The sequence below is a fragment of the Gymnoscopelus microlampas genome, assembly GCF_963454915.1.
Source record: "Gymnoscopelus microlampas genome assembly, chromosome: 24".
NCBI classification, from domain to species: Eukaryota; Metazoa; Chordata; class Actinopteri; order Myctophiformes; family Myctophidae; genus Gymnoscopelus; species Gymnoscopelus microlampas.
Genome location: NC_139961.1, coordinates 16,877,956 through 16,942,768, shown reverse-complemented (window position 1 = coordinate 16,942,768; position 64,813 = coordinate 16,877,956). Strand labels below are relative to the sequence as shown.

At 40.8% G+C, this 64,813-nt stretch overlaps 3 protein-coding genes across 3 annotated transcripts; all 3 read left to right on the top strand.

Annotated features, from left to right (window-relative positions):
* Positions 1–4,536: 4,536 nt before the first annotated feature.
* LOC311040569 (E3 ubiquitin-protein ligase TRIM47-like) lies at positions 4,537–12,156 on the top strand (the record flags this gene model as incomplete). Its single annotated transcript, XM_084050900.1, has 8 exons — positions 4,537–4,568; positions 5,517–5,751; positions 7,426–7,800; positions 8,207–8,302; positions 8,975–9,208; positions 10,484–10,643; positions 11,581–11,632; positions 11,888–12,156. The coding sequence occupies 8 exons, from the start codon at positions 4,537–4,539 to the stop codon at positions 12,096–12,098; spliced, it is 1,395 nt and encodes a 464-aa protein (XP_083907026.1). The 3' UTR covers positions 12,099–12,156.
* A 14,474-nt stretch (positions 12,157–26,630) lies between these two features.
* LOC311040568 (E3 ubiquitin-protein ligase TRIM47-like) lies at positions 26,631–34,458 on the top strand (the record flags this gene model as incomplete). The annotated part of the gene is made up of 6 exons (XM_084050899.1): positions 26,631–26,861; positions 29,160–29,534; positions 29,941–30,036; positions 31,150–31,383; positions 32,852–33,011; positions 33,938–34,458. The coding sequence occupies 6 exons, from the start codon at positions 26,631–26,633 to the stop codon at positions 34,456–34,458; spliced, it is 1,617 nt and encodes a 538-aa protein (XP_083907025.1).
* Positions 34,459–39,792: 5,334 nt separating this feature from the next.
* LOC311040567 (E3 ubiquitin-protein ligase TRIM47-like) lies at positions 39,793–47,482 on the top strand (the record flags this gene model as incomplete). The annotated part of the gene is made up of 8 exons (XM_084050898.1): positions 39,793–39,824; positions 40,779–41,013; positions 42,671–43,045; positions 43,452–43,547; positions 44,234–44,467; positions 45,248–45,407; positions 46,113–46,163; positions 46,309–47,482. The coding sequence occupies 8 exons, from the start codon at positions 39,793–39,795 to the stop codon at positions 46,827–46,829; spliced, it is 1,704 nt and encodes a 567-aa protein (XP_083907024.1). The 3' UTR covers positions 46,830–47,482.
* Between the last annotated feature and the right edge of the window lie 17,331 nt (positions 47,483–64,813).

Sequence of the window (64,813 nt, the reverse complement as noted above, 5' to 3'; positions counted from 1 at the left end):
AATGTGTCAATAAGGTATTGTGTGTGAGCAGTTAATCCATTTAATTGCTTATACAAATATATTCAAGGTTTTTGTTTTTTAACCCCCCCCCCCCCCCCCCCCCCCCCATTCGTTCTTATTTTATCTCCCATTTTGTAAATACAGTAGAACCTTTGAGTCCTTCAAACAGTTAAACACTTAAAACATGCCATGTTAAAAACAAAAGATTTTTTAGGGGGAAAAAGCTTCTGTGATTTCTTCAATATCCGATCTACAAGCTCACAACTTATCTGGCAAAATGAACAAAATGTTTCAATTCATATAAAGGAGTTTGAGAGCATCAGGTAATCGTAATTGTTTCATTAACTTTACTTCATTTAAACTGACTTGCTTTTTCAAAATAAATGTGAGCACTGTCTCTATGTGAAAGTTGTCTCCATCTTCAGATGATGTTTTATACATGATGTGAAGATAGATGTTAAAACAGGCGTGTGTGTGTGTGTGTGTGTGTGTGTGTGTGTGTGTGTGTGTGTGTGTGTGTGTGTGTGTGTGTGTGTGTGTGTGTGTGTGTGTGTGTGTGTGTGCGCGCAAAAATTCAAACTTTTGTCTATGCTACATTGTTCCCTGGACATAATAATTAAATATTATACATAGTGTAAATATAATTAGTTTTGAGTTTTTATGTTTTAGTAATTGTACACTTAAACAATTTTGCCAGTAATCTTCAATACATTTTCTATATACGTAATTACTAATTAATACGCAATTACTTCCACACATAGATTCATAAATAATGAATGACATCATTGACATGCCATGACATGGGATAATGACTTATAACTTTGGGCTACAACTGGACTTTGTATCATTTATTACTTATTTTCCCGTTGCACAATGGTGAATGAACAGTCTCTTTTCTTCAGGCAGTATTAGAACTTCTTCACCAAAATAGAACATGTTTTCAAGTTCACATCACTTCCTCAATAGTACATTAGACCAGTGGTGTAATAATGTCTACTAAATCTCAGATCCAAATATTGTACTTTTATTCTGCTACATTTATTTGAAAACTTTAGTTACTTTGCAGATTGTAATTATTATTACAAAACATACATTAACCACTGTAAGCACTTTATATACTCAGATCTACAAGCTCACAATGCGTCGCATCGCAACACTTTGTGAGCTTGTAGATCCTGCATGGCTGCAAACAAATGGTGAACGCTGCCCCCTTGTGTCCAAAGTGAAACATAACCTAAAACAGAATCCCATGTAGCATAATTTCTACAAGTTTAACAAATGCATTCAATAGACAGTAAAAAGTAGCTCACAACTGGAGTTGCATCTGAAGTGTTGATGGGATTATTCATTGTGTGTTATTTCTGGAAGCAAGATTATGTTCGGACAGATTAAGTGAGAGAAAAATGCCAGCAGCATTGTCAAATTCAACTTTTTTTTTGTTCACAGCTGTACTGTCCTTATCACTAACTTTATCAAACATATTCCCTGTTTTGCATGGCGTCTTATGACTCAGCTACCGTATTTGGTAACGTTTATTTTGCAGTTTTAACACTTTCCTAGGTGTAAAGACCAATGTAAAGGCCCATAATCTTTCATTGTACAGTCTGTTACTTCTAGTGTATTTTAATTACAACTTCATTAATGATTAAAAAAAGTTCAGCATTGAAGGAGGAAATGGAATATAGTAACTCTCTGTTCAACAAGAAAAGAAAAAGACAAAATACTGCATCAAAAGTAATCAACAAACTATAAAACATTGGCCAAATATATATCAAATATAAGAAAGAGGCCAAAATTGTGAAAATAGCATATCACAACGCCTCGCAACGCAAGGCGTTGTTGAGCTTGTAGATCTGCTAATTTTTTTTTCTACAGTTCAAATATGATTATTTTGGGGGGTCACAGCCTGAAAAGGTTGAGAACCACTGCCCTACACCAGGGCTAGGCAACCTTAGGCACGGATGCCAACATTGGCACAGGGGAGGGTGATCACTGGCACACTGGCATAAGTGTGAGAGAGGGTTTTTCTTCTTTCAAAATTAAATATATAAAAAAGTTTATTCAGTTAAATTAAGTCCCCTCACATCTATATACAAATGACATCCCGCACATAATTCTACATTCATTCAAACTCCTAACTGACTGGGGAGGGAGTCTGGGAGGTTATTGCTCCGAGTCTAATGATCATTATGTCCTGATGTGAAAAGAAAGTAGTCATTGTGCAGAATGTCCCATTTCACAAGTTTTCAAATGGTCGAAATGTATATAGTGCTGAAGTGGGTAATGTATGTTTTGTAATAATATACAAAATCTACAAAGTACCTTAACTAAAGCTGTCAAATAATAGTGGAGTAAAAGTACAATATTTGCCTGAGATGTAGTGGAGTAGAAGTAAAAGTATCAAACAGTAAAGTAAAAATTCCTCTAATTTGTACTTAAGTACACTAAATGTACTTGTAGTTACACTCCACCACTGGTAAAACAACAACTTGGCAGCACATTCCAAGGTGTCACTGCAGTAGTCTCTCTGAATTACTTATTGATTGATTGAACACTTTATTAACAGTTTGCAAAAAGTACAGAGGTACAGTTGCATGTGATGCTATGTATGTATACTTAAATGAATAAATAATACTTTAATACTGATAAATAATTAATTATTCTACTTAATGATACTACTTATTTATTATATAATATTTATCATAATAATAGCTAAAGAGGGAGGGGGAAAAACACTAATAAAGGGATAGTTCACCCCCGAAAATCTCTTTTATCGATTAGTCACCCCATGGAGACTTGAATTCATGGATATTTTTTATTTTTTGTCACATTCCTAAGCCAATAATTTGATGACCAGCGGACCGGTAGGCAGCGGTTCCGGTAGGAGACACCAAGGAGACTCTTTCCGTCATCAAATTATTGGCTTAGGAATGCGACAAAAACAAAAAGATATCCATGAATTCAAGTCTCCATGGGGTGACTAATCAATAGAAAAAAAGTCATTTTGGGGGTGAACTATCCCTTTAAGTCTGAGCACTTATGCCGGAGTCATGGTTACACATAATGTTGCAATAAATACATTCTTTAAATCCTTTAAATTCTTTACTTAAGCAATATTACACGAGAGGGTGTGCTTTACCGTCATTATTGGCACGCCAGTGATGCGGTCAGGAACGAGGCGGAGCCGAGTTCCGCAAGCATCACGGAAGTGCCAATAATGTAGGTAAAGCACACCCTCGAGTGTAATATTGCGATTATACAACAGTTACCAACAAAACACATCCAAATGTATTCATATTGTGGGGCAATTCATAATAAAAATGTTTCGCTATTATCCGTTTCCCTGTAAAGAGAAGAGTTTATTTGACTGAGACATTAAATAGTCCCTGTAGCAGCGCTCTGAGGCACCGTCTCATCAACACAGCTGATTCTAGTAGGCTATATGCTCCGTCGTATACAACCATGTCACGTGGCCAAAATAGCTGATCTACAAGCTGACGCGTTGGCACGCTCTATAGTGGTAAAATGTATACTTTATAAATAAAAGGCCTGTTACAATGTTGAGCACATCTAGCATAAAACTGAATAATACGTGTGTGTTTGCGGGGGAATTTTATGGGTTTCTTATAACAGTAACAGTGCACTTTCAAACATGTAAAGCATTTATTTTCTTTAATGAAGAAAATACACAAATAGACCAGTTATTTGTTTACCGTTTATGTATGATGGCTGACTGATAACACACAGAATCTGTATTAAGAGAGAGACTGGATCTGTGTTATCAAGTCAGTCATCTTTATTTAGAACTACCTGCGTTCCCCCAGGGGGCAGCCTTATTATCCTATATCACAACACTGTCCACTGAGGTCACAATACAGAATGGAATTTATTCATCATTCAATTTGACAATGCTGACATTTCTATCACTTAATCAGTAGGAACTTAATCTTGTTTCCTGAAATAACACACACAATGAATAATTCCATGAACACTTCAGGTACCACTCCAGCTGGACCTGAAGTGAGGGGGACAAACAAGAAGAATGTAGATGACAAGTAATAACACAACAGCAATAAGGCATCACTGAATAGGCTCTATGCACAGCAGCCATATTGTAAAGAAATTGGGCCTCTTCTTACTTCCTTCACAGGTGTTACCAATGATACTAATGAAGGCTCTATTCCATTCTGGTCAGGGTGCTGATATCGTGCATGTTGGCTCACTAGAAACACTCCATTTTGGTTCCCAAATGGCCCCTTATGGTGGGTGTGTAACTCTGAGAGTGTACAAATGGAACCAAATGGACCCGTAAGGGTACATTTGGTTCCATTTGTACACTCTCAGAGTTATGGGGGTCCTTGAAATAAGACAACCACTATGCCACACTAAATGGAACGGAGCCTTAATTAGTATCATTGGTAACACCTGTGAAGGAAGTAAGTAAGGGGCCCAATTCATTCCCAATATGGCTGCTGTGCATAGAGCCTATTGGCTAGCAGATGTCAACCTTGTGTCATTTTATTATGTTATGTAGCCATGATCGAGTTCACCCGTCTTGCCATGGATTTGTAATCCTGAGTGTTAAACTCTTAACACACCATAGCCTGGCTCCAGCCCCTGAATCGGAGTGAAACTAAATGAAAATTCAGGTCGAGTGTCAGGCTCCTCAACACCATGTGTGCTCCCTGGAGGAAGTGGAGCGAATGTGATCCGTGTGGAACTAATGAGTATTGATTGAGTGATGTACTTTATTTAGTAAGACATGAGAACAACAGTACATGGAAGTACAATTCACGATACAAGGTCTACTAAACTTGTTTAAAGCACTAAGCTTGTTTAAAATGAGATCCCCACGCACACAAATCATGATGACATTTAAGAGACAGACAGATATACACACTACTATACAGAATGTCATACAATCAGCTTACAGGTTACTGGTATGAAATATAAGAAGTACAAGAAAAACAGTGTGGGGGGTTTAGGTTAAGACTTTGACAGGGGCCAGTTTGGAATTGCAGCCTTCTGAAGGTGTTTATTTAGGACAGTTTTGAAAGTGAGTAGGGTTTTACACTCCTTTAAATAGGGCATTCCACATTTTTGTTGCATAGCATGAGAACGAGTTCATTCCCTTTGTTGTGCCAAATGTGGGTTGAACATGATCCGTGTAACTAGTGAGAAATTCATATTTTACTAAAATACACATATTCTACCAGAACTGCCCCCCTTCTCCCTCCCTCCCTGTGGGGAAGGCCATTCTCGCCTATAAATAATAACCTTGCGTCACCAGGCTTCTTCGCTTTACAAGCTGTTTGTGAACTTATCTGTGCTACACATTCACTGTCTCTTTAAAACCACTGCCTCCTGCAAACATCCAGGAAGTCACTCCCTTTGCCTCTCCCACTCTTCTTCAGAAGAAACGAAACTCAGAGCTGTTGTTTGTTTTCTCTCCCAGTCTCTCTTCAGAGTTAACCAGAGTGTTGTGTGTTTTCTCTCAGTGTGAGTGTGGTTGTCAGTCAAATGGCACAACAGCAACAGACATGTGAGCTGGACCAGGACCAGTTCTGCTGCCCTGTCTGTCTGGACCTTCTAAAGGAACCAGTGACTCTACACTGTGGACACAGTTACTGTAGAAGCTGTATTGAGGGTTACTGGGACCAGTATGAGGAGACTGGAGTCTACAGCTGTCCCCAGTGCAGAGAGACCTTCAGTCCCAGACCTGTTCTGAGGAAGAACACCTTGCTGGCTGAGGTGAGATGACCTTACAAGTTACAACCACACATTAAACTACGTGTTCTGCTACAGAAAACTCCTTGTTACCTATTTTGATAGATAGTACTCATTCTATGCACATACTGTACTGTATGTTGGTTACTTGTTGTCTCCGCCAGGCCGAAAGGCATGGCGAGAGAGTATGTTTTACCCTCTGTCCGTCCGTCCGTCCGTCCTGTCCGTCCGTTAGCAGCTAATCTCTGGCACCGTTGGCCCGGCCGCTGCGAAACTGCACGCACACTCCCTGGATGCCAATTCAGAACCTCTGGCCCAAATCTTTCAGATTGGCCTGTTATAGCGCCACCAGGAGGCCGATATGTGCAAAACACATTTATTGATGCAAACATCCAAACATCACACAAATCGGTACACAGATCTCTATAGTCATGTGATCAACACAGATTTATCCGATTTCCCATATTCCATCCTGATTGCCTAAGATTGGCTTCCAAAGTTTGCAGGATTGGTCCGTTTTGAACAAAATGCCTCAAATCATGAACACAGCTTGTGATTTCCGTGAAATTGCACACGCACATTTCTATTAGGCCGAGGAAGAAATGCCACCCTTGTCACATTTGCCCGCCACCAGCAGGTCTAATTTAGCAAAACACATTTTTGGAACAAAATGCCTCAAATCATGAATGCAGTGTCCGATTGCAGTGAAAAGCCCTTGAACAAATGGCACCCTTTTCACATTGGCCTATTATAGCGCCACCACAATAACGTACCTGACCTGGCGGAGACCTGTGCTCCAAGGAGCACTTTTTCTAGTTCACATTGTTATGTATATTGATACATTAATGATATAGTGTTTGTTCACAAATACTATAAGAATGTTATTAAGATAACGTGTTAGACCAGTGGTTCTCAAAGTGGGGTCTGGGGACCCCCAGGGGTCCATGAGGGGGTTCCAGGGGGTCCCCAACAAAATGTGTTAAGAGGGTATCAAAGTCTGTTTAACCACTGTTTAACCTCTTCGTCAGCTATTTGAAAATTGACGATCTACAAGCTCACAATGCATCGCAACGTTAAATGCAATATTTTTTTTTTACATTTTAACTACATAAATCCTGTATGGGAGTCCTTGGCACTAAATACGTTCAGATGGGGGTCCCTGGACAAATATTAATTTGGGGGTCCTTGACATGAAAAAGTTTGAGAACCACTGGTTTAAACAGATGCTAGGTTTGATGTTATCTTATTTTCTTTCAGTCTACAATACGTTATGCTGTCATTTTGTTGACTACGGTAATTCATTCTGCACTAGATCTTTGACTGTGTTAGTCACTGGTTAACCATTAAACTCTAGCTTCCCTATTATTGGCATGTCATTCACTGTAGGCAAACATAATAGCGGATACAGTACATTGGGTTCTAGTGGTTAAGAGTGTCTGCTAAATGCTTACGTTGCAAATAACATCATTAAAGATTATATTTTATAATTTATATTATATTATATAATTTTAACAACATAAAGCAATCAACTTTATGGAATGCAAAAGTTCAGAACCACGGTGTTCAGATAATGTTACAATGATCTCACTAGATTAACCTACTGTAATTTCTCATTGTGTTTATCACCATGAACCTCACAATGACTGTGTGTATTTGTCATCAGTGAGTGACCTCCCCTCCTCTTCTCTTTACTTCCAGGTTGTGATGAAGCTGAGCAGTACAGGAGGTCAGCAGTCTTCCGTCTCTGCTGCTCTGCTGTACGCCGGTCCAGCAGACGTAGCCTGTGATCTCTGCACCGGAGCCAGACGTCGCAAAGCTCTCATGTCTTGTCTGGCGTGTCTGGCCTCTTACTGTGAGACTCACCTCCAGCCTCACTACAATGCTCCTGTGTTGCAGAAGCACAAGCTGGTCCCAGCCACCAACAAACTGCAGGAGAAGATGTGCTCCAGTCATGACAAGCTGATGGAGGTGTTCTGTCGCACAGACCGCCAGTGTATCTGCTATCTGTGCATTCTGGATGAACATAAGGGCCATGACATGGTGTCAACTGCTGCAGAGAAGGCCGAGAAACAGGTAGGACCTCGATCACTTGAAGACAAATCATGAGATAGATCATGTTTTAAAGATAGAAGTAGAACTAAATAACCATGTCAGAGACATTAAAAGCACAAACCAGGGTGTTTAAATATAAAAAGTATAAAAAATAAAAAGTATTAAAGGATGAAGTACACTCATTTTGGACCTAATGAAAAACTTTTCATGAATCATATTTCACGTCCGTTAATCTTGCCCCTGCAAAAGTGGATTTTGGAGAAGTTACACAGTTGATTAAAGATGACGTGTGGATCCAAACTAAACTGTCTGCCATTTCACTTGGCTTTACCCTGTATTCTCTACGAGTTCTCTGGATATAATTGGTATTCCAACTTGAAAATGTGCTTTGTTTACAAGCCAAACTGTCTCTTCCTGTTTCTTGCAGAAACAGCTGGTGACAATTCAGGAGGAAGTCCAGCAGAAGATCCAGGAGAAAAGGCAGGAGCTTAAAGACCTGAGACAGGTCATGGAGGCCCTGAACGTGAGCTGATATAATGATAATAGTTCTTGTTCTTGTGTTTACTGTGATGCTATATGGAGGAGACAGTGCCTTGTGTAATCAGAAGCACTAAAGAAGTGGTTCTCAAACCTTTTCATGTTAACCCCCCAATTAATATGTATTTGGCTGCGACCCACATTTGAAGATATTTGAGTGTCAGCAACCCACATATAAGATTTGTGTTGTGCAAAATGTTTCACATTCTCTCAAGATGTTTTCAAATTAGCAGTTCTACAAGCTCACAATAGTTTGTGACGCGTTTGCGATGTGTTGTGCACTTTTAGAACGTCTATTTTCAAATAGCTGACGTATACAGGATTATGGTTGTTTTTTATGCTATATTAACTCATTTGGCTGAAGGACCCTTGAGGTCCACTGCAATAAAGTACCCAGAATGACAGTAAAGAACAGTGACAGTAAAGAATCCATCATATCATGGAACTTACTTCTGGAATGGTCAGTGCTACAGAAACATGACGACTAATAACTGTGTGTGTGTGTGTGTGTGTGTGTGTGTGTGTGTGTGTGTGTGTGTGTGTGTGTGTGTGTGTGTGTGTGTGTGTGTGTGTGTGTGTGTGTGTGTGTGTGTGTGTGTGTGTGTGTGTGTGTGTGTGTGTGTGTGTGTGTGTGTGTGTGTGTGCGTGCGTGTGGCAGAGCTCTGCAGAAGCAGCAGTGGAGGCCAGTGACAGGATCTTCAGTGAGATGATGGTCTCCATTGAGAGAAGACGCAGTGAGCTTAAAGAACTGATCAGAGATCAGCAGCAGACTGCAGTGGCTCAGACTGAGGCTCTCCTCAGGCAGCTGGAGGACCACATGGAGCAGCTGGAGAGGAGACATGCTGACCTGGAGGAGCTGTCCAACACCGATGACATCATCACTTTCATTCAGGTTCCACACATGGCATTTTACTGTTTGGTTTTGACTCATTTAGGAGAAATCAGCTTCATATTTAATTTCATTCCATTCCATCATGTCATATTATATTACATTACATCATAGTATACTACATGACATGGCATAACATGACATTATTAATGATGGTAGTTACTAATACTACAGTATCGGATCTGTATCTGGTACAGACCAGAACAACAATGTCAGAATTAAGCTTGTCACAACTATTACATAATCGCCTAATCACAATTATTTGACATAAGCACAATTATTTTAACACTACCGTAATTTCTCACAATTTACACAATTATAATTGTCATAATTGGGTGGGGTTGGCGAAAGGGCCTACTCTGTGTGGAGTTTGCATGTTCTCCCCGTGTCTCCTAGGGTAGTTAATACCCTCACAAAAACATGTAGTAATCCTGGTCGCTATACCGCCTCCCCCATGACAGCCGGGGCGCCTGATGGAGGGGAAGGGAACTGGTTGGAATAACGTGTTCCTTCCACGCGCTACGTCCAACCAGGGAAACTCCCCCCTGTCAGGTGACAAGAAGGTCAGTTGGCTCTCATGCACTGAAGGAAGCATGAGCTCGGCCCTGGCCTCCCTAGCTGTGGGGGACTGGTGTAGCGCTGGTGTAGGGCTGGTGTAGCGCCCAGGATCACTTAGGAAATTGGCACCGGGTGAAAAAAATGGGTTACAAAAATCGCGGGATAAAAATTATTCAAAAAAAAAAAAAAAAAAAAAAATAAATAATTGTCATAATTGTAAACATTTTCCAAAAATAGCAGATCTACAAGATCAGCTTCTGAGCTTGTAGAAATAATTATTTTGAAAGTATAACATCATTCAATATCTGCTCTGTACAATTTGTGTTCGTAGATTGGAACATAAATTTAATTTTTATTGATATGCCAAAAACACAGTTGCATTGTTAATCACAATCATTTGTATGAGAATTAAAGACAAATTCAATTCATCATCATTTATTAATGAGAACTTTTACTGATAGTTTGTCTACAGTTCGACTGGATGACAGTGTGTGTGTGTGTGTGTGTGTGTGTGTGTGTGTGTGTGTGTGTGTGTGTGTGTGTGTGTGTGTGTGTGTGTGTGTGTGTGTGTGTGTGTGTGTGTGTGTGTGTGTGTGTGTGTGTGTGTGTGTGTGCGCGCGCGTACTGGTACAGGACATCAGCTCAACTCCACCGATTGTGATCAATGTAAGTATCTATTGATCTCTTGCTGTCTATACTGGTTCACTTGTCTCTCTCCAGAGTTTCCAGTCTCTCTCCAGTTCCAGTGGATCTCCAGTCTCACCCAGTGTGGTCATCTGTCCTCCGAGGTCCTTCACAGATGTGATTGATGTCGTGTCTGGTCTGAGAGACCAACTAGACAACATCCTGAAGACAACTTGGCCAGAGACATCAAAGAGAGGTGAGATTTAAATGTGTTTCTCGTTTTTCTAACCAGCCATCATAGAAAACATGGATTGATGAAGTCAGAAGGCAACTGGAGAGATTTGAACTGAAGCAGACTGATGGTACACAGGTTGGCTGTCTGTCAGATTAGACAGTACAATTGAAGAATTTAAGCAAGAATATTCCTCAAAGGAGAGGTTAGGGTTAGATTTAAATGTCTTTATTGTTTTTTAACCGGCCCCTGCTGTACAGTACATTATTTAGTGTTGAAACAGTTTGTACAGGCGGAAGTATGTCTGGGAAGGCTACTGAAGCCTGTAGTATGGGGGCAGTAAATTAGTGTGACATATGTTGCATGTCATCCGCTACAGTATATAAATGCACCATTTACCATTTTTTAAATTATTATTATTATCATTATTATAATATTTGTGTTCTTAATAAATTATCTAGAGGAGTTATCTCTCTTGATTGGATGAAATGTTTTGTTTACAAGAAAAGAAAAGAACAAAAGTTGAAAAGGGGAGATATCATATGCTATATATGTGAATGTGCCTTTAAGAGAGCTACGTTACGACACTGCCGTAAAGCAGGTCTGTTATTGTCTTTTACGTATGTTGTGACCTCCTGTAGGCTCACGCTGCATGTTTTGCATGCCCGAAGTCAGCAGTAAAGTCTATTGGATTTTACCCTTTGTGTGGACATTGAAATCCTTTACAATGTCATGATGACCTTTACTGTTTTCTTGTGTCTCCAGTTGATGTTTTACAGCCAGCGGAGCCTCAGACCAGAAAGGACTTTTTACATTGTGAGTCCATGTTGATGCAGGTTCTGAACGTTGAAGTTTCAATCTGATATGTTGTTATTTAAAGCTCTAATGAGTTTGATCTGAGAGACTAACTCTAAACACAATAAGGTTCATGAGGTTTTTCTTTTGTCGTGTGTTCTCACAGATGCCTCTCCTCTGTCTCTGGACATGAACACAATAAGCAAAAAGCTCTCCCTGTCAGAGGAGAAGAGGAAGGTGACTTTAACACAACAACAACAACAACCTTACCCTGATCATGCAGAGAGATTTACTAGATGCACTCAGGTGTTGTGTACAGAGGGTCAGTCTGAACGTTGTTACTGGGAAGTAGAGTGGAGTGGTATAGGGGTTGCTATAGGAGTAGCTTATAAAGACATCCGCAGAGACAGCTACTTTGGAGATAATGATAAATCCTGGTGTTTATGGTGCATTGATAAAAAATACTTGTGCAGACACAACAGTGTTGACACTAAAGTATCAGGGCCTCTCTCCTCCAGAGTGGGGGTGTACCTGGATCACAAGGCAGGTACTCTGTCCTTCTACAGTGTCTCTGACACAATGACCCTCCTACACACAGTTCAAACCACATTCACACAACCTCTCTATCCAGGGATACTACCTTGTTACTATGGAGATACAGCAGAGCTGTGTAAGACATGGTAGACATGTTAAAGGGACATTTCACCCCTGGAAGAAACTGACCCAATGGTAATGAAGTTTAGGACTCAATTATTATTATTTTTGTGAATGATCTGTGTTTTGAGATATATAGTAATCTTCGAACATCTCGTGACGTTATTTACGTCACGAGATGTTACATCATTCCTTTCCGCACTACATGTTGTCTCGACGCGTCATGCAGCCAGCGGACAGCCCCCCACCCCCCTCCTGCCAGAGATTTTAGACACAACAGAACACAGAAAACAGCCCAAACTGCGCATTTGTTCGCGGACCTTTTGTTAAATTTGAAGAGTGACGCATTACTTTACCTGAGTTACATCTTCTGATAGTTGTACTTGAATGTTGACATGAAATAATAATCCTGTGTAGTGTTTCACAAGCGCAAGCGTGAAAGAATCCAAATACAACGTGGAGATGGTAAACAAACTGACTTCCAGTGTTGCCAGATATTGTGAAAGAAATAAGAAACCAGGTCTATGAAAACAAGCCCAAAAGAAGATAACTAAGCCAAGAGCACTTTAACATGGGATAGTATATATTTGAAAAATGCCGATCTACAAGCTCACAACACGTTGCGATGTTACCCATTGTGAGCTTGTAGATCTGCTATTTTCCAAAAAATCTTGAGGGGAAAAAAGTGCAAAATGTGGAGTATTTTTTAATCGTTTAACAACACATATTTGGTTGGGGCTTCCTGGCACAAAATATAATTTCAGATCGGGGTCCGTGGAAAAATACATGAACATCTTTGAGAACCACTGGTTTAAACAACAATCAAAACATTTGGATACAAGCCCAAATATCAACTACATTTTAGAAAGAAGCCGCTTATAATAAGCAGACATGGCAACACTGCCATGCTGTTTCAACGTCGTTGTTGGAGATCCCACCCACACCGCACCTCCCCTGCCACAAGGAGGGGCAGTGCACCAAAAGCATTATGGTCATTGTAGTAATAAGCAGTCCAGTCAAAACCTAGTCAAACACACAGATTTCATTATTTTTCTGGCCATAGGGTGCAAATTTTAAATTGTGCTACTGTTATCTACTACAAATACTATTACCATTGAGTGATTGCAGTTTCTTCCAGGGGTGAAATGCTCCTTTAAGAATACTGATGATGATATTCAGTTGAAAACTTTGTTTTCTTAATTTGATTATAGATTTTCCCTTCTAGATAGCATGTGTAAGAATGATGTGTACAGTATACTACACCATCATGATCAAACAATCCATTTTGTTCCGCTCATTGCATTTCTTTAATAAGCCTGCTGCAGACAATCATTATACAGTATGCCCTGTTATCTTGTTCTCAAACTGGGTTGAGACCCCCAGGGGGTCCCCAAATGATGATAATATGCTTAATGTGCAAAATTGATTTCTCACTCTAAACAAACCAACATACAGTATGTATAGTGTATACAGGGTATCTGCACATTTCTTTCAAGACCTATTGAATACTTCTAAAACGAAAAATAAAATGAGACATTACTGTGTCAAAAGTAATCAACAAACTATACTATAAAAAATGGTCAAACATTGGCCAAATATTACCTGACAAAGAGACAGAAATTGTGAAAATAGCAGATCTACATGCTCACAACGCCTCACGTTGCGAGACGTTGTGAGCTTGTAGATCTGCTATTTTCACAATATTAATGAAGTCAAATTAAATGTAATGCCTCAACTCCTGCAAAAAGTGCTTGTCAGGGTGGGTGGTCCCCAGTTCAAATATGATTATTTTGGGGGGTCACGGCCTGAAAGGTTTGAGAACCACTGGTGTAATGTCTCACTCCTCAGTCCTCAATGTGTCAATAAGGTATTGTGTGTGAGCAGTTAATCAATTTAATTGCTTATACAAATATATTTAAGGTTTTTGTTTTTTACCCCCCCCCCCCCCCCCATTATTTCTTATCTCCCATTTTGTAAATGCAGTAGAACCTTTGAGTCCTTCAAACAGTTAAACACTTAAAACCTGCCATGTTAAAAACAAAAGAGGGGGCAAAAGCTTCTGTAATTTCTTCAATATCCGATCTAAAAGCTCACAACTTATCTGGCAAAATGAACAAAATGTTTCAATTCATATAAAGGAGTTTGAGAGCATCAGGTAATCGTAATTGTTTCATTAACTTTACTACATTTAAACTGACTTGCTTTTTCAAAATAAATGTGAGCACTGTCTCTCTGTGAAAGTTGTCTCCATCTACAGATGATGTTTTATACATGATGTGAAGACAGATGTTAAAACAGGCGTGTGTGTGTGTGTGTGTGTGTGTGTGTGTGTGTGTGTGTGTGTGTGTGTGTGTGTGTGTGTGTGTGTGTGTGTGTGTGTGTGTGTGTGTGTGTGTGTGTGTGTGTGTGTGTGTGTGTGCGTGCGTGCGTGCGTGCGTGCGCGCGCGCGCGCGCGCGCATGAAAATTCAAACTTTTTTCTATGCTACATTGTTCCCCGGATAATGATAATAATCAAATATTATACATAGTGTAGATATAATTAGTTTTGAGTTAGAGTTAGATTGTATCCACTTTTTATGTTTTAGTAATTGTACACTTAAACAATTGTGCCAGTAATCTTCAATACATTTTCTATATACATAATTATTAATTAATACGCAATTACCTCCACACTTAGATTCATGATGAATGACATTATTGACATGCCATGACATGGGTTAATGACTCATTAACTTTGGGCTACAACTGGACTTTGTATCATTAATTACTTATGTTCCCATTGCACAATGGTGAATGAACAGTCTCTTTTCTTCAGGCAGTTTATTAGAACTTCTTCAGCATAATGGAACACGTTTTCAAGTTCACATCACTAACTCAATAGTACATTAGACCAGTGGCGTAATAATGTCTACTAAATCTCAGATCCAAATATTGTACTTTTATTCCACTACATTTATTTGAAAACGTTACTTTGCAGATTGTAATTATTATTACAAAACATACATTAACCACTTTAAGCACTTTATATACTCAGATCTACAAGTTCACAATGCGTAGCATTGCAACACTTTGTGAGCTTGTAGATCCTGCATGGCTGCAAACAAATGGTGAATGCTGCCCCTTTGTGTCCAAAGTGAAACATAACCTAAAACAGAATCCCATGTAGCATAATTTCTACAAGTTTAACAAATGCATTCAATAGACAGTAAAAAGTAGCTCACAACTGGAGTTGCATCTGAAGTGTTGATGGGATTATTCATTGTGTGTTATTTCTGGAAGCAAGATTATGTTCGGACAGATAAAGTACTGTCCTTATCACTAACTTTATCAAACATATTCCCTGTTTTGCATGGCGTCTTATGACTCAGCTACCGTATTTGGTAACGTTTATTTTGCAGTTTTAACACTTTCCTAGGTGTAAAGACCAATGTAAAGGCCCATAATCTTTCATTGTACAGTCTGTTACTTCTAGTGTATTTTAATTACAACTTCATTAATGATTAAAAAAAGTTCAGCATTAAAGGAGGAAATGGAATATAGTAACTCTCTGTTCAACAAGAAAAGAAAAAGACAAAATACTGCATCAAAAGTAATCAACAAACTATAAAACATTGGCCAAATATATATCAAATATAAGAAAGAGGCCAAAATTGTGAAAATAGCAGATCACAACGCCTCGCAACGCAAGGCGTTGTTGAGCTTGTAGATCTGCAATTTTTTTTTGCTACAGTTCAAATATGATTATTTTGGGGGGTCACAGAAAAAAGGGTTGAGAACCACTGCCCTACACCAGGGCTAGGCAACCTTAGGCACGGGTGCCAACATTGGCACAGGGGAGGGTGATCACTGGCACACTGGCATAAGTGTGAGAGAGGGTTTTTCTTCTTTCAAAATTAAATATAAAAACAAGTTTATTCAGTTAAATTAAGTCCCCTCACATCTATGTACAAATGACATCCCGCACATAATTCTACATTCATTCAAACTCCTAACTGACTGGGGAAGGAGTCTGGGAGGTTATTGCTCTGAGTCTAATGATCATTATGTCCTGATGTGAAAAGAAAGTAGTCATTTTGCACAATGTCCCATTTCACAAGTTTTCAAATGGTCGAAATGTATATAGTGCTGAAGTGGGTAATGTATGTTTTGTAATAATATACAAAATCTACAAAGTACCTTAACTAAAGCTGTCAAATAATAGTGGAGTAAAAGTACAATATTTGCCTGAGATGTAGTGGAGTAGAAGTAAAAGTATCAAACATGTAAATACTCCAGTAAAGTAAAAATTCCTCTAATTTGTACTTAAGTACGCTAAATGTACTTGTAGTTACACTCCACCACTGGTAAAACAACAACTTGGAAGCCCATTCCAAGGTGTCACTGCAGTAGTCTCTCTGAATTACTTATTGATAGATTGAACACTTTATTAACAGTTTGCAAAAAGTACAGAGGTACAGTTGCATGTGATCCTACTGTATGTATACTTAAATGAATAAATAATACTTTAATACTGATAAATAATTAATTATTCTACTTAATGATACTACTTATTTATTATATAATATTTATCATATTAACAGCTAAAGAGGGAGGGGAAAAAACACTAATAAAGGGATAGTTCACCCCCGAAAATCTTTTTTATCGATTAGTCACCCCATGGAGACTTGAATTCATGGATATTTTTTAGTTTTTGTCACATTCCTAAGCCAATAATTTGATGACCAGCGGACCGGTAGGCAGCGGTTCCGGTAGGAGACACCAAGGAGACTCTTTCCTTCATCAAATTATTGGCTTAGGAATGCGACAAAAACAAAAAGATATCCATGAATTCAAGTCTCCATGGGGTGACTAATCAATAGAAAAAAAGTCATTTTGGGGGTGAACTATCCCTTTAAGTCTGAGCACTTATGCCGGAGTCATGGTTACACATAATGTTGCAATAAATACATTCTTTAAATCCTTTAAATTCTTTACTTAAGCAATATTACACGAGAGGGTGTGCTTTACCGTCATTATTGGCACGCCAGTGATGCGGTCAGGAACGAGGCGGAGCCGAGTTCCGCAAGCATCACGGAAGTGCCAATAATGTAGGTAAAGCACACCCTCGAGTGTAATATTGCGATTATACAACAGTTACCAACAAAACACATCCAAATGTATTCATATTGTGGGGCAATTCATAATAAAAATGTTTCGCTATTATCCGTTTCCCTGTAAAGAGTTTATTTGACTGAGACATTAAATAGTCCCTGTAGCAGCGCTCTGAGGCACCGTCTCATCAACACAGCTGATTCTAGTAGGCTATATGCTCCGTCGTACAACCATGTCACGTGGCCAAAATAGCTGATCTACAAGCTGACGCGTTGGCACGCTCTATAGTGGTAAAATGTATACTTTATAAATAAAAGGCCTGTTACAATGTTGAGCACATCTAGTATAAAACTGAATAATACGTGTGTGTTTGTGGGGGAATTTTATGGGTTTCATATAACAGTAACAGTGCACTTTCAAACATGTAAAGCATTTATTTTCTTTAATGAAGAAAATACACAAATAGACCAATTATTTGTTTACCGTTTATGTATGATGGCTGACTGATAACACACAGAATCTGTATTAAGAGAGAGACTGGATCTGTGTTATCAAGTCAGTCATCTTTATTTAGAACTACCTGCGTTCCCCCAGGGGGCAGCCTTATTATCCTATATCACAACACTGTCCACTGAGGTCACAATACAGAATGGAATTTATTCATCATTCAATTTGACAATGCTGACATTTCTATCACTTAATCAGTAGGAACTTAATCTTGTTTCCTGAAATAACACACACAATGAATAATTCCATGAACATGTGACAAGGGTGAAATGAGGGGTTCTTAAAACTTTTGTAATTTGTTTTTATTGGTGCTTAATGTGTATAATTGCCTCATTTAACCCCACCATCTTATTATTTTTGTACCAATTATTATTACGCACTGTATTGTTTATAATTGTTTTCCCCATGATCCCCTGGTCACATGTATTGAGAGACATTGAGTGGCAGAGCGGCAGTCACGCGGTCACGCCCAAGGCCACGGTCATGGCCAATGTCCCCAGACAGACTGTCACCACGGACAAATGAAAGAAGAGGGAGGTGTGGTTTGGCAGGTACAAAAGCGGAGGCGGGACCGTTTGAAAGAGAGAACAGAGCACCCAAGTGACAGAGGCGTCAGTGAGGAGAAGGACAGCAGAGGGGAAGGTTGTGCCGAGACACGGAGTAGAGGAGTGCATAGATGAAGTAGACATACCAGCCACCTAGGAGTTTGGAAGCCGAGGTGTGCCTACATTCAAAGGAGAAACCAAGAGGAGAAAGCGATCGAACCGAAGGGGAGGAAGAGGCGAGTGAGACCAGACCATATGAGAGACGAGTGAGACCAGACCATATAAGGAGCGCTGAGACTGGAAAGTGGCGATAACGTTGCATACGTAACCAACTCAGCGCCAGGTGTAAAAACCTGGCTGGCGAGTGAGTATTCGAACAAGCAACGTTGAATCCCTGTATAACCACTGCCTGAGACAACGCAAATGTATCGTGTAAATGCACAGTGAACTGGTCTAGATCTCTATAATTGCAGGCGGAGAGAAAGAAGAGAGAAGACGAAGACGACTGGCCTCAAACCCTTTCCCATCTTACCCCCATATATGGACATGCAGCATTACCCCTGAACAAACCGTGTTGAGTATCTTGAAGCACTTTATTGGCACAGCACTTTACTTGAAAAGTATTTGTTGCACAGAAACCCCCCATGCTAAGGAACCCTTGTGATTAAGCCCCGCGTAATTTGCACAACTTTATAATTTATTTTATAGTTGTTGTGTAGATTAATTGTGTTTTGTATGTTTATATAGGTTTTATTAGTATAGTGTTTATTTGATTGTTTTTAAGGCACAGAAGCCAATGTATTAGGGACCCAATAAATATGACTTACCTTTTTTGATACACTGTATTCGTGTCCAGTTTCTTAAAGGGATATTCTCATGCCAGTGTTGTATTCTCAAAACCAAAAGTATTGAAACTTACCAGTTAACCTCGAACCTGTGAAAGCCTGAAGAAGAAGTTAAAGTGTATTCAAAGGGGACTTCCCTCTATAACAAAAGTGGCGTAGTCGACAAACAATTAGTTCAGATAGGACTCACAGTAATTACGCACCCAGCACTTTATTGTGCATTTATATTTTATTGTTGTGAGTTTTATTCTGGATTATTTATTAAAGGAGAAGAGTGCAATAGTACAAACAAATTGCAAGTCAAATGTGATACAATTTCGGCCCTGTTCACATATTTGGCGTTGGCGGCAGGACTGGTTGAGAACAAACACATGAGAATACCCTTAAGAGAAACTGTACTGTTTTGTTGTTTTTGTTGCTTTTTGTTTTTTGCTTTACGGATTCAGAATGATGATGATGGCGGTGTATCCCGGTGCCCCATGGTTACCCACCTTTGGTGGAACAGAAGGCGAGAGTAAATATAGGGAATGGAAAGACCAGATTAGAGGATTATTAAGTACCCAGGAACTACCAGAAATCAGGAAAGTTGCTATTATAATTAAAACGCTAACCAACGAAGCTAAACGGCAGATTAGTGTGGTTGAGGAGGGCGAACGCGACACAGTGGCAAAAGTTTTTAAATACTTAGATGCTGTATATAAAGAAACTGTCTCTGTCGCAGAAATGCGCTCACTATTCTATCGGTGCGCACAGCGCGCAGGAGAGAATGTACAAACTTACACCCTGAGACTTAGAGAGCTGTTTTGTGGGCTGCGGCAGCACGACCCAAGCACCGCTCCCTCCGAAGCCATTCTTCGTGATCAGTTTGTTATGGGTTTAGCTGAGGGCCCCCTGGGCCAAGCCTTAAAAATATATGCTCGACGACACCCAGATGAAGATTTTGCTGCTTTACGCGAAGAAGCCTACCTGTTAGCTGCTGAACATGGAACTACTGAAATAACGTGCCACGCTGTTAATCCTATTTCTGTCCCCTACCCTTCTCAGGACCCTGCTTGGAGAGAAAAATTAAAACAGGAAATCATGGACGACGTAAAAACTCAAATGCAAGGATTCACGCAGGAACTCATGAAGGAAATCAGACCGCTCCTCCGCACTGGCACCAATGACGCACGAGCGCGCACTCCACCGCCACCTGAGCGACGGTATACGGCCTCTCAGCGCTACGAATGGGATGAAGGAGGTAGGCCGATATGTAGCCAGTGTAGACAGGCGGGTCATATAGCGAGATTCTGTAGATCCGACCGAAGTCAGTTAAACTAGTACGCCCTGTCGCCGAGGTCCGGGGGGCAGAGGTGCAACGTTCACAAAAAAAGTTAAGGGCCAATGAAGTGTTTGTGGGGGAATGTCCGACAATTGGGATAACAATGGGGGGAGTCCAAATGAGGGGTTTATTAGATACGGGGTCTCAAGTCACATTGATGCAGCAGAGTTTGTTTAACGAAAAGTTCTCGCAAGATAAAATGGAAAATGGGCCTCTGGTGTTTAGCCTACGGGCAGCAAACGGCCTTGATCTACCCTATTCTGGCTATGCCATATTCGATTTAGAATTAGAAGGACTGAAAATACCGGGAAGAGGAATCGTAATTGTAAAAGATGAACATTGTATTGAGCCGCTGATCATTGGGATGAACGTAGTCCACGCAGTGTGGCATGCATTATTTAAACTCTCTGGGAGGTCTGTGTTTCCATGCCAACAGGAGAGGACACCATGGAAAAAAGCATTCGCCGCCTGTAGGAGAGTGGAGGCAGTGACCCACGAAGACGGAGCATTGGGCTATGTGTGGCCTGTCGGCCGACGGAGAATCCGAGTCCCCGCCCGCAGTGAGTTAGTAGTATGGGGCCGTGCCTGGAAAGGTCCAAATGGAGCCGAATACGAGGCCCTGATGGAGGCCATGCCGGAAGGAACTGATCTGGGAGTGGCCCGAGCGTTGGTCACCGTGCGTAATGGCCGAGTCCCCGTGCGCATCTGCAACCCCCACGCGTATAGCGTGACCGTGGGCAGACATCAAAAGTTAGGGAAGCTATATCCAGTGGAGGAGGCCGACGTCCGTGGACGACGAGACCTGAACCTGTCCCTAGGAACCGACGGAGCCGTGGAAGTGTCCCTGGTGAGCATCGAAGACGAGGGACCCGTGAAGACCTTACCTGAGGAGATGGAGGCGTTGACCCGGCGAGATGACCTACCTGACCAGCAGAGAGAAGAGCTGCATGCGATGATGTGTAAATGGAAGAAGGTGTTTGCAGTCCATAATGAAGATTTTGGGCAGACGGACGTGGTGCAACACCAAATACCAACTGGAGACGCGGCACCCATCCGCGAGAGGCACCGACCGCTGCCGCCCTCCATGTATAGAGAAATGAAGACCTTATTGAGTGACATGCTGGACAAGGGAGTGATAAAAGAGAGTTGCAGTCCCTGGGCAGCGCCCATTGTCCTGGTGAAGAAGAAAGATGGCAGCTGGCGTTTCTGTGTCGACTACCGTAAACTGAATGCCGTGACGCACAAAGATGCCTTCCCTTTACCTCGGATTGAAGAGACTTTAACAAGCCTGACCAAGGCTCAGTGGTTCTCCACACTCGACCTGGCCAGCGGTTATTGGCAGGTGGGTATGGACCCTCGGGATCGAGAAAAGACAGCGTTTACCACCCCTTTAGGACTGTTCGAGTTCCAACGTATGCCGTTCGGTTTATGTAACGCCCCGGCGACCTTCCAAAGATTAATGCAGCGATGCTTGAGTGGCCAGGTGACAGAGTCATTATTAGTGTACCTCGATGACATTATTGTATATTCACCTGACTTTTCCTCTCACATGCAGCACCTTGACCAGGTTTTCGAGCGGCTGTGGAGACACGGATTGAAACTGCGCCTCGATAAATGCAAGCTTCTCCAACCGGAGGTAAAGTTCTTGGGCCACGTTGTAGACAAAGAGGGAGTGCGCCCGGACCCTGAAAAGTTGGCTGCGGTAAGAGACTGGAACCCACCCTCGACTGTCCGCGAGGTCCGCGCTTTTCTAGGTCTGGCTGGTTATTATCGCCGCTTCGTGTCCTCATTTGCTGCCATAGCTAGGCCGTTAAATAGTTTGTTGATCGGAGTCCCGAGTGATGTGAAGTCCCATCAGTGTAAAATAGAGTGGTCCCCTGAATGCCAAAACTCGTTTGATGCTCTTAAAACTGCCCTTACGCAGGCTCCAATACTGGCTTATGCAGATTATGACCGACCGTTTGTAGTGTATACTGATGCGAGTGGCCGCGGGCTCGGCGCCGTTCTGGCACAGGTCCAAGATGGCCAGGAGCGAGTAATCGCCTACGCCAGCCGAAGTCTACACCCTACCGAACAACATGATGCAAATTATAGCTCCTTTAAATTAGAACTCTTGGCACTTAAATGGGCAGTGACCGAAAAATTTAAAGATTACTTAACTGGCGCTCATTTTACGATTTATACAGATAACAATCCTGTTGCGCATCTTCAAACAGCTCGACTAGGCGCGGTGGAACAGCGCTGGGCAGCCCAGCTAGCATCATTCACCTATGATATAAAGTACCGACCTGGAAAAAGCAATGCGAACGCAGATGCCCTGTCTAGGTTCCCTGTTCAACCTGTAGGAGTGGCCGTAGTGGAGTTGGCACCGGTGGAGAGAGAGGACGGGTGGGCTGGAGCTGAGTGGCGGGGAACACAGGATCGAGATCCGGACATCCAGATGGTGAAGAGTTGCGTAGAGCGGAGGAAACTGCCTACCCTTATGGAGAAGAGGAGTTGGTCACGGGAAGCCAGGCAAATGTTACGACAGTGGGACCGGTTGCGCATCAGAGACAATGTGTTGTATAGGCAAGTGATTGATCAGCATACACAAGAATGTTACTTACAGCTTGTTTGTCCAGGGGCGCGACGAGAGGAGGTGTGGAAAGGACTCCATGAGGCCTCGGCACACGCCGGAGTGGACCGGACTTTGGCGCAGCTTCGGCGCCGGTTCTACTGGCCGGGCATGGAGGGGGCGGTGCGACAGTTCCAGCGAGGTTGTGTTGCCTGCAGCCTACTGAAAGACAGGATAGAGCCCAGGGCCCCCTTACAGCCATTCGAAGTATCGTATCCTATGGAGGTAGTGGCTATTGATTTTCTCACATTAGGTAGGCCGAATGACGCATGGCAGAATATTCTTGTAGCAACCGATTTATTCACCAGGTACAGTTGGGCTATTCCAACGCGTGACCAAACTGCGCCCACGACTGTCCGTGCGCTTTGGACACATATTATTCAGCCATTCGGTTGCCCGGCTCGTTTCCATTCGGACCGAGGCCCGAATTTTGAATCCGAATTAATGCAGCAATTGTGTCATACATACGGTATTACTAAGAGTCGCACCACCCCTTACCACCCAGCTGGTAATGGGGGGGTGGAGAGGTTTAATCAAACACTGTTAAACATGTTGCGCTCTCTAGATACTGATCGCCAAGGCAGATGGAATGAACACTTACCTGAGTTAGTACACGCTTATAACAATACTGAACATGGTGCGACAGGTTATGCGCCTGCGTACTTAATGTTTGGTCGCCACCTGAGGCGTCCGGTAGATGTAGCATTAGGAGTACCGTTGTCACAAAATCGAATGGGAGTGGGAGATTGGGTGCAAGATCACCAGAAACGAATGGCCACAGCGTATAGGACAGCCGAGAAAAAAATGGTGCATATAGCAGGACAGCGTAAACAGGTCTATGACCGCCGAGCCGGTATGCCACCATTGTTACCTGGAGAGAGGGTGTGGGTACGAAACCGGAACCGACAGGGACAAGGTAAACTGGGCCCATGGTGGGACCCAGAACCTTTTGTGGTATTGGAGAGGGTGGGAGATGCGGGCCTAGTATACAGGATCCGACCTGAAAAAGGAGGGCGAGATAGAACGATCCATAGGAATGCATTAAAAGTGTGTATAGCCCCCAGGTCACCGATGGAGAGCCCCGAACCTGCCCCAGTAGCCGAACCGGTGGGACCAATATGGCCGCCTTATGTAGGGTTTTTCCCCGGTCCTAGGGAACCTGAAGGTCCGCGGCGCTCTGGAAGAGCGAACCAAGGACAGCCACCTGAGAGGTACGGGCATGACGTTTAGAACCAGTTGCCAGGGACTGCCAACGAAAAAGTAGGGGGGAATGTGACAAGGGTGAAATGAGGGGTTCTTAAAACTTTTGTAATTTGTTTTTATTGGTGCTTAATGTGTATAATTGCCTCATTTAACCCCACCATCTTATTATTTTTGTACCAATTATTATTACGCACTGTATTGTTTATAATTGTTTTCCCCATGATCCCCTGGTCACATGTATTGAGAGACATTGAGTGGCAGAGCGGCAGTCACGCGGTCACGCCCAAGGCCACGGTCATGGCCAATGTCCCCAGACAGACTGTCACCACGGACAAATGAAAGAAGAGGGAGGTGTGGTTTGGCAGGTACAAAAGCGGAGGCGGGACCGTTTGAAAGAGAGAACAGAGCACCCAAGTGACAGAGGCGTCAGTGAGGAGAAGGACAGCAGAGGGGAAGGTTGTGCCGAGACACGGAGTAGAGGAGTGCATAGATGAAGTAGACATACCAGCCACCTAGGAGTTTGGAAGCCGAGGTGTGCCTACATTCAAAGGAGAAACCAAGAGGAGAAAGCGATCGAACCGAAGGGGAGGAAGAGGCGAGTGAGACCAGACCATATGAGAGACGAGTGAGACCAGACCATATAAGGAGCGCTGAGACTGGAAAGTGGCGATAACGTTGCATACGTAACCAACTCAGCGCCAGGTGTAAAAACCTGGCTGGCGAGTGAGTATTCGAACAAGCAACGTTGAATCCCTGTATAACCACTGCCTGAGACAACGCAAATGTATCGTGTAAATGCACAGTGAACTGGTCTAGATCTCTATAATTGCAGGCGGAGAGAAAGAAGAGAGAAGACGAAGACGACTGGCCTCAAACCCTTTCCCATCTTACCCCCATATATGGACATGCAGCATTACCCCTGAACAAACCGTGTTGAGTATCTTGAAGCACTTTATTGGCACAGCACTTTACTTGAAAAGTATTTGTTGCACAGAAACCCCCCATGCTAAGGAACCCTTGTGATTAAGCCCCGCGTAATTTGCACAACTTTATCATTTATTTTATAGTTGTTGTGTAGATTAATTGTGTTTTGTATGTTTATATAGGTTTTATTAGTATAGTGTTTATTTGATTGTTTTTAAGGCACAGAAGCCAATGTATTAGGGACCCAATAAATATGACTTACCTTTTTTGATACACTGTATTCGTGTCCAGTTTCTTAAAGGGATATTCTCATGCCAGTGTTGTATTCTCAAAACCAAAAGTATTGAAACTTACCAGTTAACCTCGAACCTGTGAAAGCCTGAAGAAGAAGTTAAAGTGTATTCAAAGGGGACTTCCCTCTATAACAAAAGTGGCGTAGTCGACAAACAATTAGTTCAGATAGGACTCACAGTAATTACGCACCCAGCACTTTATTGTGCATTTATATTTTATTGTTGTGAGTTTTATTCTGGATTATTTATTAAAGGAGAAGAGTGCAATAGTACAAACAAATTGCAAGTCAAATGTGATACAATTTCGGCCCTGTTCACAAACACTTCAGGTACCACTCCAGCTAGACCTGAAGTGAGGGGGACAAACAAGAAGAATGTAGATGACAAGTAATAACACAACAGCAATAAGGCATCACTGAATAGGCTCTATGCACAGCAGCCATATTGTAAAGAAATTGGGCCTCTTCTTACTTCCTTCACAGGTGTTACCAATGATACTAATGAAGGCTCTGTTCCATTCTGGTCAGGGTGCTGATATCGTGCATGTTGCCTCACTAGAAACACTCCATTTTGGTTCCCAAATGGCCCCTTATGGTGGGTGTGTAACTCTGAGAGTGTACAAATGGAACCAAATGAACCCGTAAGGGTACATTTGGTTCCATTTATACACTCTCAGAGTTATGGGGGTCCTTGAAATAAGACAACCACTATGCCACACTAAATGGAACGGAGCCTTAATTAGTATCATTGGTAACACCTGTGAAGGAAGTAAGTAAGGGGCCTTTTAATAGGGCATTCCACATTTTTGTTGCATAGCATGAGAACGAGTTCATTCCCTTTGTTGTGCCAAATGTGGGTTGAACATGATCCGTGTAACTAGTGAGAAATTCATATTTTACTAAAATACACATATTCTACCAGAACTGCCCCCCTTCTCCCTCCCTCCCTGTGGGGAAGGCCATTCTCGCCTATAAATAATAACCTTGCGTCACCAGGCTTCTTCGCTTTACAAGCTGTCTGTGAACTTATCTGTGCTACACATCACTGTCTCTTTAAAACCACTGCCACCTGCAAACATCCAGGAAGTCACTCCCTTTGCCTCTCCCACTTTTCTTCAGAGGAAACGAAACTCAGAGCTGTTGTTTGTTTTCTCTCCCAGTCTCTCTTCAGAGTTAACCAGAGTGTTGTGTATTTGCTCTCAGTGTGGTTGTCAGTCAAATGGCACAACAGCAACAGACATGTGAGCTGGACCAGGACCAGTTCTGCTGCCCTGTCTGTCTGGACCTTCTAAAGGAACCAGTGGGTCTACCATGTGGACACAGTTACTGTAGAAGCTGTATTGAGGGTTACTGGGACCAGTATGAGGAGACTGGAGTCTACAGCTGTCCCCAGTGCAGAGAGACCTTCAGTCCCAGACCTGTTCTGAGGAAGAACACCTTGCTGGCTGAGGTGAGATGACCTTACAAGTTACAACCACACATTAAACTACATGTTCTGCTACAGAAAACTCCTTGTTACCTATTTTGATAGATAGAGATAGAGATAGATAGTACTCATTCTATGCACATACTGTACTGTATGTTGGTTACTTGTTGTCTCCGCCAGGCCGAAAGGCATGGCGAGAGAGTATGTTTTACCGTCCGTCCGTCCGTCCTGTCCGTCCGTTACCGCTGCGAAACTGCACGCACACTCCCTGGATGCCAATTCAGAACCTCTGGCCCAAATTTTTCAGATTGGCCTGTTATAGCGCCACCAGGAGGCCGATATGTGCAAAACACATTTATTGATACTACTCCTACAGATTTTGTCCAAACATCACACAAATCGGTACACAGATCTCTATAGCCATGTGATCAACACAGATTTATCCGATTTCCCATATTCCATCCTGATTGCCTAAGATTGGCTTCCAAAGTTTGCAGGATTGTTCCGTTTTGAACAAAATGCCTCAAATCATGAACGCAGCTTGTGATTTCCGTGAAATTGCACACACACATTTCTATTAGGCCGAGGAAGAAATGCCACCCTTGTCACATTTGCCCGCCACCAGCAGGTCTAATTTAGCAAAACACATTTTTGGAACAAAATGCCTCAAATCATGAATGCAGTGTCCGATTGCAGTGAAAAGCCCTTGAACAAATGGCACCCTTTTCACATTGGCCTATTATAGCGCCACCACAATAACGTACCTGACCTGGCGGAGACCTGTGCTCCGAGGAGCACTTTTTCTAGTTAACATTGTTATGTATATTGATACATTAACGATATAGTGTTTGTTCACAAATACTATAAGAATGTTATTAAAGGCATTGTAGGGAACATTAAGCCTAAATTTAAAAAATATGTATATATATTTTTTTTGCATTTTCTCCCCTCTATCAGCCACTATATAATGATGCTGGGGTGTTTTCCTTCATTGAAACACAGTCCTCTGTCTGAAATCCGTATTTTCCCTTCTGTTTATGTTCATGTTGTTTATGTCCGGGTCGTAAATTAACGCACGCATGTGCGTGTCCGTGCGCGTCCGTGCCCGTATCAACTTTTTACTTTCGGTTTTAAAACGCTCTCAAACTTCTTTTTTGAGGCACATAATTTACTTTTAAAAAATCGTTTGGATAGAATTTAGTTGTTTAGCTTCATATATGTGGTCAATTTATCATGAAAGAGCCTATTTAAAAATATAAATTCAGAGAACCGTAGGGTCGGGCATTTCCGCGAATTGTATCCGCATAAGGCAACCTATTTTGGGCATGACTCATTTAAAAAGTCCGCCCTGCGTCACCCCCTGGTGGTCGGGGAAAAGAACTGCTGGAGGGGCAGTGTTTGACAACAGTTTTTTTCTTTGATTATGTCTGAACTCCCTACAATGCCTTTAAGATAACGTGTTAGAACAGTGGTTCTCAAAGTGGGGTCTGGGGACCCCCAGGGGTCTATGAGGGGGTTCCAGGGGGTCCCCAACAAAATTTGTTAAGAGGGTATCAAAGTCTGCGGACTTTTTTTCTCTCTCCGCTTCTCAGAAGCGCAGAGAGAGAAAAAAATCCGCCGAACGTAGCGAAGCAGGCTGGCACCCAGGCTACTGTTTAACCTCTTCGTCAGCTATTTGAAAATTGACGATCTACAAGCTCACAATGCATCGCAACGTTAAATGTAATATTTTTTTTTTACATTTTAACTTCATAAATCTTGTATGGGAGTCCTTGGCACTAAATACTTTCAGATGGGGGTCCGTGGACAAATATTAATTTGGGGGTCCTTGACATGAAAAAGTTTGAGAACCACTGGTTTAAACAGATGCTAGGTTTGATGTTATCTTAGTTTCTTTCAGTCTACAATACGTTATGCTGTCATTTTGTTGACTACGGTAATTCACCCTGATCTTTGACTGTGTTAGTCACTGGTTAACCATTAAACTCTAGCTTCCCTATTATTGGCATGTCATTCACTGTAGGCAAACATAATAGCGGATACAGTACATTGGGTTCTAGTGGTTAAGAGTGTCTGCTAAATGCTTACGTTGCAAATAACATCATTAAAGATTATATATATTTTTAAATAATTTTAACAACATAAAGCAATCAACTTTATGGAATGCAAAAGTTCAGAACCACAGTGTTAAGATAATGTTACAATGATCTCACTAGATTAACCTACTGTAATTTCTCACTGTGTTTATCACCATGAACCTCACAATGACTGTGTGTATTTGTCATCAGTGAGTGACCTCCCCCCTCTTCTCTTTACTTCCAGGTTGTGATGAAGCTGAGCAGTACAGGAGGTCAACAGTCTTCCGTCTCTGCTGCTCTGCTGTACGCCGGTCCAGCAGACGTGGCCTGTGATCTCTGCACCGGAGCCAGACGTCGCAAAGCTCTCATGTCTTGTCTGGCGTGTCTGGCCTCTTACTGTGAGACTCACCTCCAGCCTCACTACAATGCTCCTGTGTTGCAGAAGCACAAGCTGGTCCCAGCCACCAACAAACTGCAGGAGAAGATGTGCTCCAGTCATGACAAGCTGATGGAGGTGTTCTGTCGCACAGACCGCCAGTGTATCTGCTATCTGTGCATTCTGGATGAACATAAGGGCCATGACATGGTGTCAACTGCTGCAGAGAAGGCCGAGAAACAGGTAGGACCTCGATCACTTGAAGACAAATCATGAGATAGATCATGTTTTAAAGATAGAAGTAGAACTAAATAACCATGTCAGAGACATTAAAAGCAATAACCAGGGTGTTTAAATATAAAAAGTATAACAAATAAAAAGTATTAAAGGATGAAGTACACTCAGTTTGGACCTAATGAAAAACTTTTCATGAATCTTATTTCACGTCCGTTAATCTTGCCCCTGCAAAAGTGGATTTTGGAGAAGTTACACAGTTGATTAAAGATGACGTGTGGATCCAAACTAAACTGTCTGCCATTTCACTTGGCTTTACCCTGTATTCTCTATGAGTTCTCTGGATATAATTGGTATTCCAACTTGAAAATGTGCTTTGTTTACAAGCCAAACTGTCTCTTCCTGTTTCTTGCAGAAACAGCTGGTGACAATTCAGGAGGAAGTCCAGCAGAAGATCCAGGAGAAAAGGCAGGAGCTTAAAGACCTGAGACAGGTCATGGAGGCCCTGAACGTGAGCTGATATTATGTTAAAGGTTCTTGTTCTTGTGTTTACTGTGATGCTATATGGAGGAGACAGTGCTTTGTGTCATCAGAAGCACTAAAGAAGTGGTTCTCAAACCTTTTCATGTTAACCCCCCAATTAACACATCGGGTGCCGAACACGGTCTGAACCGTGTGTTTACATAGTGGCGCTTCGGTCCCGAACACGGTCTGAACCGTGAGTTTAGTCTTTTTTTTTTTTCTTTTCATTTTTCTCCGCGCGGGCGGGGCTAGAGCAGCTCTGGGAGCACCCATTGTAATCCTGCGAAGGAAGTGCCAGATCGCTCACCGGAAACAATTTTTTTCCCCCATCCGCTTCCTGTCTATTTCCTACTTTGAAACGCCTATATCTCCGAATCTGTTTCCTGTGGGGAAAACCGGTCATGCGCGATCCCCCCCCCCGTTATAACTCGCGAGGGGAATGTTATGGTTCCAGGCTGTAGCCAGGCTCATGGCACAACATGAATCGATGCTTTTTTTTGCGTGGATTTGCTTGTAACGCACGCAGAAGCTTTAAACAGCAAAGCGCAGTCAATGGGGAGAATGCTGGCACCCACGGTAAGTTGTTATGAAAAAATGCTGGGACCCGATGTGTTAATATGTATTTGGCTGCGACCCACATTTGAAGATATTTGAGTGTCAGCAACCCACACAAATTAGCAGTTCTACAAGCTCACAATAGTTTGTGACGCGTTTGCGATGTGTTGTACACTTTTAGAGCGTCTATTTTCAAATAGCTGATGTATACAGGATTATGGTTGGTTTTTATGCTATATTAACTCATTTGGCTGAAGGACCCTTGAGGTCCACTACAATAAAGTACCCAGAATGACAGTAAAGAACAGTGACAGTAAAGAATCCATCATATCATGGAACTTCTGGAATGGCCAACAATACTTATGTTGTGACTGAATTTATTCCCCACAAAGTGCTACAGAAACATGACGAGTAATAACCAAGAGTTTATTTCTTTCTGTGTGTGTGTGTGTGTGTGTGTGTGTGTGTGTGTGTGTGTGTGTGTGTGTGTGTGTGTGTGTGTGTGTGCGTGTGTGCGTGTGCGTGCGCGTGTGTGTGTGTGCGGCAGAGCTCTGCAGAAGCAGCAGTGGAGGCCAGTGACAGGATCTTCAGTGAGATGATGGTCTCCATTGACAGAAGACGCAGTGAGCTTAAAGAACTGATCAGAGATCAGCAGCAGACTGCAGTGGCTCAGACTGAGGCTCTCCTGAGGCAGCTGGAGGACCACATGGAGCAGCTGGAGAGGAGACATGCTGACCTGGAGGAGCTGTCCAACACCGATGACATCATCACTTTCATTCAGGTTCCACACATGGCATTTTACTGTTTGGTTTTGACTCATTTAGGAGAAATCAGCTTCATATTTAATTTCGTTCCATTCCATCATGTCATATTATATTGCATTACATCATAGTATACTACATGACATGGCATAACATGACATTATTAATGATGGTAGTTACTAATACTAATACAGTATCGGATCTGTATCTGGTACAGACCAGAACAACAATGTCAGAATTAAGCTTATTATTTGACGTGAGCACAATTCTTTTCTATAATTGTCATAATTTTAAACATTTTCCAAAAATAGCAGATCTACAAGATCAGCTTCTGAGCTTGTAAAAATATTTTGAAAGTATAACATCATTCAATATCTGCTCTGTACAATTTGTGTTCGTAGATTGGAACATAAATGTACTTTTTATTGATATGCCAAAAACACAGTTACATTGTTAATCACGATCATTTGTATGAGAATTAAAGACAAATTCAATTCATCATCATTTATTACAGAGAACTTTTACTGATAGTTTGTCTACAGTTCGACTGGATGACATGACACCGTGTGTGTGTGTGTGTGTGTGTGTGTGTGTGTGTGTGTGTGTGTGTGTGTGTGTGTGTGTGCGTGTGCGTGCACATCAGCTCAACTCCACCATTGATTGATTGATTGAACATTTTATTAGGCAAAATAATGTAAAACAACACAGTTACATTTATAATGCTTTTGTCTAAAAGGTCCGGACAAAAAAGTCTTGTTTCCGTTGGGGTCCTTGAATTAATTTCATAGACATATACTGTAGTAGCAACCAAACAGTTCAAAAATCAACAAATGAATACAGAGGGAAAAAAATATATACCATTATGTACAAGAAAGGCATGAGAAAATAAAAAAATATATTAAAAAAAAAAGCATTAGAAAATAAAATAAAAAGTATGTACCAAAAAAAAAGGGGGGAGGGGGGGGGCGTCTGTCTACAGGGAAACTGGTACTAGCTCTTCTTTAGGCCTCCAGAAAGATGAGTTTTTAGGGCTGTTTTGAATGAGCCCAGTGAACTGCATTTTTTGAGGGATGGGGTTAGACTATTCCATTCCTTGGTGGCTGTGCTATAGAAGGAGAATTTGCCAATGTTTGTTTTATGGGTGGGTGTTACCAGATTGTTGTTTACGCTCCCTCTAGTTTTGTGACTGTGGGTGTCACTAACTTTTTCAAGGTACTTATACAGATATGCGGGTATAGGGGGCATTTCGGGCAAATCTGCATTTACAATTTTGAAGACCAGTCCCATTTTTAGTTGTATAACCCTGTCTTCCACCCTGAGCCAGCCTAGGCTGGCAAAGTGAGTGGGAGAGAGGTGGGTCATGGGCCCTAGTCCGAGAAGTAGTCGAATCAGTAGTCGAACCAATTGTGATCAATGTACTAATCTATTGATCTCTTGGTATAATGTTCTTCCATCCCTGTCTATACTGGTTCACTTTTCTTTCTCCAGAGTTTCCAGTCTCTCTCGAGTTCCAGTGGATCTCCAGTCTCACCCAGTGTGGTCATCTGTCCTCCGAGGTCCTTCACAGATGTGATTGATGTCGTGTCTGGTCTGAGAGACCAACTAGACAACATCCTGAAGACAACTTGGCCAGAGATATCAAAGAGAGGTGAGATTTAAATGCGTTTCTCGTTATTCTAACCAGACACATAGAAAACATGGATTGATGAAGTCAGAAGGCAACTGGAAAGATTTGAACTGAAGCAGACTGATGGTACACAGGTTGGCTGTCTGTCAGATTAGACGGTGCAATTGAAGAATTTAAGCAAGAATATTCCTCAAAGGAGAGGTTAGGGTTAGATTTACATGTCTTTATTGTTTTTTTAACCGGCCCCTACTGTACAGTACATTTCTAAGTGTTGAACCAGTTTGTACAGGTGGAAGTATGTCTGGGAAGGCTACTGAAGCCTGTAGTATGGGGCAGTAAATTAGTGTGACCTGTGTTTCATGTCACCCGCTACAGTATATAAGTGCACCATTTACCATTTTTTAATTATTATTATTACCCTTATTATAATATTTGTGTTTTTGATAAATGATCTAGAGGAGTTCTCTCTCTTGATTGGATGAAATGTTTTGTTTACAAGAAGAGAAAAGAACAAAAGTTGAAAAGGGGAGATAACCTTTAAGCCTTTAAGAGAGCTACGTTACTGCCGTAAAGCAGGTCTGTAGTTGTCTTTTACGTCAGTCGTATGTTGTGACCTCCTGTAGGCTCACGCTGCATGTTTTACATGCCCGAAGTCAGCAGTAAAGTGTATTGGATTTTACCCTTTGTGTGGACATTGAAATCCTATACAATGTCATGATGACCTTTACTGTTTTCTTGTGTCTCCAGTTGATGTTTTACATCCAGCGGAGCCTCAGACCAGAAAGGACTTTTTACATTGTGAGTCCATGTTGATGCAGGTTCTGAACGTTGAAGTTTCAATCTGATATGTTTTTATTTAAAGCTCCAATGAGTTTGATCTGAGAGACTAACTCTAAACACTATTCATGAGGTTCATGAGGTTTTTCTTTTGTCGTGTGTTCTCACAGATTCCTCTCCTCTGTCTCTGGACATGAACACAATATGCAAAAGTCTCTCCCTGTCAGAGGAGAAGAGGAAGGTGACTAGAACACAACAACAACAACCTTACCCTGATCATGCAGAGAGATTTACTAAATTCTGTCAGGTGTTGTGTACAGAGGGTCTGTCTGAACGTTGTTACTGGGAAGTAGAGTGGAGTGGTAGAGGGGTTGGTATAGGAGTAGCTTATAAAGACATCAGCAGAGACAGCTACATTGGAGAGAATGATAAATCCTGGTGTTTATGGTGCATTGATAAAAACTACAGTTTCAGACACAACAGTTTTGGCACTGACACACAAGTGTCAGGGCCTCTCTCCTCCAGAGTGGGGGTGTACCTGGATCACAAGGCAGGTACTCTGTCCTTCTACAGTGTCTCTGACACAATGACCCTCCTACACACAGTTCAAACCACGTTCACACAACCTCTCTACCCAGGGATACTACCTTGGGGAAATGGAGATACAGCAGAGCTGTGTAAGACATGGTAGACATGTTAAGAATACTGATGATGATATTCAGTTGAAAACTTTGTTTTCTTCATTTGATTATAGATTTTCCCTTCTAGATAAATACTGTGTGAGAATGATGTGTACAGTATACTACACCATCATGATCAATCAATCCATTGTGTTCCACTCATTGCAGTTCTTTAATAAGCCTGCTGCAGACAGTCATTATACAGTATGCCCTGTTATCTTGTTGATAATACTACAGAGCCCTCTGTCAGTCTGTGTAGATTGGTTATACTAAATGTAGTGGTTCTCAAACTGTGGCTTGAGACCCCCAGGGGGTCCCCAAATGATGATAATATGCTTAATGTGCAAAATTGATTTCTCACTCAAACAAACCAACATACAGTATGTATAGTGTATACAGGGTATCTGCACATTTCTAAAGTGACAATTTAAGGACTTTCAAGACCTATTGAATACTTCTAAAAATAAAATGAGACATTTCTGTGTCAAAAGTAATCAACAAACTATACTCTAAAAAATGGTCAAACATTGGCCAAATATGACCTGACAAAGAGACAGAAATTGTGAAAATAGCAGATCTACATGCTCACAACGCCTCACGTTGCGAGACGTTGTGAGCTTGTAGATCTGCTATTTTCACAATATTAATGAAGTCAAATTAAATGTAATGCCTCAACTCCTGCAATTCCAAGTGCTTGTCAGGGTGGGTGGTCCCCAGTTCAAATATGATTATTTTGGGGGGTCACGGCCTGAAAAGTTTGAGAACCACTGGTGTAATGTCTTACTCCTCAGTCCTCAATGTGTCAATAAGGTATTGTGTGTGAGAAGTTAATCCATTTAATTGCTTATACAAATATATTTAAGGTTTTTGTTTTTTTAACCCCCCCCCCATTCGTTCTTATTTTATCTCCCATTTTGTAAATACAGTAGAACCTTTGAGTCCTTCAAACAGTTAAACACTTAAAACCTGCCATGTTAAAAACAAAAGAGGGGGGAAAAAGCTTCTGTAATTTCTTCAATATCCGATCTACAAGCTCACAACTTATCTGGCAAAATGAACAAAATGTTTCAATTCATATAAAGGAGTTTGAGAGCATCAGGTAATCGTAATTGTTTCATTAACTTTACTTCATTTAAACTGACTTGCTTTTTCAAAATAAATGTGAGCACTGTCTCTCTGTGAAAGTTGTCTCCATCTTCAGATGATGTTTTATACATGATGTGAAGACAGATGTTAAAACAGGCTTGTGTGTGTGTGTGTGTGTGTGTGTGTGTGTGTGTGTGTGTGTGTGTGTGTGTGTGTGTGTGTGTGTGTGTGTGTGTGTGTGTGTGTGTGTGTGTGTGTGTGTGTGTGTGTGTGTGTGTGTGTGTGTGTGTGTGTGTGTGTGTGGAAAATTCAAACTTTTGTCTATGCTACATTGTTCCCTGGACATTATAATTAAATATTATACATAGTGTAAATATAATTAGTTTTGAGTTTTTATGTTTTAGTAATTGTACACTTAAACAATTTTGCCAGTAATCTTCAATACATTTTCTATATACGTAATTATTAATTAATACGCAATTACTTCCACACATAGATTCATAATGACTGACATCATTGACATGCCATGACTTGGGTTAATGACTAATAACTTTGGGCTACAACTGGACTTAGTATCATTTATTACTTATTTTTCCCTTTGCACAATGGTCTCTTATCTTCAGGCAGTATTAGAACTCCTTCAGCAAAATAGAACATGTTTTCAAGTTCACACCACTTCCTCAATAGTACATTAGACCAGTGGTGTAATAATGTCTACTAAATCTCAGATCCAAATATTGTACTTTTATTCCGCTACATTTATTTGAAAACTTTAGTTACTTTGCAGATTGTAATTATTATTACAAAACATACATTAACCACTGTAAGCACTTTATATACTCAGATCTACAAGCTCACAATGCGTCGCATCGCAACACTTTGTGAGCTTGTAGATCCTGCATGGCTGCAAAACAAATGGTGAACGCTGCCCCCTTGTGTCCAAAGTGAAACATAACCTAAAACAGAATCCCATGTAGCATAATCTCTACAAGTTTAACAAATGCATTCAATAGACAGTAAAAAGTAGCTCACAACTGGAGTTGCATCTGAAGTGTTGATGGGATTATTCATTGTGTGTTATTTCTGGAAGCAAGATTATGTTCGGACAGATTAAGTGAGAGAAAAATGCCAGCAGCATTGTCAAATTCAACTTTTTTTTTGTTCACAGCTGTACTGTCCTTATCACTAACTTTATCAAACATATTCCCTGTTTTGCATGGCGTCTTATGACTCAGCTACCGTATTTGGTAACGTTTATTTTGCAGTTTTAACACTTTCCTAGGTGTAAAGACCAATGTAAAGGCCCATAATCTTTCATTGTACAGTCTGTTACTTCTAGTGTATTTTAATTACAACTTCATTAATGATTAAAAAAAGTTCAGCATTGAAGGAGGAAATGGAATATAGTAACTCTCTGTTCAACAAGAAAAGAAAAAGACAAAATACTGCATCAAAAGTAATCAACAAACTATAAAACATTGGCCAAATATATATCAAATATAAGAAAGAGGCCAAAATTGTGAAAATAGCAGATCACAACGCCTCACAACGCAAGGCGTTGTTGAGCTTGTAGATCTGCTATTTTTTTTTTGCTACAGTTCAAATATGATTATTTTGGGGGGTCACAGCCTGAAAAGGTTGAGAACCACTGCCCTACACCAGGGCTAGGCAACCTTAGGCACGGGTGCCAACATTGGCACAGGGGAGGGTGATCACTGGCACACTGGCATAAGTGTGAGAGAGGGTTTTTCTTCTTTCAAAATTAAATATAAAAAAAAGTTTATTCAGTTAAATTAAGTCCCCTCACATCTATGTACAAATGACATCCCGCACATAATTCTACATTCATTCAGACTCCTAACTGACTGGTGAGGGAGTCTGGGAGGTTATTGCTCTGAGTCTAATGATCATTATGTCCTGATGTGAAAAGAAAGTACTCATTTTGCAGAATGTCCCATTTCACAAGTTTTCAAATGGTCGAAATGTATATAGTGCTGAAGTGGGTAATGTATGTTTTGTAATAATATACAAAATCTACAAAGTACCTTAACTAAAGCTGTCAAATAATAGTGGAGTAAAAGTACAATATTTGCCTGAGATGTAGTGGAGTAGAAGTAAAAGTATCAAACAGTAAAGTAAAAATTCCTCTAATTTGTACTTAAGTACACTAAATGTACTTGTAGTTACACTCCACCACTGGTAAAACAACAACTTGGCAGCCCATTCCAAGGTGTCACTGCAGTAGTCTCTCTGAATTACTTATTGATTGATTGAACACTTTATTAACAGTTTGCAAAAAGTACAGAGGTACAGTTTGCATGTGATCCTACTGTATGTATACTTAAATGAATAAATAATACTTTAATACTGATAAATAATTAATTATTCTACTTAATGATACTACTTATTTATTATATAATATTTATCATAATAATAGCTAAAGAGGGACGGGAAAAAACACTAATAAAGGGATAGTTCACCCCCGAAAATCTTTTTTATCGATTAGTCACCCCATGGAGACTTGAATTCATGGATATTTTTTAGTTTTTGTCACATTCCTAAGCCAATAATTTGATGACCAGCGGACCGGTAGGCAGCGGTTCCGGTAGGAGACACCAAGGAGACTCTTTCCGTCATCAAATTATTGGCTTAGGAATGCGACAAAAACAAAAAGATATCCATGAATTCAAGTCTCCATGGGGTGACTAATCAATAGAAAAAAAGTCATTTTGGGGGTGAACTATCCCTTTAAGTCTGAGCACTTATGCCGGAGTCATGGTTACACATAATGTTGCAATAAATACATTCTTTAAATCCTTTAAATTCTTTACTTAAGCAATATTACACGAGAGGGTGTGCTTTACCGTCATTATTGGCACGCCAGTGATGCGGTCAGGAACGAGGCGGAGCCGAGTTCCGCAAGCATCACAGAAGTGCCAATAATGTAGGTAAAGCACACCCTTGAGTGTAATATTGCGATTATACAACAGTTACCAACAAAACACATCCAAATGTATTCATATTGTGGGGCAATTCATAATAAAAATGTTTCGCTATTATCCGTTTCCCTGTAAAGAGAAGAGTTTATTTGACTGAGACATTAAATAGTCCCTGTAGCAGCGCTCTGAGGCACCGTCTCATCAACACAGCTGATTCTAGTAGGCTATATGCTCCGTCGTACAACCATGTCACGTGGCCAAAATAGCTGATCTACAAGCTGACGCGTTGGCACGCTCTATAGTGGTAAAATGTATACTTTATAAATAAAAGGCCTGTTACAATGTTGAGCACATCTAGCATAAAACTGAATAATACGTGTGTGTTTGTGGGGGAATTTTATGGGTTTCATATAACAGTAACAGTGCACTTTCAAACATGTAAAGCATTTATTTTCTTTAATGAAGAAAATAAATAGACCAATTATTTGTTTACCGTTTATGTATGATGGCTGACTGATAACACACAGAATCTGTATTAAGAGAGAGACTGGATCTGTGTTAACAAGTCAGTCATCTTTATTTAGAACTACCTGCGTTCCCCCAGGGGGCAGCCTTATTATCCTATATCACAACACTGTCCACTGAGGTCACAATACAGAATGGAATTTATTCATCATTCAATTTGACAATGCTGACATTTCTATCACTTAATCAGTAGGAACTTAATCTTGTTTCCTGAAATAACACACACAATGAATAATTCCATGAACACTTCAGGTACCACTCCAGCTGGACCTGAAGTGAGGGGGACAAACAAGAAGAATGTAGATGACAAGTAATAACACAACAGCAATAAGGCATCACTGAATAGGCTCTATGCACAGCAGCCATATTGTAAAGAAATTGGGCCTCTTCTTACTTCCTTCACAGGTGTTACCAATGATACTAATGAAGGCTCTGTTCCATTCTGGTCAGGGTGCTGATATCGTGCATGTTGGCTCACTAGAAACACTCCATTTTGGTTCCCAAATGGCCCCTTATGGTGGGTGTGTAACTCTGAGAGTGTACAAATGGAACCAAATGAACCCGTAAGGGTACATTTGGTTCCATTTATACACTCTCAGAGTTATGGGGGTCCTTGAAATAAGACAACCACTATGCCACACTAAATGGAACGGAGCCTTAATTAGTATCATTGGTAACACCTGTGAAGGAAGTAAGTAAGGGGCCCAATTCATTCCCTATATGGCTGCTGTGCATAGAGCCTATTGGCCACCAGATGTCAACCTTAATTGTGTCATTTTATTATGTTATGTAGCCATGATCGAGTTCACCCGTCTTGCCATGGATTTGTAATCCTGAGTGTTAAACTCTTAACACACCATAGCCTGGCTCCAGCCCCTGAATCAGAGTGAACTATATGAAAATTCAGGTCGAGTGTCAGGCTCCTCAACACCATGTGTGCTCCCTGGAGGAAGTGGAGCGAATGTGATCCGTGTGGAACTAATGAGTATTGATTGATTGATGTACTTTATTTAGTAAGACATGAGAACAACAGTACATGGAAGTACAATTCACGATACAAGGTCTACCAAACTTGTTTAAAGCACTAAGCTTGTTTAAAATGAGATCCCCACGCACACAAATCATGATGACATTTAAGAGACAGACAGATATACACACTACTATACAGAATGTCATACAATCAGCTTACAGGTTACTGGTATGAAATATAAGAAGTACAAGAAAAACGGTGTGGGGGGGTTAGGTTAAGACTTTGACAGGGGCCAGTTTGGAATTGCAGCCTCCTGAAGGTGTTTATTTAGGACAGTTTTGAAAGTGAGTAGGGTTTTACACTCCTTTACTCCTTTTAATAGGGCATTCCACATTTGTGTTGCATAGCATGAGAACGAGTTCATTCCCTTTGTTGTGCCAAATGTGGGTTGAACATGATCCGTGTAACTAGTGAGAAATTCATATTTTACTAAAAATACACATACTGTATTCTACCAGAACTGCCCCCCTTCTCCCTCCATCCCTGTGGGGAAGGCCATTCTCGCCTATAAATAATAACCTTGCGTCACCAGGCTTCTTCGCTTTACAAGCTGTTTGTGAACGTATCTGTGCTACACATCACTGTCTCTTTAAAACCACTGCCTCCTGCAAACATCCAGGAAGTCACTCCCTTTGCCTCTCCCACTTTTCTTCAGAGGAAACGAAGCTCAGAGCTGTTGTTTGTTTTCTCTCCCAGTCTCTCTTCAGAGTTAAACAGAGTGTTGTGTATTTGCTCTCAGTGTGGTTGTCAGTCAAATGGCACAACAGCAACAGACATGTGAGCTGGACCAGGACCAGTTCTGCTGCCCTGTCTGTCTGGACCTTCTAAAGGAACCAGTGGGTCTACCGTGTGGACACAGTTACTGTAGAAGCTGTATTGAGGGTTACTGGGACCAGTATGAGGAGACTGGAGTCTACAGCTGTCCCCAGTGCAGAGAGACCTTCAGTCCCAGACCTGTTCTGAGGAAGAACACCTTGCTGGCTGAGGTGAGATGACCTTACAAGTTACAACCACACATTAAACTACATGTTCTGCTACAGAAAACTCCTTGTTACCTATTTTGATAGATAGTACTCATTCTATGCACATACTGTACTGTATGTTGGTTACTTGTTGTCTCCGCCAGGCCGAAAGGCATGGCGAGAGAGTATGTTTTACCCTCTGTCCGTCCGTCCGTTAGCAGCTATCTCTGGCACCGTTGGCCCGGCCGCTGCGAAACTGCACGCACACTCCCTGGATGCCAATTCAGAACCTCTGGCCCAAATCTTTCAGATTGGCCTGTTATAGCGCCACCAGGAGGCTGATATGTGCAAAACACATTTATTGATGCTACTCCTACATATTTTGTCCAAACATCACACAAATCGGTACACAGATCTCTATAGTCATGTGATCAACACAGATTTATCCGATTTCCCATATTCCATCCTGATTGCCTAAGATTGGCTTCCAAAGTTTGCAGGATTGGTCCGTTTTGAACAAAATGCCTCAAATCATGAACGCAGCTTGTGATTTCCGTGAAATTGCACACGCACATTTCTATTAGGCCGAGGAAGAAATGCCACCCTTGTCACATTTGCCCGCCACCAGCAGGTCTAATTTAGCAAAACACATTTTTGGAACAAAATGCCTCAAATCATGAATGCAGTGTCCGATTGCAGTGAAAAGCCCTTGAACAAATGGCACACTTTTCACATTGGCCTATTATAGCGCCACCACAATAACGTACCTGACCTGGCGGAGGAGACCTGTGCTCCGAGGAGCACTTTTTCTAGTTCACATTGTTATGTATATTGATACATTAATGATATAGTGTTTGTTCCCAAATACTATAAGAATGTTATTAAGATAACGTGTTAGACCAGTGGTTCTCAAAGTGGGGTCTGGGGACCCCCAGGGGTCCATGAGGGGGTTCCAGGGGGTCCCCAACAAAATTTGTTAAGAGGGTATCAAAGTCTGTTTAACCACTGTTTAACCTCTTCGTCAGCTATTTGAAAATTGACGATCTACAAGCTCACAATGCATCGCAACGTTAAATGCAATATTTTTTTTTACATTTTAACTACATAAATCCTGTATGGGAGTCCTTGGCACTAAATACGTTCAGATGGGGGTCCCTGGACAAATATTAATTTGGGGGTCCTTGACATGAAAAAGTTTGAGAACCACTGGTTTAAACAGATACTAGGTTTGATGTTAGCTTAGTTTCTTTCAGTCTACAATACGTTATGCTGTCATTTTGTTGACTACGGTAATTCACTCTGCACTAGATCTTTGACTGTGTTAGTCACTGGTTAACCATTAAACTCTAGCTTCCCTATTATTGGCATGTCATTCACTGTAGGCAAACATAATAGCGGATACAGTACATTGGGTTCTAGTGGTTAAGAGTGTCTGCTAAATGCTTACGTTGCAAATAACATCATTAAAGATTATATATATTTTTAAATAATTTTAACAACATAAAGCAATCAACTTTATGGAATGCAAAAGTTCAGAACCACAGTGTTAAGATAATGTTACAATGATCTCACTAGATTAACCTACTGTAATTTCTCATTGTGTTTATCACCATGAACCTCACAATGACTGTGTGTATTTGTCATCAGTGAGTGACCTCCCTCCTCTTCTCTTTACTTCCAGGTTGTGATGAAGCTGAGCAGTACAGGAGGTCAACAGTCTTCCGTCTCTGCTGCTCTGCTGTACGCCGGTCCAGCAGACGTGGCCTGTGATCTCTGCACCGGAGCCAGACGTCGCAAAGCTCTCATGTCTTGTCTGGCGTGTCTGGCCTCTTACTGTGAGACTCACCTCCAGCCTCACTACAATGCTCCTGTGTTGCAGAAGCACAAGCTGGTCCCAGCCACCAACAAACTGCAGGAGAAGATGTGCTCCAGTCATGACAAGCTGATGGAGGTGTTCTGTCGCACAGACCGCCAGTGTATCTGCTATCTGTGCATTCTGGATGAACATAAGGGCCATGACATGGTGTCAACTGCTGCAGAGAAGGCTGAGAAACAGGTAGGACCTCGATCACTTGAAGACAAATCATGAGATAGATCATGTTTTAAAGATAGAAGTAGAACTAAATAACCATGTCAGAGACATTAAAAGCACAAACCAGGGTGTTTAAATATAAAAAGTATAAAAAATAAAAAGTATTAAAGGATGAAGTACACTCATTTTGGACCTAATGAAAAACTTTTCATGAATCATATTTCACGTCCGTTAATCTTGCCCCTGCAAAAGTGGATTTTGGAGAAGTTACACAGTTGATTAAAGATGACGTGTGGATCCAAACTAAACTGTCTGCCATTTCACTTGGCTTTACCCTGTATTCTCTACGAGTTCTCTGGATATAATTGGTATTCCAACTTGAAAATGTGCTTTGTTTACAAGCCAAACTGTCTCTTCCTGTTTCTTGCAGAAACAGCTGGTGACAATTCAGGAGGAAGTCCAGCAGAAGATCCAGGAGAAAAGGCAGGAGCTGAAAGACCTGAGACAGGTCATGGAGGCCCTGAACGTGAGCTGATATTAGGATAATAGTTCTTGTTCTTGTGTTTACTGTGATGCTATATGGAGGAGACAGTGCCTTGTGTCATCAGAAGCACTAAAGAAGTGGTTCTCAAACCTTTTCATGTTAACCCCCCAATTAATATGTATTTGGCTGCGACCCACATTTGAAGATATTTGAGTGTCAGCAACCCACATATAAGATTTGTGTTGTGCAAAATGTTTCCCATTCTCTCAAGATGTTTTCAAATTAGCAGTTCTACAAGCTCACAATAGTTTGTGACGCGTTTGCGATGTGTTGTGCACTTTTAGAACGTCTATTTTCAAATAGCCGATGTATACAGCATTATGGTTGGTTTTTATGCTATATTAACTAATTTGGCTGAAGGACCCTTGAGGTCCACTGCAATAAAGTACCCAGAATGACAGTAAAGAACAGTGACAGTAAAGAATCCATCATATCATGGAACTTACTTCTGGAATGGTCATCAATACTGGGACTGAATTTATTCCCCATAAAGTGCTACAGAAACATGACGACTAATAACTCTGTGTGTGTGTGTGTGTGTGTGTGTGTGTGTGTGTGTGTGTGTGTGTGTGTGTGTGTGTGTGTGTGTGTGTGTGTGTGTGTGTGTGTGTGTGTGTGTGTGTGTGTGTGTGTGTGTGTGTGTGTGTGTGTGTGTGTGTGTGTGGCAGAGCTCTGCAGAAGCAGCAGTGGAGGCCAGTGACAGGATCTTCAGTGAGATGATGGTCTCCATTGAGACAAGATGCAGTGAGCTTAAAGAACTGATCAGAGATCAGCAGCAGGCTGCAGTGGCTCAGACTGAGGCTCTCCTGAGGCAGCTGGAGGACCACATGGAGCAGCTGGAGAGGAGACATGCTGACCTGGAGGAGCTGTCCAACACTGATGACAGCATCACTTTCATTCAGGTTCCACACATGGCATATTACTGTTTGGTTTTGACTCATTTAGGAGAAATCAGCTTCATATTTAATTCCATTCCATTCCATCATGTCATATTATATTACATTACATCATAGTATACTACATGACATGGCATAACATGACATTAATAATGATGGTAGTTACTAATACTACAGCATCATAATTGTAAACATTTTCAAAAAATAGCAGATCTAGAAGATCAGCTTCTGAGCTTGTAAAAATATTTTGAAAGTATAACATCATTCAATATCTGCTCTGTACAATTTGTGTTCGTAGATTGGAACATAAATGTACTTTTTATTGATATGCCAAAAACACAGTTACATTGTTAATCACGATCATTTGTATGAGAATTAAAGACAAATTCAATTCATCATCATTTATTACAGAGAACTTTTACTGATAGTTTGTCTACAGTTTGACTGGATGACATGGTACATTAACCAGGTACATTAACATAGGAATTAGCCTATATGCATATCAATTGTCCATTGTGTGACCTGTACTGTAGGTGTTAAGCGACGTGCGCGTCACGTCATTAAAATAGAGAGCAACCACTTCTCAAATGAGCATAGCATCACTGCTTCCACCCTGAGCCAGCCTAGGCTGGCAAAGTGAGTGGGAGAGAGGTGGGTCATGGGCCCTAGTCCGAGAAGTAGTCGAATCAGTAGTCGAACCAATTGTGATCAATGTACTAATCTATTGATCTCTTGGTATAATGTTCTTCCATCCCTGTCTATACTGGTTCAATTGTCTCTCTCCAGAGTTTCCAGTCTCTCTCGAGTTCCAGTGGATCTCCAGTCTCACCCAGTGTGGTCATCTGTCCTCCGAGGTCCTTCACAGATGTGATTGATGTCGTGTCTGGTCTGAGAGACCAACTAGACAACATCCTGAAGACAACTTGGCCAGAGATATCAAAGAGAGGTGAGATTTAAATGCGTTTCTCGTTATTCTAACCAGACATCATAGAAAACATGGATTGATGAAGTCAGAAGGCAACTGGAAAGATTTGAACTGAAGCAGACTGATGGTACACAGGTTGGCTGTCTGTCAGATTAGACAGTACAATTGAAGAATTTAAGCAAGAATATTCCTCAAAGGAGAGGTTAGGGTTAGATTTACATGTCTTTTACTTACATTTCTAAGTGTTGAACCAGTTTGTACAGGTGGAAGTATGTCTGGGAAGGCTACTGAAGCCTGTAGTATGGGGCAGTAAATTAGTGTGACCTGTGTTTCATGTCACCCGCTACAGTATATAAGTGCACCATTTACCATTTTTTAATTATTATTATTACCCTTATTATAATATTTGTGTTTTTGATAAATGATCTAGAGGAGTTCTCTCTCTTGATTGGATGAAATGTTTTGTTTACAAGAAGAGAAAAGAACAAAAGTTGAAAAGGGGAGATAACCTTTAAGCCTTTAAGAGAGCTACGTTACGACACTGCCGTAAAGCAGGTCTGTTGTTGTCTTTTACGTCAGTCGTTTGTTGTGACCTCCTGTAGGCTCACGCTGCATGTTTTACATGCCCGAAGTCAGCAGTAAAGTCTATTGGATTTTACCCTTTGTGTGGACATTGAAATCCTTTACAATGTCATGATGACCTTTACTGTTTTCTTGTGTCTCCAGTTGATGTTTTACATCCAGCGGAGCCTCAGACCAGAAAGGACTTTTTACATTGTGAGTCCATGTTGATGCAGGTTCTGAACGTTGAAGTTTCAATCTGATATGTTGTTATTTAAAGCTCCAATGAGTTTGATCTGAGAGACTAACTCTAAACACAATAAGGTTCATGAGGTTTTTCTTTTGTCGTGTGTTCTCACAGATTCCTCTCCTCTGTCTCTGGACATGAACACAATACACAAAAAGCTCTCCCTGTCAGAGGAGAAGAGGAAGGTGACTTTAACACAACAACTACAACCTTACCCTGATCATGCAGAGAGATTTACTACTTACATTCAGGTGTTGTGTACAGAGGGTCTGTCTGAACGTGGTTACTGGGAAGTAGAGTGGAGTGGTTCAGAGGTTCGTATAGGTGTAGCTTATAAAGACATCTGCAGAAAAAGCTACATTGGAAATAATGATAAATCCTGGTGTTTACGGTGTCGGTGCATTGATAAAAACTACTTGTTCAGACACAACAGTGTTGACACTAAAGTGTCAGGGCCTCTCTCCTCCAGAGTGGGGGTGTACCTGGATCACAAGGCAGGTACTCTGTCCTTCTACAGTGTCTCTGACACAATGACCCTCCTACACACAGTTCAAACCACATTCACACAACCTCTCTACCCAGGGATACTACCTTGGTACAATGGAGATACAGCAGAGCTGTGTAAGACATGGTAGACATGTTAAGAATACTGATGATAATTCAGTAGAAAACTTTGTTTTCTTCATTTGATTATAGATGTTCTAGATAAAGCTTGTGGAAGAATGATGTGTACAGTATACTACAGCATCATGATCAAACAATCCATTGTGTTCCGCTCATTGCATTTCTTTAATAAGCCTGCTGCAGACAATCATTATACAGTATGCCCTGTTATGTTGTTGATATTACTACAGAGCCCTCTGTCAGTCTGTGTAGATTGGTTGTACTAAATGTAGTGGTTCTCAAACTGGGATTTTGGGGGGTCACGGCCTGAAAAGTGTGTGAACCACTGGTGTAATGTCTTACTCCTCAATGTGTCAATAAGGTATTGTGTGTCAACAGTTAATCGATTTAATTGCTTATAATAATATATTTTAATGTGATGAACAAGGTTTTGTTTTTTTTACCCCGCCTTTTTTGTCTTATTTTATATCCCATTTTGTAAATACAGTAGAAACTTTGAGTCCTTCAAACAGTTAAACACTTAAAACATGCCATGTTAAAAACAAAAGAGTTTTTAGGGGGAAAAAGCTTCTGTAATTTCTTCAATATCCGATCTACAAGCTCACAACTTATCTGGCAAAATGAACAAAATGTTTCAATTCATATAAAGGAGTTTGAGAGCATCAGGTAATTGTTTCATTAACTTTACTTCATTTAAACTGACTTGCTTTTTCAAAATAAATATGAGCACTGTCTCTCTGTGAAAGTTGTCTCCATCTTCAGATGATGTTTTATACATGATGTGAAGACAGATGTTAAAACAGGCTGAGGACTGTGATGTGTGTGTGTGTATGCGCATGAAAATTCAAACTTTTGTCTATACTATGCTACATTGTTCCCTGGACAATGATTATACATAGTGTAAATATAATTAGTTTTGAGTTAGTTTTAGTAATTGTACACTTAAACAATTTTGCCAGTAATCTTCAATACATTTTCTATATACGTAATTATTAATTAATACGCAATGACTTCCCCACATCATTGACATGCCATGACATGGGTTAATGACTCATTAACTTTGGGCTACAACTGGACTTAGTATCATTTATTACTTATTTTCCCATTGCACAATGGTGAATGAACAGTCTCTTTTCTTCAGGCAGTATTAGAACTTCTTCAACAAAATAGAACACGTTTTCAAGTTCACATCACTTCCTCAATAGTACATTAGACCAATGGTGTAAAGTAACTAAGTCCATGTACTCAAGTACTGTACTTAAGTACAATTCTGAGGTATTTTTACTTTACTGGAGTACTTCCCATTTTCAATACTTTTACTTCTACTCCACTACATCTCAGATCCAAATATTGTACTTTTACAATATTTACCACTACATTTATTTGAAAACTTTAGTTACTTTGCAGATTGTAAATTATTATTACAAAACATACATTGACCACTTCAGCACTTTATATACTCAGATCTACAAGCTCACTAACGCTTGGCATCGCAACACTTTGTGAGCTTGTAGATCTGGTGTTTTCACTCGGATAGACTGACAGTGTGTGAGGACAGACAGACAGACAGACAGACAGACAGACAGTGTGTTAGATTAATCAAACACTATTCTGTTGGGTTGATCGTGTCTTCAAACTAAATATTTTACACTCTAACTAACATTTGCATTGACAGCTAAAATCCTGCGTAGCTATAAGCAAACAAATGGTGAACGCTGCCCCCTTGTGTCCAAAGTGAAGCATAACCTAAAACAGAATTCCATGTAGCATTCTACAAGTTTAACAAATGCATTCAATAGACAGTAAAAAAGTATCTCACCTCTGGAGTTGCATATGAAGTGTTGATGGGATTAGTCATTGTGTGTTATTTCGGGAAACAAGATTAAGTTCCGACAGATTAATTGAGAGAAATGCCAGTAAAGGTCTGCCATTTTTTTTTTTACAGCTGTACTGTCTTTATCACTAACTTTATCAAACATATTCCCTATTTTGCATGGCGTCTTATGACTAATCTTATTAAGCATTTTTTATTATATAGTAGCGTCAATGTAGATCAGCTTACCGTATTTTGTAACGTGCAGTTTTAACACTTTCCTAGGTGTAAAGACCAATTTAAAGGCCCATAATCTTTCATTGTACAGTCTGTAGTGTTACTTCTAGTGTATTTTAATTACAACTTAATTAATGATAAAGAAAAGTTCAGCACTAAAGGAGGAAATGGAATATAGTAACTCTCTGTTCATAAATCTTGTATGTTCCTTTTTTATCATTATTTAAAAACAATTTAAAATCGAGAAAATAGCCAATCTACAAGCTGTAATCATTAATAATTAAGAAATACTATATTTTAAAGAGAGAGAAAATCAACTAAAGTCATTATTAGTGCAAGTTCAATCACATTTCATTTGAATGAAAATAACTTGTGGGGAAAATACATAAACTCTCAGAGGTCTTCAACAGGGGGTCCGCGACCCCTAGGGGGTCCGCGAAGGTACTGCAGGGGGTCCGCGAAATTGTTGTTTGATTAAAAGCAATTGTAAACATAACATGACATATTTTAATGAATGCACAATAACATGGTATGTTTATACATATTTTGTAGAGAAAGATCAGTGGTGTCAGTTCAGCAAAAGCTAAGGTATGGCAAGGTTAGGGTTGCCAACTCCCAGAGATTAAAATAAGGGACATCTATCCATTTTTTAGGGAGTCAACCCCCCCAAAACCCCTGAAATGCATAGAAACTATGCATTATACCTACAATGGTACACAATGGTCTTACACCTGCATTAGGCTACTATTCATGATTTTTTTTCTCTTTTTTTTCTGGAGCCAAGGTATGGCACCTGCCATGCCTTGCCATACCCAATTGATGCCCCTGAGAAAGGTCCTTTTGCACACCTACTGGGTCAACCTGTGCGTAGGAGCAGGCGATTTTTTCATGTTTATTTATATAAAACACAATTTTATACATAAATATATGATATATATAGTAGCCTACCCCCTAATTATTCTGTGAATCTAATGTGATTAATGTGACCCCTACTTCAGTCAGTGAAGTCCAGGGCTGAATGTGACATATTGATTTTTATTTTTATTATTCTTTTTTTTTTTTTTTTTTTTGGATGGCCTTCCTGCGCTGGCATTTGGCCTTTGTGCCCTCCAAAAAATTACAACACCAAAGGCCAAGTGGCCTTGCCCCTAAAATGACGAAATTCCAGGCCTGCTGGGGAGGGAGTGGTTATTGCTCTGAGTCTAATGATCATTATGTCCTGATGTGAAAAGAAAGTACTCATTATGCAGAATGTCCCATTTCACAAGTTTTCAAATGTAGGCCTATATAAGATGCATAAAAATCTATTGAAAATAGCCGATCTACAAGCTCTGTGAGCTTGTAGATCGGCTATTTTCAAATGGTCGAAATCTATATAGGGCTGAGGTGGGTAATGTATGTTTTGTAATAATAATCAAAATCTACAAAGTAACTTAACTAAAGCTGTTAAATAATAGTGGAGTAAAAGTACAATATTTGCCTGAGATGTAGTGGAATAGAAGTAATCAAAAAATGTAAATACTCCAGTAAAGTAAAAAAAATCCTCAAATGTGTGCTTAAGTACAGTATGTACTTGTAGTTACTCTCCACCACTGGTAAAAGCCCATTTCACAAGTTATCATATGGCTAAAGTGTATTAAAAAGCTTTTTGAAAATAGTCTTCAAATAGGGCTGAAGTGGTTACTGAATGTTTTGTAATAATAATTAAAATCTACAAAGTAACTAGTAACTAAAGTTTTCATGTAATTGTAAAAGTACAATATTTGCCTCTGAGATGTAGTGGAGTAGGAGTAAAAGTATAGACTCCGGGCAAAAGGCGTGGCCAAGCTTAGGCTGAAGTAGTTACGGTGGCCATATTAAGGGAGCTCCATAACAACAGCTAGTATCAACAACATTGACAGTTACCCACGAGTCACGACGTGTCCTGAACTACAGCGAATTTATTGGTAAAGGACAGAAGATGGACCTGGCAATGCGTGACAGAGAGTTACCATACAGAGAGAAGCTGAATGCAGACGCAAAGGCACGCTACCTGCGATCAGTGTTGCCATATTTTGCGAGAGAAATAAGCAACCAGGTCTATGAAAACAAGCCCAAAAGAAGTGGCTTAGATACATCGACTACTTGAAAATAGCCGATCTACAAGCTCACGTGAGCTTGTACATAGGTTATTAAAAAAAACTCTTGCAATAAAAATAAAATTTTATAAAGAAATAAAGAAATACATATAAATAAAAATACCTCAAAAGTGTACTTAAGTACAGTACTTGAGTAAATATACTTAGTTACTTTACACCACTGTGTGCTACAATGAATGTGCAGCCTTGGCACTAGTGGGACCTAATAGTTCAGCCAGACTGTATTTACTAACTTGAACCACTAGATGGGGCAGTTAACATATTAATGGCATTCATACTCTTTAAAAAAATGTTTTTTTGTTTAGTTCAGTTTTTTTTTTTATATATAGCCTATATATTTTGTTTTAACAAAGACCAATAACGTAGGAGGAAATTTGAAAATAGAAACTGTTTTTTTAATCTTTTTTTAAATATTAAAACATTGCTGTATATTATTTCAGTCATCTGTCTGTCTGTCTGTCTGTCTGTCTGTCTGTCTGTCTGTCTGTCTGTCTGTCTGTCTGTCTGTGGTGGGTTAAAAAATCAATACTGCAATGTAGAAGTACTCTGTTGCAAGTAAAAGTCTGGAATAAAACATTTACTTGAGTAAAAGTACAAAATGTGCTTAAAGTACCAAAAGTAGAAAGTACTCATTATGCAGAATGTCCCATTTCACAAGTTTTCAAATGTATGAAGTGTATAAAAAATCTTTTGAAAAAAGCAGATCTACAAGCTCACAATGCGTCTCATCGCGACACATTGTGAGCTTGTAGATCTGCTATTTTCAAATGGCCGAAATGTAGTGTATAGGGCTGAAGTGGCTAATTTGTTGTAATAATAATCAAAATCTACAAAGTAACTAGTACTGTAAGTCAAGTTTTCAAATAATTGTAGTGGAGTAAAAGTATAATGTTTGCCTCTGAGATGTAGTGGAAATTGGAAATACTCAAGTAAAGTACAAATACCTCAAATAAATGTGCCTACTTAGTTACTTGCCACCAGGAGATCCCTGATGTCATAGTGCTGACGTCATAGACTGGCCTCATAAACTATGATAATAGTGATAATAGAAACAGGTATTGCCTAAGCGGAGGGGCACGCATTCCCTACATCAGCCTAGTATTAATAATAACAGTAATAAAGCAGCTCAATGTGTCATAGCTTAGCTATAGCTCTCCTATTGTGTAGCCTACTTTGAAATGATTAAGGGTCTTTAGTAACATTCTTCTGTACAATGGCTCTTTAAAATGTTCAATGGCGTATAGAACACTGTGTACACGATAACTACCTGGATTTGAACCCGGCTTTTGTTTTATTCTCTGTCCCCCCCCCCCCCCTCTCTCTCTCTCTCTCTCTCTCTCTCTCTCTCTCTCTCTCTCTCTCTCTCTCTCTCTCTCTCTCTCTCTCTCTCTCCATCCCCCTTCAGTGGATGTAAAAAAAAAAGAAAAAGAGCAAAGCATTGTGTTCATTGTAATGCTAATGAAGTCGCGCAATGCACAATATTTTGTCTGCAATTATCCATGTGTTGTCTGTCTGGCGAACATCAATCACAGAGCCCTTTTAAACACTGCAATTATTGTATTGCTGGAGCCAGAGTGATTCTCTTGGCAGTGTGTGATTTACTGTGGAAATGTATTTATGGCGTGAGGGAGTGGGTGGCAGACACTGTTTCTGTGGGTATGTAGGATATATTGTCACTGCCGGACAGAAACCTCTTATCTCCATATTTTAGTGTTTCTTTTTGTAAATGAACGTCCTAATTGATAACACAAAAGCATCAAAAGTAGCAGATCCTCAAGATCAAAATGTGTCGCAAAACGACCCGTGTCAAGGTTGTAGATCTGATGCTTTTGATCGTTCATATGAATGGCCTGTAGTTTCGCTCTTTTAACCCTGCTGGTGTCAGAAAAAATAACTCTCAATGTAAGCGGATGGGTTTTGGACGAACTTTAGACTTGATTTAATTACCTTAATAAACATTGTCATAAATACTATATGCTTCCAGTCACTAGTTTAAAGTCGTCTTTCAATCACCATGATATGCATTTTGGTAAATTGATGATAAAGTATGGGAGGGGCGGGATGATTTGATTGACAAGCTACACAACCAATAGCGTTAATTCCCCGCCCCCGCTCTTGATTGACAAGCTACCCAATAGCATTCGTTTCCACGCCAAATTACGCCACTGCTGAAAAACATCCCAGCCCAAACAGTAACGTAAATAATAATTGGGCCGCGCAACCCAGAAATGACTGTCATTTTTTTTTGGGGGGGGGGGGGGTGGCCCACCGGCCGTTTGCCCTGTCTTGGCGTGGAATGGCGCGGCCGTTCGGGAATTGTCCCAAATTTCCCAGTGGCCAGCACGTCCCTGTGTGCATGTGTCCTAGACTACCAAAGATAAAAACCAAAAGTTTACATCTGTAGCCTAGCTGAGAGATGGTCTGCTCTAGCTGATGATATTTTACCACTTTGGTTAGGAAGGCTTCCTCTAAGCTGTAATCAAAAGTACAGCCAACCTTGAGAATGAACACCTCCCTATGGTCATCGTTACACAGGTTAAACATGCTTCACAGTAGAATGCTTATACAGCATGATGGAGGACCTGAAAATAGAAGTGATATCTTTTGATATCAAATCCACTATTCTGTCATGCCTACTTATGTAGAGTCCCTGTATACATGGCACCCATTTAAGATGTGGGACATGGTTTCAGCTATTTGTTCATGACCATGATGTATACAGTGAGGAGCATGGTTGCCTGGAAACCAGATGGAGAGGTTAAGTTTAGATGGTAAAACCTGCAACCTCACTTTCAGAGTAAAGACAACAATGCATTCGTCTAAAGCAACATTTTTTAACACAGAGTGAGAGACAGAGTGGTCCGCAGCAGGGAGACATGCACTCTTCCATTGCAGCCTCAGCTTGGTCCAATGCTGCCGTTGCCTTTGCTGTTGTGCCCATAAGAGGCGGCCTCGGGCATTAGTCAGTGGGAGTTGGTGTTCTGCTCCACACACAGTCATAGATGCTCTGACAGAGATACTGGAGTCAGATATAAAGTCCTCCGAGACAGCCGTCGCCTAAGAGTTAGACCCTACCCACTTCAAGGTAACATCAGCCCAACGGCACAGATCGTTTAAGTCCGGCCAGTCTGACCACACACCGAAGCCGGGAGAGCGTCTGTCTAGCTTTCAACTAGGTTTCCTCCTGAAGCCTAGGAAGCTAGGATCCGAGCCACATGCCAGGGGGACCTTACGTCGTTTTAGGTCCAGGAACAGAGATGAACGCACACACACAGGCATGTGTTCCACCTACACTGAATCGATAAAGCACTACACTGTATGCAACACAACACAATAGATGTCCCAGTCTTTGGATACAGAACCAATGTGTCCTCATTCAAATGTTTTTATCCATGGATATCTATCTATGTATCTATGTATATCTAAAAGGGACACAGACAGACAGACAGACAGTTAAAATAACAAATGACACTGATCGTCCACTGTATCGCTACTTCAAAGTAAGGCTGCAACAACGAATCGATGAATCGATTAAAAATCAATTACTAAATGAGTTGCCAATTTTAATCAATTAATCGAATGTATTTAATATAATAATGAATTTGATGTAACATTGGCTATTTTGTTCAAAATGTAAAAATAAATAATATTTGGAAAATATTTTTAAGTAAAGTAAAGTATACATGATTAGAACATGCTTTAAAAAATTGACAATTAAGGTCTAATATTTCTACAATTACTACAAAATGCTACAAAGCCTGTATATCCAGTCCTTTTGGGGCATAAACAAGAAGTTGATGGATACAATTAAGTGCATGTTCACATCAAGTATACTTTACATTACTTAAGACCGTTTTTCTAAAAAAAAGAAATGTGGACAAAATAGTCAATTTCACCGAGGTGCCCAGATGTCCCTAGTGCCCACCTATCCTGTATCCCATGCAGGATTATATGACCAAGAACAAAAATTTGGCTTGAATGTTTTTATTGTTTTTTTTTTATGAAACATTTGAATTAAAAACTGACAAAGCCCTCAACACTGTGACTCATGATGACATATTGGTCGGATCGGCGGTGCGACGTAGGTGTGTGAGCCTCTAGTCTAGTAAGTTAAATTATGTTTTGTGTCAAGTGTGTTCATCCATTTCTGTGTTAAGCGTTAAACACAAAAGCATTAAGTCCTACAAACAATGACTCACTACACATTGAAGCATGCAAAGTGCTGAACAATAGATGCAGAATAGACACTGAAGCCTTGCATGACAGAAGCCGTAAACCTTGGTGACACAAAACATATATTAACCACTTTAGCCCTATATATATTTCGGCCATTTGTCGCGATGCGACGCATTGTGAGCTTGTAGATCTGCTATTTTCAAAAGAGTTTTATTCATGTTGAACTTGTGAAATGGGACATTCTGCATAATGAGTACTTTTACTTTTGGTACTTTAAGTACATTTTGATAGCAATACTGTTGTACTTTTATTCAAGTACATTTTGAACTCCGGACTTTTACTTGTAACAGAGTATTTCTACATTGCAGTATTGATACTTTTACTTAAGCATTGCTAAACCTAACTGTAAACTTAACCTTAACCCTGAACCTATAAACCTAACCTTAACCCTAAACCTAACTATAAACCTAACCTTAACCCTAAACCTAACTATAAACCTAACCTCAACCCTAAAACTAACTATAAACCCAACCTTAACCCTAAACCTAACTATAAACCTAACCTTAACCCTAAACCTAACTATAAACTTAACCTTAACCTTAACCCTAAACCTAACTATAAACCTAACCTTAACCCTAAACCTAACTATAAACCTAACCTTAACCCTAAACCTAACTATAAACCTAACCTTAACCGTAAAACTAAATAAACCTAACCTTAACCCTAAACCTAACTATAAACCTAACCTTAACCCTAAACCTTACTATAAACCTATGGACGCCTTAACAGACAACGTCACACTGATAAGAACCAGTATGTGCGTGCAGGCTGGCACCAAAACAACTCTACTGCTCATAAGATGCAATGTTAAAGTGGTCACAGCCTCACGTGTAAAAATGCATCCCATCAAACTTTCAGATGCTGTTTTTCTCCCAGTATGGAGGAACAATGCTTAGGATTTTTACTGTGATCTCTCGCTCTTGAAATATACAGTATCATCCTTGGTTTCTGTTGTGTGTAAACAATAATAACAATTCAAAGCAGTTGTCCTCAAAACCCCACCTCCAGTGGCTGTCATAAGAACGGAGGGAGCGCTCTATGATCATGGCACCAGAACCTGCTTGGCTCCGTCCCGCGAAGGTGTCGCGCGCAGAGAATAGCAGACCTCCAAGCTCACAGCGGTCGCATCCGTGACGCAGTTGTGAGCTTGTATGTCAGCTATATATGTCAACTATAAACCTATAACCTTAACCCTAACCTTAACCGTAAAACTAACTATAAACTTAACCTGAACCCTAAACCTAAATATAAACCTAACCTTAACCCTAAACCTAACTATAAACCTAACCTTAACCCTAAACCTACAGTAACTTTATAAACCTAAATATAAATACGATGTACCTAAAAAATAACGTTTTGGGGCTCCATAAACGTTGATGTTTAACCACGTAAACGGCAGCATGTGTATGGGGAATACAATTCAATAACAGAAAACAGAAAATACTCTAGTACAGACCCCTGAGGGACTCCGGTCAACCATATTGGGTTTAACGCTTCTGTGGAAACGTATGTCTCCTCTGGCGATTGGTTTACAACATGAATTGAACGTTAGTGTCTGTGTGTTGTTGGTGGGTTCAGACGGCTGTGTGTGTGTGTGTGTGTGTGTGTGTGTGTGTGTGTGTGTGTGTGTGTGTGTGTGTGTGTGTGTGTGTGTGTGTGTGTGTGTGTGTGTGTGTGTGTGTGTGTACTGAGTCATTGTATTTGTGCCCTAAACCCTCTGCAGCAGGCAGACAGCAGCCCTGTAGCAACACCATCAATATTTCACACTGATGGGCCCTCTGCAGACACCATGGTTATTATTATCTGTAGACTGAGAGCCAGTGCACACATGTACGTGCACACACACACACACACACACACACACACACACACACACACACACACACACACACACACACACACACACACACACACACACACACACACACACACACACACACACACACACACACACACAGAAGGAGCTCAGTCATTCATTCATCTTTCATTCATTCAAAAGTCCAACATCCATACAGTATATGTCTGTGCGTTCGTGTGTTCGTGTGTGTGTCTGTGTTGTGGTGGCGTATGTGTGTTTGTGTGTATATATGTCTGTATCTGTATCTGTGTCTGTGTCTGTGTCTGTGTCTGTCTGTGCGTGCGTGCGTGCGTGCGTGCGTGCGTGCGTGCGTGCGTGCGTCTGTGTTGTGTGTATCTGTGTGTCTGTGCCTGTGTGTGTGAGTGTGTGTGTGTGTGTGCGCGCGTGCACGTGTGTTTTGGCTTATATGTGTGCGTGTGTATTTCTGTCTGTCTGTGTCTCTGTCTGTGTCTGTGTGCATGTGTGCGTACGTTCGTTCTTTCGTATGTTCTATACAGAGATCGTAATCAGCAAAAAATGTCTCTCAGATCCTCAATGCTTTATTGAATATTTCAAAGCAGACTCCAGTAAATCCTTGCGGGCCACGCTGTGTGACCGCCAAGCGGGCGTCGTCATGGTGGGAGGGGACAGGAGGGGAGAGGGGGGGGGGGGGTGGTCAGCCATTAAGGAGTCTCAGAGTGGGCCCCTGGCCTGGGCTGAACCTGCAACTCCTGCATAATCAATGCCCATCTACTGTATTTGGAAGCACTTTGGATCAATTATGACGATAATGGCTCAGTCTATTTTAACAAAGGCTGAACTCCAAATGCCGCAACCTTGACTAGCCCAGTCTTTAACTGCCAGAGGAATAGTGTAATAGTGGTACGCTACTGCCAGCGAAAACGAGCGATTTTACTGACCTTTGAAAAATCATGGAATATTATCCGTGATCGTCGTCCTCACGGAGATCGCCTCATTACACACACAGGGGTCTCGGGAGTCTCGGGAAAAAAATAATATCCGGTCGCGATAATCCGTTTCATAGCTCCGGCCAGATGAATGTGCCTTGTATTTGTCGTAAAGCAATAGGAACGGAGATAAAGCCATTTTCCCACAGGAAATAAACAGGAAGTAAATGAGACGTTTTCTTTTTTTAAATGACGTCAGATCCAGGTCTGTCTTCATCAGACAGTGAAAGCATCATTCAAAGGCTAGCGAACAGCGCCATCTGATGGAAAACCACTGAATGCACAAATCTCGTCATTCTCGTCAGTGGCAGGCAAAGAGTCAAGACCTGAGGCCAATTCTACAAAATGTCTTCTAAATCCTAACAGTTTTCGGAAAAACGTATGTTGCTATATCAGTGGTGTTCAAAACGTTTTCATGTGAAGGACCCCACAATTATATGTATAATATATATATTTGGCCGTGGACCCCCATCTAAAAATGTTTTGTTCCAGGGGCCCCATAAGCATCTGAGTACAAAATGTTCACTTTAAAAAATAAATGTATTCAAAGATTTGTACAATTTTGCAAGATTTTGCAAAAAATATTAGATCTTCAAGCTCATAGCGCGGCACGAAGTGGCTATGAAAATATTTATATAAATTATTTTAAGCCTTGAACCAAGCCATCCAGGCTCCCGGTGAATCATGACCATTAAACATTTGATTATGTGTCAAATGTACTGTATTTAATAAATACCCTTTTTTGGGCGGTTTTCCAATATTTCTTGACACAGAATCAAAGGTTTAATGGTCATGATTCACCAGTAGACTGGATGGCTTGGTTCCAGACTTAAAATAATGACACCCACAAATCTCTACGCGAAAAAAATATGGGTTTTCTATGTGTGGCACCACAAAATGGCCGCCACTGCTATGCCCTATATATGGCCATATATGGGTATATCGGGGGAAATCGGCGGTTCTGGAAAGTCCTACTGCAGTGGCAAACGTCTGTGTGCAGAATGTGTGGAGAAAGTCTGAAGTGTGCACACTGACTGTGGAAAGTGTACTGACTAACTAATCAAATGGCAGGTGTGCGGGTCGTCTGTGCGGCGTGTGCCGAATTTGAAGCCGCTCGGTCTGTCTTGAGAGATTACCTCGTGCCTAACCTCATGCACGCACCTGCTGCTTATTATTCTGTGTGTATTATCTTTCTCCTTGCTCTCCTTGTCTTTGCCAGTGGCCACCCTTTTTTTTCTTTCTTTCATGGAAAATGACGAAATGATGGAGAGAGCTTGCACAAAAACAAATTACGGGTCCATTTGGCTCCATTTCGTACACTCTCAGAGTTACAGTGCAGACCTGTAAGGGTCCATTTGGTTCCATTGGTACACTTTCAGAGTTACAGACCTGTAAAGGTCCATTTGGTTCCACTCGTACACTCTTAGAGTTACAGACATAACTAAGGGTCCATTTGGTTCCACTCGTACACTCTTAGAGTTACAGACATAAGGGTCCATTTGGTTCCACTCGTACACTCTTAGAGTTACAGACATAAGGGTCCATTTGGTTCCACTCGTACACTCTTAGAGCTACAGATCTGTGAGGGTCCATTTGGTTCCATTTGTACACTCTCAGAGTTACAGACCTGTAAGGGTCCATTTGGTTCCTCACTATCACTCATTTAGCTGGGGGGGACCCCCGCTGGAACCCTACCAAGGACGCATGGGGGGTCCCCGGACCCCACTTTGAGAAGCATATAGCTCTATTGCCTCGTTGTCATGGTAATAACCGTTTCCCCCTGACATTTCCCAAGATCTCCATCTTCTCGTAATTACAACCTGTTGTTGGGTTCTCATATTCCATCATGCCTGCTCTTATTACTGGATTGATTCTTCTCGTCGTCATGGCGATAGTAAAGTAAAATAATAAATAATCTATATTAGCGGAGAAACGCAGGCCTCGTAGATTTCTCTTTCGTATTTAAATAGATTTTTGTTACCAGTGGTGTAAAGTAATTAAGTGCATTTACTCAAGTACTGTACTTAAGTACAATGTTGAGGTACTTTTACTTTACTGGAGTATTTCCTATGTTCAGTACTTATACTTATACATACTTTTATTTCTACTCCACTGCATCTTAGAGATTTACCATCTCAGAGGTAAATATTGTATTTTACTAGTTACTTTTCAGATACAAATTATTACATTCTAAAATATACATTAACCACTTTAGCCCTATTTTATACCTGGGCTATTTGAAAATAGCCGATCTGCTTGTACTGTAGATTTGCTATTTTCAAATATTTTAGTACTTTTACTTTTGGTACTTTAAGTATATTTTGATGCAGGGCCACAATGGTACTAAAAGTCCTGGACCTTTATTGTGTAAAATCCTCAATTACAGTAACTTGTGTTGTTACTTTTCTAATAAACTAAACTAAACTAAAAGGACGGGCTCATTCCAAAGTGTGTATATTTCACATTATGGAGATTTCAACACAGAGCTCAACTGTATAATCATATCACTTAAGATTTCTGGTGATTAGTAGTTTTCATTCCCTACCTATGTGGAGTGCACTTATTGTAAGTCGCTTTGGATAAAAGCGTCTGCTAGATGACTGTATTGTAATGACTGTAATGTAGAAAGTAGGGCATTAACTTATGGGGGGAAAAAAGAAAACATAGAAAAGTTGAAATATGGAGATATGAGGTTTCTGCCCGACAGCGATGAAGAGCTGATGGTGGTGCGGCGTGGGCCCTGCATGGCGGGGAAGAGACATATTGTTTATGTCTTGTCCCGTATGGATTACAGTATCATATATCATCTGACAAGGCATCATCGTGTTCTGATGTCAGCTTTAAGAGAAAATGGACGTTGGGGGAACGCGGGGCCTCGCTGCGCTCGAAGGAAACGTGAGGGGAAGGCGGGGGCGGACGACAACGAGAGAGACAGTAAAGGCAGTGTTCACGTTTCATTGTGTGTAATCCATCACTTCCAGCGGTGGGAAAAAAGCACTCACAAGTAAAAGTATCAATACTGCAATGCAGAAATACTCTGTCACAAGTAAAAGCCCGGAATTAAAACTCTATTGAGCAAAAGTGTTGGTATCAAAATGTAATTCAAGTACCAAAAGTAGAAAGTATACTCATTATGCAGAATGCTTTGGAGCGGATCTACAAGCTCACAATGTGTCGCATTGTGAGCTTGTAGATCGGCTTTTTTCAAATGGCCGAAATGCATACAGGGCTGAAGTGGTTACTCTATGTTAATATGTAATAATCAAAATGTACAAAGTAACTAGTAACTAAAGTTGTCAAATAATTGTAGTGGAGTAGAAGTAAAAGTATAGAGAAATGGATATACTCCAGTAAAGTAAAAATAAAAAAAACCTCAACATTGTATGGTACAGTACTTGAGTAAATGTACTTAATTACTTTTACAACACTGCACTTGGCACCCCCGTCATCCACACCGAGCACGTGCACACAACCTTTTTATCTCAAGGACCCCCATAACTCTCTCGTATTTACAGACGCGTATAGGCTAAGGGTCCATTTTGAACCCCCCCCCCCCCCCCCCCACAAGGAACCCTTAACCAGCTCAATGGCCTTGTGGTTAAAGTGTGCGCCCTGAGATTGCTATAGGGTGCGGCTCAGGGTAGAGGATACAGTGACTTGCAACGGGCCTGGTTTTTAAGATACTCAAGGCACCAGTGCCCCACCATGTACCTGTCAAACTACTTCAAAAGGGTGCGAAACGCCCACGGCACAACACCATCAGTGGTGGAAAAAAATACTCAAATGGCTTACTTAAGTAAAAGTATCAATACTGCAATGTAAAAGTACTCTGTTACAAGTAAAAGTCCAGAATTCATAATGTAATTGAGTAAAAGTACAAAAGCGTTGGTATCAAAATGTACTTAAAGTACCAAAAGTAAAATAACTACAATGTTTGAAAATAGTAGATCTGCAAGCTCACAACCTGTTGCGTTTTGAGATTGTAGGTCTGATATTTTCAAATAGCCTAGGTATAAAATAGGGCTAAAGTGGTTAATGTATGTTTTATAATATAATAATTTATATCTGCAAAGTAACTAGTAATTCAAGTTTTCAAATAATTGTAGTGGAGTAAAAGTGCAATATTTGCCTCTGAGATGTAACAAAACATATATAGCTGATGTACAAGCTCACAACGCGTTTTGAGCTTGTAGATCTGCTATTTGCAAACATTTTAGTAGGCCTACTTTTACTTTTGGTCACAATCATTTTAGCCACTTAGGCTATTCAAAAATAGCAGATATACAAGCTCATAGCGCGGCACCGAGTGCCGCACTATGAGCTTGTAGATCTGCTATTTTTTTTTAAACCTTGAAAAAGTGTGCAATATCTTTCAATATTTATATTTTTTAAAGCGAAAGTTAACTGATATCTTTGCTTCTGGGGGTTCCGGGCACAAAACATTTGTAAACGGGGGTCCGCGGCCAAATGTTAATCAATGTAGGGGTCCTAGGCATGAAAAGGTTGAAAACCACTGTCTTAAAGGGTTAAAAAACAAAATGGAGATACGTGGTTTCTGCCCAACAACAACGACATACAGTATGCTGTCGGACAGTATTTCCATGGAGAATATTATCTACATTTCCAAGGCAGAAGTAGTTATGATAAAAAACTATCCACAGGTCAACAACATCCCCCGGAGTTAGAAGATCGATCTCCATGCAGTGAGGAGGCTCAACGGCTGGAAGAAAAAAACATGTTTGCTGCCGGCAACAGTTTCCACAACGCCCACACACTTGCAAACAAATATCCCTGCTGTCAGGGAAGAAACCTTGTATCTAATGTTAAGACCTGAAGCCGATACAAATGTCTTCTAAATCCCAACAGTATTCTGAAAAACGTATGTTTCCATATCAGTGGTGCTCAAACCTTTTCATGTCAAGGACCCCCAAAAGGATGTGTATTTGGCCGCCGACCCCCATCTCAAAATAGTTTCTTCTAGGGACCCCCCAGAAGCAAAGATTTGAGATAAAAATGTTCGCTTTAAAAGAATAAATATTCAAAGATTTGCACACATTTTCACGATTTTTCAAAAATAGCAGATCTACAAGCTTGTAGCGTGGCACTCGGTGCCACGCTACGAGCTTGTAGAATGCTTTTTTAGCTCAAATCCAAATGTGACACAGATGCGTTCCAGGTCTTAATGGGTTAAGAACGGGAAGGGAACGCATCCGCTTCATTTTAGATTTATTTGACTATTCAAAAATAGCAGATCTACATGCTCGTAGCGCGGCACCAAGTGCCGCTTTGCTATTTTTGAAAAATCTTGAAAATCTGTGCAAATCTTTGAACATAATATTTTTTAAAGCGAACAGTTAGCTTCTGGGGGTCCCTGGAACAACACATTTTGAGATGGGGGTCCGCGGAAAAATACTTTTTTTTTTCTTCTAGAAAACTGTTAGAAGACATTTAAAGTCAGTAACGTCGGCCCCAGGTCATCATGGATTAATGTGTAATGTATTTAATGTATTTTTTTTGTTTGTAAATTAACACCCTACTATCATTCAAGAGTGTGAAAAAAGTTGTGAAAATAGCAGATCCACAAGCTCATAATGTTTCGCAATGCAATGTCTTGTGAGCTTGTAGGTCTGCCATTTTTGGAAAATTGTTGAAGTGTGTCTGGTTTAATACATATTGAGCTTGAACTGAATTGAGCTTGTGATTATACAGTATAATAACTACATTGGATCCATTGGACCATCATTTTTTTTGCCATTTTCCTGAAAAGTAACAGTTTTGGACATACAAGGTTTGCACTTGATTTACAATGTGTTGCACATACTGCAATGCATAGAGAGACTAGCACACACACGCACGAACGCACGCACGCACGCGCGTGCGTGCACACACACACACACACACACACACACACACACACACACACACACACACACACACACACACACACACACACACACACACACACACGCACGCACTGAGCTGTGTTTCATTAATGAAATGAGGGTATATTTTCAGTAGCAGCCTGCGAGGTGGGGGGGGCTTGGGGTTATTTGAGTAGGCGTTTTGGCATGAAAAAAACTAAACTAAAACAACAGGGTGTTTACAGTTTTTACCCATCGGTGTTGTTCGCTGAGACAACACAGTCAAATCCATTTGTAACTGTGAGAGTGTACAGATGGAAGCAAAACGGACCCGTTTGGTTCCATTTGTACACTCTCTGACTTAAAGCTGCACTATACACTGTATGTAACTTTCCTCCTCTACCCCGGATTTGAACCCTGTTTCCTGCGCAGGTGCTGACGTTTTTTTTTTACCATTGAGCTAATAGAGCCTGCCTGCTTGCTCAAGTTGAATCTTGACCTTCAGGTCAAAATTGGTGTCAGATCCTGTGTTTAGGTGAGACATGACCTTTTTATTTTATTTTATATATATATCATTTTTATCCCTCGATTTTGTAACCATTTTTTCACCCGGTGCCAATTTGATCCTGGGCACTACACTCCCCCCACCAGCTTAGGGAGGCCAGGGCCGAGCTCATGCCTCCTTCAATGCATGAGAGCCAACTGACCTTCTTATCACCTGACAGGGGAGAGTTTCCCTGGTTGGACAGGTGAGACATGACCTTTGATTCGATCTAAATGTCTCAATAGAAGAGCAGACTAAACACAACCACCCCAATTGTATAAGTCAGGGGTGATGCAAATTTGCATGGAGAGGACCACTATATTTCCACACTCACTCCAGAGGGCCACATTGCCTATACTGT